General features: G+C 38.8%; 2 protein-coding genes across 3 annotated transcripts; one reads left to right on the forward strand and one right to left on the reverse strand.

The window, feature by feature from the left end:
• Positions 1-7,705: 7,705 nt before the first annotated feature.
• On the forward strand, positions 7,706-41,408 carry lrp13 (low-density lipoprotein receptor related-protein 13). The gene is made up of 22 exons (XM_052100131.1): positions 7,706-7,741; positions 14,265-14,367; positions 16,030-16,203; positions 16,921-17,130; positions 19,504-19,722; positions 21,727-21,939; positions 23,545-23,774; positions 23,868-23,997; positions 24,950-25,137; positions 26,681-26,864; positions 27,002-27,214; positions 30,339-30,522; positions 30,656-30,857; positions 32,675-32,839; positions 35,341-35,541; positions 35,763-36,306; positions 36,395-36,514; positions 37,834-37,941; positions 38,129-38,362; positions 40,436-40,760; positions 40,872-40,980; positions 41,160-41,408. Exons 1-22 carry the CDS (start codon positions 7,706-7,708, stop codon positions 41,184-41,186), a joined length of 4,119 nt encoding a protein of 1,372 aa, XP_051956091.1. The 3' UTR covers positions 41,187-41,408.
• Positions 41,409-47,273: 5,865 nt separating this feature from the next.
• Positions 47,274-63,802, reverse strand: LOC127628722 (RING finger and CHY zinc finger domain-containing protein 1-like). 2 transcript variants are annotated; one of them, XM_052105563.1, is made up of 8 exons: positions 61,511-61,601; positions 54,080-54,112; positions 53,782-53,897; positions 53,557-53,635; positions 53,342-53,445; positions 49,331-49,360; positions 48,936-49,071; positions 47,274-47,604 (listed from the first exon to the last, which is right to left on the reverse strand). In XM_052105563.1, the coding sequence occupies exons 2-8, from the start codon at positions 54,083-54,085 to the stop codon at positions 47,419-47,421; spliced, it is 657 nt and encodes a 218-aa protein (XP_051961523.1). In that variant the 5' UTR covers positions 54,086-54,112; positions 61,511-61,601; the 3' UTR covers positions 47,274-47,418. The 2 variants fall into 2 exon arrangements, with proteins under 2 accessions (XP_051961523.1, XP_051961514.1); XM_052105554.1 differs by lacking the exon at positions 54,080-54,112 and adding an exon at positions 63,749-63,802 and having other exon boundaries at positions 47,280-47,604; positions 48,936-49,056; positions 61,511-61,630.
• Between the last annotated feature and the right edge of the window lie 8,287 nt (positions 63,803-72,089).

Raw genomic sequence — 72,089 nt, forward strand, 5'->3', positions numbered from 1 at the left:
TTAACTAGTGTCTTTTAAGGAACATTCCAGAGTCTCTCTGTCTGTCCTGCCCGTAGTCTGAAGGTCCTTTGGGGATAAGCTTAGCTGTGATGAGAGGGGCAGGGAGAATGTTAAACATATGTTCTGTGTTTGATCGTTACTTTTCTATGATTAAGTATATGGTTTAAAGTCCTATGCAATACTACATGAATAGTAGAAGTGTGATTTTCTCTTATTATTTCTTTAGGGAAGAAAGGTATGTTATTTCTACCCCTCTCCTCTGCCTGAGGAGTGAAAATTTTATCTCTCTTGTTTTGGCTTAAATGACCTGATAATGTGTGCTCTGGCTCTCCTGTGCCCAGAGAAGAACTGTCGTTCGTCAGTGTTTTGTGTGTGCGTTTGACCTTCTACCCAGGTTTTGAACCCAGGAAGGCACACCAGGCTGACTCGAAGACGCCCGCGATCATCTGCGAGGTCACTTCAGATGTAAATCTCGGGCTCTGACGACAAGTGCGCTGATTAATGTTGATAGGCCGCATAGCTCTCTATATGTTGTGACTTTATGTTCTTTTAGCCAATCAGGAGTAAAATAATGGAATGTACGTCCTTGCAAATGGTATAATTGATGTAAGATTTTGTGTAATGTACGAGTTGGTTTTCGATCTCCTCGTGAGACTTTTGTCGCTGGCTCTACCAATTTCACTGCAAACTATTCTTCAGTAAATTTTGGATTCTTTAATTGCACTTCTCGACTCCTGGTTTTTCTTTCTCCTTATCTGATCCGGATCATAACTGTTACACCCCTAACACAAGCTACTCATAATTGTAAGTAGTTAAGCTACAGTCAAGCTACTCTTTTGAAAAAGTAGTTACACTACAAGTTACTATCAAAGTAGCTAGCTACTTTGAAGCTACTTAATGAGGCAACTATCAATTTACACTAATGACATTTTTTTAATTAATGTATTAATTAAATACATTTAATGTGTTTAATTATATATATTAAATGTATTTAATTCATTTAATGAATAGTACATAACGCACAGATGATGAGAAGCGAAATTAACATATTTAGAAAAGAAACAAAATCCCTAAAAAGGCAATAATAACTTTTTGAATAATTTTATTTAAATAGTAAAGGTTAATATGCTGTTGTGTGATCTATTAAGAACAACGTGTCTGAAACATTCTTTGTTACATAGAAGAATAAAATGGTTTTCTTTTATAATTTTCTGATTTACCTGCCCCTGTATGTCTTGTAAAGGTAAACAAACTGTGGCTGCTCGCTTTACATAACCGTCAGACAATCTTTTCTTATCCAAGTGAGCTGTAATAAGTTCTCAGTAGATGCCGGTAATTCACTATTTTTGTTTGTGATCTGCCATTACAAAATAAGAAGACAACGCTGCCTGATTCTGATCAGTAGACAGAAATATGCTGCCAGATCGTCTGGCGTTTTGCCGGTAAAAGTTTGGCTTCTACACAATAAGGAAGGCTATTAGTTATAATCTGACCAACATGATGTAGCATTTGGTCATGCTACACCGCTACTTGCTGGAAAAAGTAGTTTGCTACTGGAAAATCTACTGAAAAATGTATTTAAGTTAGCAGCATCGCTACATGTAGTTAGCTACTCCCCAACACTGAAAACAAGTCTCCATATAGGTTGCACATTCATTGCATAAGTCTCCTAAACTCTAATCATCCACAATATACATTTTCTGGTAGACTGTAGCTAACCGCTTTGTTACAGCAATCGTGAAGCTGGGTTTATGATTCACGTCAAGGTGTCAATGTCAGCGTTGTGTACCGCTTTGAACTAACTATGAAAGTGCTTTCATCTCATTCTGTGTTTTAGGTAAGATTTGCTGTACATAGATTCAGAATTTATAATGTATATTTTTATTTTAACATGGTTGGCAGTGAATGGATGATGCTGTCCATTACTTTGAATCAGAATTATTTATGCTAATTTATGATGTAATGTCTGTAACGTCTGAAAAACCTGAATAACCAACACTCCTGGAAACATAATAAGCAATTCTAAGACTTTCTACAGCTTGGTATTATTTAGAATTTCATAACTTAGTCCCGCTATCCACATATGTGGGCATCAATTTTTAGGAAAAATCTTTGGTCTATAAATAAAGATTGTAAGCCCCGTTCAGACCGAACATGCTGTTGCACTAAAAACGTTGGATGCAATGTAATAAATATATAAGAATACAGATGTCTTAAGACATGTTAAAAATACTTAAAAAAAAAAAAAAAAAAAAACATTTTAAAAGCCTTTAACTTGACATAGGTTGTTTCTCAATGCTAAAAACACAGAAAAAGGACTTATGTTCTTTGAAGACACGTCTTGCCAAGCCATCTTGGAAGAATGAACTCGGAAGTACAGGATACGTAGAACACATCTATTGCAAGCTTTGAGGTGTGCTGCAATATTCCTGTTGTGCAAATTGATCATCTCAGCACATTTGATACCGGTAGTGACAGCATTATTATCATCACGCCAGTGAAATTTTGCAGGAGTGACACGTTGAAAGAAAAAAGTCTGTTACACTCGTTTCCTCCATGTGTTTATTACTTTATTAAAATGATGCCCAACAAAACAATAAATGTTGACAGAGTATGACGACTTTCACAAGTTGTCAGACATTTGCAAGCTTACACCGGGAAACTCTTGAGGGAAAACACTACGGTAAATGTCCTTTGTCTACCACAGTAGTTCCACTATGACGTCTGAGGCGTCAAATGGGTTCTTGCTCAACAGTCACCATCTGATGCATCCTTGATATTTGGCCTGATCGGGTTAATTGTATGCATTCTCTGTACTTGCATTCTTGAGTAATGGAATTTAAGTACGGCAGCGGATGATGACGTCGAACGGGTCCACAAGAACGTAAGAACACATAAGAATGTAGATCGAGAAACCGCCATAGCGTCTGAAAAACATGACGCTAAGTGAGAGACGATGCGCAACTGTCAAAGATGACACAGGTTGAAAAATAGTCTCACAATGTTAGACAACAAATGTAAAATATAAAAGCCTGATTAGGCCTTTATTTGTTCTCTGGCTATAAGCACCAGCATCTAAAAACTTTATTTGGATTAATAGATAAGTGAAGAGTCAAAATAAATGTGTCCTTACAGTGATTGTGTGCATGCAGAATTTAATCTCCCTTTAAAGTTGATGTAATTTCCACGCCACTAGCGCCACCAACCAGATTTGCAAAAATAAACACTGTTTTCAAAACAGATATCCGAATACACCCCCCTTCTGCCATTAAATGAACAAACAGATAGTCCCTGCCCATAACTCATGCCATTAGACGAGTCAATATTATTGTCTCTGTTAAGATGGCTCGCTCAAAACAAACACGGGAATTTTTATAGCACCACAGAGACACAGTGTTTAGTTTTTAAGAAAATAACCTATGAATTACTTTTTGCTGTCTCTGCATATTAAGCTGGTTAAGGAGCAAGTATTATAAAACTGAAAAGTTAAAGCTTGACGAAATGTTCTGGGTTTAAAACATGTTAAGTGTTAATTATAGCATCTGAATCATTTGTAACATGCTGTTGATTTTGAGCCCTTCTTAAGTGCACGTTATTCTAAAGACTTTTTAAAGAGTAAAGACACATGACTATGGCGACTATGGTGAAAAATAGTATGTGGTTCATTACACGTGTTGTGGCAGTTCCGATGTGGAACGTCCACTGAGTGGCGCTACAAGAGAGTTAAACCTCATTCAGAACAGACTCTCCTAAACTTTTAAATTATCCCATAGTGTCACAAAAAGCAAATATGAGATGAAAAATGCAATTGCTGTGGAATCCACGTCATTTTGTGGTGCTTCTATGACACTTTCGACTTGTGTGAACCAGCATGCACCGGGTCCTTTTCATCGTAAGTGCAAAGCTTCATCAGTTGAGCTACCCCGCAATTTGATCACATATGATCGCAATATATGATCTAAATATAGTTGTTTATGTAACGCAAATGTTAAAATGCATTTCAAAACGCCTTCCAAGTCACACGCTATAGTAAAATTGTGTTGATGTCATTAGCATTGTGCGAGAAACAGGATGAAAAGTGTTTATGAACTGATTATCTGCTGTTTTACTCGTGATTTGTGTGAAAGTGAAAAAAATTCATTATTGTCATAGCGTCTCTAGTGTTTAATTCACAAGGAAACTGCCGCAATATATTCAACACACCACGTAAACATTATTTTGATCATTCAGCAAAAATGTAGGTATAGTAATGTGTTTCTATGAGACCAGGTTGAAAATGATCATGAACCAAAACTAACATTTTAAAATGGTCTGCATTTATATAGCGCTTTTTTTTTAACCTTAGAGGTTACCGAAGCGCTTTATACTGTGACATACACACACACACCAATGTCCGCAGAGCTGCCATGCAAGGCACTAGCCTGCCACTGGGAGCAACTTGGGGTTCAGTGTCTTGCCCAAGGACACTTCGGCATGTGGAGTCATGTGGGCCGGGAATCAAACCTCCAACCCTGCGATTAGCAGCCGACCCGCTCTACCACCTGAGCCACAGCCACCCCAACCAATTTTAAGTAGACATTAGGAGAAAAAAAGCCATGAAAGTGTAGACTATCTCCCATTTAAAGTCTTTTCAGAGACACCTCAAAAAATAACACAGAGGCAGCAGGAGCGTTTGTGTTTTTTGAGCGGCTCCTGCACCGCTTGAGGCGTGTCCATGACTGAGCCCTGCGCTTTACACAAAGAGTGAGAGGAGCCTGAGGAGATGGATTGGAGTCTCCCACACACAAGCTCGGCTGCGGTCCCATCCATAGTAGAAACATCTGTCACTGTCCGTTCCCTAAGGGACGTATCATCATCATCCTCATCAATTAGCACCACATCTGCGCTAACGCCTACCTGGATGCACGGAGCGGTCAGAACATCCTCCGAGCTCTCCAGTTTACTGGAGTCAATAAAACCCATGAGAGAAGACTTGTCCATGTCCAATGATGCAATTATAAGACTATCCTCAGCCTTGTGGTGCAGATATTGCATGATTTTGGTCAAACACTTCATATATTACATGTGTGTTTATTCGTAGCTGTCTCCGTTATACCATTGGCCGAGACCTCTGTTGGATTTGTTTTTCTTCCAATATCCGTGTGTTTCTGGAGGTCTGTTTGTTCCTCTAAAGTCAGTTCTGGTTCAAATATGGTCTGCTGTTGATCCCTGTAAAGATTCCCAGCCTTTTGAGATTTGTTCATCATACACTTTTGTTTCTTTACACAGGTTGACTTGCTCCCAGAGCCTAGCAGAGTGAAAAAAAGGATGCATGTGGCAATAAACGTAGCTAATTTATTGTTATGTAGATTTGTTACTCGCCAAACTTTAATACTTTAGGGTTAAGGGTTTGTTCAAATCCCTTACTTTTTGTATGAGCAATAGTAAAAGTAAATGTGTTTAAGAATGTAATTTACAATCTGAATTTAAAAAGTAACCATTTTTATTGCTACAACACAAGATCAATACTAATACGGTTCCTCCATTGATAACATATGATAACACTTACTTTTTAGTTTTTTATTTAAAGTATCAGATCCATTCATACTCACCAGAGTTAGCGTTGTCTTTGGAGACCATGGCAAGTCCTAGCACATCTGGTTCAAGACACAGGTCACATCTGTACTGTAGATAAAAAAAAAAGAAACCAAATCTCCTCTAAATCCCCTCAGGATTCAGGATTATGCCAAAGGAATTAAACTTCTGCCTCTCAGCTACAAGACTAACACCTCAAATCCTTTTCATAATAGTACCCAGCACATTAATGCTCCAGATATTGCATGCAAACCCTGACTTGTTTGACATCTGTAAGGAAGTAATGCAAAATGTACAGACACGCAGGCACTAAACCTGAAACACAGAAAGATGATGAAAAAAATAGGGGGTGGTCAGTTTTTGCTCTACACTGGATGAATAAAGATGTGAATACTTTAAAAGCAACAAAAATAACTCCAAATCCCCAAGAGACTCTGAGACATTTTCAGAGGAAGAAACACATTCTACAGTATCTGGTGCTCAGCCGGCACTTGTGAGGAACACAGAACAAGCACAAATGGATGGATGGATTTAAAGGATTTTGGCACAAACTATTCAATAAATTACACAATTTAGCCTACTTCTCTTAAAAATGTCATATTTAAATCTTCAAACAAGCAATATTGAACTTAAACATTAATTCATCCGTTGATCACAGCAGCAATTCTGTTCCAAATGCTCCAAGCACACCGAGTACACACGACTGCACACTACACATGACAGAATCAGGGCTTTATAAATTAATGATATTAGGCTACAGTCAAGAGTTCTCTACACAACAGTCCTACATAAGGCTTTTTATATGCATATAAATAATAAATCATTTACACTGTACAGCTTGCGTTTCAGCAAGCAATTGAAATAAAAAACCTCTAACCCAAATGCACTAAAATACCATTATACTGTAAATACTCTTTAAACTCTCCACATCAAGCCAAACTAAAAATATCAGAATAATCAAACACAGTTTATCAGCAACCTTATTACACTAATAAACGTATACATTATGTGTAGAGGATTAGTATCTTATGTTGTATGATGAAGACTGTTATAACCATATTATAACATTTCCAAAGTTAAGTGGTCTTAAGTAAAAGCTGATAAGGAGAGAAAGATAGAGAGAAAGATAGATAGATAGATAGAGAGAGAGAGAGAGAGAGAGAGAGAGAGACCAAACTAAAAATATCTGAAAAATCGAAGTTTATCAGCAAACTTATTACACTAATAAATGTATACATTGTGTATGGATGGATGGATGGATGGATGGATGGATGGATAGCTTTGCTTTAAAAAAATACCAATAGAAGGCACAAAGCATTAATAAGGACAGCTACATTTACGTTTTGGTTTACAGGTTTTTCTGATCAAATCAAGTGTTCAATATGTGATATATACACTACCATTCAAAAGTTTAGGGTCACTTTTTCTTTTTTTTCCCTTCACATTTTAGAATAATGCTAGAATCAAAACTATGGAATAACAGAAATGGAAATATAGGAATTATGTTGTGACTAAACAAAATCCAAAATAAATCAAAACTGTGTTATATTTTAGCGTCTTCAAAGTAGTCACCCTTTGCCTAGAATTTGCAGACATGAACTCCTGACATTTTCTCAAGCAACTTCTTGAGGTATCACCCCGGGATGCTTTTTAAACAGTATTGAAGGAGTTCCCATCTATGTTGGGCACTTATTGGCTGCTTTTATTCATCAATTTCAAAAACTTTTTTTTTTTTTTTTTATAAAAATTTAGTTTTGTTATGAAATAAAAGAATATGGTGATTAATTTTGTTTTTGTAATTTCTGAAAAGGAAAAAAAAGTGGAAAAAGGATGGCATTTTATTAATACTTTACATTATGCTAGTATTTATTTAGGGCCTTTAATTTAGCTATTTTTTTATAACAAATAATAGCATTATCTATCTATCTACAGTGGCAAGAAAAACAAACAAACACGTCAACAAAAGCTAATTAGAGGAGCTAGCAAACCTGGCATCTGACCAAGAATTGTTGCTTTGCATAAAGCTGGAAAGGGTTACAAAGTTATCTTGAAGACCTTGTCCACAGTTAGTCTATAAATGTAGACAATTTAGTACTGTGGCTACTCTCCCTAGAAGTGCCGTCCAGTAAAGATGACTCAAAGGGCACACCGCAGAATGCTCAATAAGGTCAAAATACTAGATTGGCAGCTAAAGAGTTGAAGGAATCATTGAAACAGGTTAACATCTCTGTTCATGAGTCTACTATAAGTAAAACATTAAACAGTCATGGGGTCCATGGCAGGACACCACGAAAGAAGCCACTGCTTTCCAACAAAAACATTGCTTTGTGTCTGAAGTTTGCCAAAGACCACCTTGACACTCCACAACACTGCTGGGAAAATGCTTTGTGTACTGATAAATCTAACGTTACATTTTTTGGAAAAGAACACGCAGCACTACATATGTGTAAAAAGGGCACCAAATACCAACATCTTCCCAACGGTGAAGTACAGTTAAGGGAGTATCATGATTTGGGGCTCCTTTGCTGCTTCGGGGTCAGGACCCCTTGCCATTATTGATGGAAAAAATAATTCCCAAGTTTATCACAGGATAATGTCAGGGTGGCTGTGTGCTAGCATTTTTACTGTAAATCTCCAATTTCACTTTCACATTCTGAAAGTGAAATTGGAGATATAAGGTAAAAAAAAAAAAAGGATTGATATATTGATCTGTTTCTTGCCCAAAGTGATTGCATCACTTCAGAAGACATATATTAAACCACTGTGGTTGTATGGATTACTTTTATGCATAGGCGGAAATCGCGGGGGGGTCGGGGGGGTCAGGACCCCCCCTATCTGAGGGTTGTCCCCCCCTAAAATATCATTAAAATATGTGTATTGTAAATAATATACATTTACAATACACATATTTTAGAATGATGTATTCTTAAAATAATTGTTTAAGAAATAAAATAATACAAATGCAAACGGGGCAACAACAAAAAACCCCTTGGTGTCCCCTTCAAAAATTGCTCTTGAGAATTGTTATGTTTATTGTCCCCCCCAACATTTTGATGAGATTTTCGCCCCTGCTTTTATGCTGACTTTTAGTGACTTTTGGAGCTTCAAAGTTCTGGTCACCATTCACTTGCATTGTTTGGACCTACATAGCTGAAATATTCTTCTAATAATCTTAATTTGTGTTCTGCAGAAGAAAGAAAGTCATTCACATGTGGGATGGAATGAAAGTGAGTAAATTATGAGAATTTTTTTTTGGGATGAACATGACTTTAATGTTCATGCACGTGAGCACATTGTTATTCATATTTATTCTGATGTCTAATATTACAGATTTTGTTCGTAATGCTTTTCCATCTGGATTGTGTAAATATAGGCCTATTATCAGTTATATAACATATTTTTTATTTTGCAGGAAAATGTATTTTGTCAAATATAATAATGGAATTTCTTATTATAATCCTAATGGGATTAAATAAATGTCCAATAAGAGCCAAATGGATAACCTGATATTTGAAATAATAAACTGAAATGGGTATTTATTTTTATCCAGTAGCATATTACTTGATTCTGATTGGGTTCTTAAAGGATTCTTATTTTATAACTTTGGGATTGATTCCATATTATGATAGAAATTTCATTGGTGACAAGGATTTTAGGATATCTTGACAAGTGTTCTGCTTGACCCTTTGTGCTGGAAAAGGCAATAGAAGAAAACTTTACTTAAAGGGCTCAGTTTAAATCTGTCTGAGCACACAGTCATGGCGAGTAATCTGGAGAAGATAAACTCACGGTAGCATAAGGGAATATCTCTAAAAACACTGTCAGGATAGTCCCATCCATAACCCACAACACTGCAGCACCTCTGCAAATACACAGCATCATACCTACACAAAACAATCACATGAGTGTATAGATGTTGACAAAAGGGCAATTGCTAACATCGATGTTTTAATAACAACATGTTTACCACAAAATTAACTTCCGACTTTCTCACTTACTTTCTTTAAACAAAGGAAAATTCTGGGTTATAGCGAGCCACTTACAATGGAAGTGAACGGGGCCAATCCGTAAACGTTAAAATATTTTAAAAGTATAGACACAAGATGTAAACAATTTTAGTGTGATAAAAAACCTTACCAACCTTTTCTATGTAATGTTACATCCAATTTTACAACTTTGTTGCTAGGATGACATAACGCTGGTAAACCTTAAAATTACCGTTAAAATAATAATGTATGAATTACATTTACATCTCAAATAAGAGTTTTAACAGAAGTATAAATGTATGTGCTTATATAAAACTATAAGCATCACATTTCTGCCTTTAAACCCTCCACAAATTGGCCCCATTCACTTCCATTGTAAGTGTCATTGTAAGTGTAACCTCCATTCATGCTTTGTTTTTTGTTTTGTTTTTTTTTTCAAAAAAAAAAGGACAAATCAAAATGATTTGTGGTAAACAACATTATGCCAAATGATGTCTATTGAGCTTAACTTGTACTGAACCCCGAATATTCCTTTAAATAATATACATGCAAGCAATACAGACGTAAATCAACCATATACAGTTGAAGTCTACATACACTTAGGTTGAAGTCATTAAAACTATTTTTTAACCACTATACAGATTTAATATTAGCAAACTATAGTTTTGGCAAGTTATTTAGGACATCTACTTTGTGCATGACATAAGTTATTTTTCCAGCAATTGTTTACAGACAGATTGTTTCAGTTTTGATTGATTATATCACAATTCCAGTGGGTCAGATGTTTACATACACTAAGTTTACTGTGCCTTTAAGCAGCTTGGAAAATTCCATAAAATTATGTCAAGGCTTTAGACAATTAGCCAATTAACTTCTGATAGGAGCTGTATTGAATTGGAGGTGTACCTGTGGATTTATTCTAAGGCCTACATTTAAACTCAGTGCCTCTTTGCTTGATGTCATGGGGAAAATCAAAAGAAATCAGCCAAGACCTCAGAAACAAATTGTGGACATCCACAAGTCCTTGGGAGCAATTTTCAAATACCTGAAGGTACCACGTTCATCTGTACAAACAATAGTACACAAGTATAAACAACATGGGACCATGCAGGCATCATACTGCTAATGAAGGAGACACATTCTAGAGATGAATGTAGTTTGGTGCAAAAAGTGCAAATCGATCCTAGAACAACAGCAAAGGACCTTGTGAAGATGCTGGAGGAAACAGGTAGACAAGTATCTATATCCACAGTAAAACGAGTCCTATATCAACATAACCTGAAAGGCTGCTCAGCAAGGAAGAACGCATTGCTCCAAAACCGCAATAACTAAAAACAGACTTGCAGTTTGCAAGTGCACATGGGGACAAAGTTCTTACTTTTTGGAGAAAGTTCCTCTGGTCTAATGAAACAAAAACAAAAATGTAACTGTTTGGCCACAATGACCATCGTTATGTTTGGAGGAAAAAGGGTGAGGCTTGCAAACCGAAGAACGTCATCCCAACTGTGAAGCATGGGGGTGGCAGCATCATGTTGTGGGGGTGCTTTGCTGCAGGAGGGACTGGTGCACTTCACAAAATAAATGGCATCATGAGGAAGGAAAATTATGTGGATAAATTGAAGCAACATCTCGAGATGTCAGCCAGGAAGTTAAAGATCAGTCACAAATGGGTCTTCAAAATGGACAATGACCCCAAGTATACTTCCAACGTTGTGGCAAAATGGCTTAAGGACAGCAAAGTCAAGGTATTGGAGTGGCCATCACAAAGCCCTCACCTAAAAAACTAAATTTGTGGGCAGAACTGAAAAAGCGTGTGAGAGCAAAGAGGCCTACAAACCTGACCCAGTTACACCAGTTCTGTCTGGAGGAATGGGCCAAAATTCCAGCAACTTATTGTGAGACGCTTGTGGAAGACTACCCAAAACATTGACCCCAGGTAAACAATTTAAAGGCATATGAACAAAGTGTATGTAAACTTCTGACCCACTGGGAATGTGATGAAAGAAATAAAAGCTGAAATAAATAATTCTCTCGGCTATTATTCTGACCTTTCATATTCTTAAAATAAAGTAGTGATCCTAACTGACCTAAGACAGGGAAAGTTTTCTACGATTAAATGTCAGGAACTGTGAAAAAATGTGATTGAATGTATGTAAACTTCTGACTTCAACTGTAAATTAAATTCAAGTATAAGTCAACTTACCTACAGTTAATTAAAGTGAAAACAAGCTTGTTGTTTGCGTCTTTGTCCTCGTTTTTTGAGTAAAGATTCATAAATGTATCTGGTCATAAGATAAAAGGAACTTGGCAGAAATATTTTGGGGTCAAAAACTGTTTGTTTTATAAATAATGTGTGAGAGATGTAAAAGAGTGAATGGAAGAGGTAAATCATAATTACATCTGACACAGCAGCACAAAATGTGCTAAACTGATCCATATTCCTGTTGATACCATATACATTAATTAGGTGCACTTTTCCTCATTCAAAAACTTCTAATGAAAATAATAGTAATTTTGAAACATATGTATAGAATCATGACCACTCACATTAAAATGTCTTGTATGACTCCAGTCATACGAGTAACCTTATAAAAGCTATTTTATTCTACATGGAGAGGGTCCACACATGGGGGCGGCCATGTTAGAATCATTTACATTTATGCATTTGGCAGACGCTTTTATCCAAAGTGACATACAGTGCACTTATTACAGGGACAATCCCCCCGGAGCAACCTGGAGTTAAGTGCCTTGCTCAAGGACACAATGGTGGTGGCTGTGGGGCTCGAACCAGCGTCCTTCTGATTACCAGATTACCAGTTATGTGCTTGGACCACTACACCACCACCACCACAGCTCACAAGAATCACATGACCAGCAAAATACAACTGGCTTAATCTCAGTAACGCCTTGATATTGGCCACTTTTACTCTTGGATTAAATTATTCATGGCTGAACGTGAATATAGAATATCTACAATGGCATCTGAAACTGAAAACTATTGATTTTGAATTATGCTTCATCCACACCACTAGGTGTCACTGTAGGTCCAAGATAACACAAATGCAAAAGTTAATGAGTGCATCTTTAAATAAGGCCGGGTTATTAGTTCAGAGCAATATTTTAATTTTAATTGAGTAAAATAAATTAAGAAAGCATTATGTTGTATGATTAGAAATATCTAATTATCAATATAATCAAATTATATTAGTTCTATTACATTAAAAAATATGTATTGGTCCATCAGTTAACTAAGCTATTTAATAAATCAATAAAATACTTATAATAGATTGTCCATGACTGGAACCCTGCTGTGAAAATAACATAGTTGAGGGGTCACTCAGTGTAGTGTCCATGTATTTTCAGCCAAATAACACCAACAGGACAATGAATACCAAGTTCACATTTAAGGGCGCTGCAAAACAAAAATTTTAAATAGGCAATTTTATTGTCATCTTGGCTATTTAAACACTAAATTCAATAACCTTCCCAACAATACAAGTAGCCCTTTGACAGTTTTTACATATCTCCTATTAACCCATGTTACATTTATTTATGTATCACCAGACATAATAATACAATTTTATAATTACTCGTGTGTGAGAAAGTAAACTTCCTCCAGAAATAGCGAAAATGTAATAATCTTTACCTTATTCATAGAGAGACAGTTCACCCAAAAAAAATTAAATATGTCATCAGTTACTCACCCTTGTGTTGTTCCAAACCCAAACGTCTTTCTTTCTTCCATGAAATACAAAAGGAGAATTTAAGCAGAATGACAGCCTCTGTTTATGGTAAAAAGGATACATTAAAAAGTGAAAGGTGACTGGGACTAACATAATGCCTAATATCGCCTTTTGTGTTCAGAGGAGGAAAGTCTTGTATTAACTAGCTAATAAAATACATTATATTATCAAAATCAAATAAAGTGTATATTGTCATTTGGCAATTAAATACTCATTAGAATATTCAATATACAATATTACTCTGTAAAGGGATCAATGGAAAGGAGGAGGCGAGAACCGGCTTTTCAATATAAATAACAGTTTTAATGATCAACTTAAAAGACAACATAAACACACACATGAGGGACAAGTCCGTAAACGATCTCTCTCTCCCGCACTCATTGATGCAGAGATCTACTTTTATATTTAATTTAATCACTGAGAAGGTTTACCTGCAAAGTAGCACCAAACATCACAAGCAGCCTCAAGAATGGACACAGTGTAGCTGTATAACACTTTTCCTTGAGCAGAATATTGGACTATAGATCGTTAAGTTTGTTCAAAGGGGAAAGCACGCTCACGTGCATGGTTGCCAGATTGCACCAAATAAGTATTACATTAGGCGGAATATTTCCAATTTGTGCAAGTATAAATCTCAAGTGTTGCGTCTCTTATCTGGCAACCCTGAGTATGTTAAAGTCCCTGTAAAGTCAAAATTAAGTATGTGTTCTGAGTTTGTCATATCACAGAAAAATGTGTTATTAGCCACCCAGCCAAATTTGAATGATAAAAAAAGTCGGCAAGTACATAAAATAAGCTATCAAAATCTTGAAAAAATGAGCAATGGTCTCTGCTCTCAAACGCTGGGGGCGTGTCCGCTGGCTGCGCTGAAACCACGCCCACTCGCGGGAAAGCTGCCGTCGCCACACACACTCAACTGTCACCGCTACAGCCGGAATGGATGCTCCTAGCAGTTTATTAGGTTTTACCAAGCCATATATGTTTGAGCCTCCAGAGCCTGAATCTGATTCAGAGGACATTGACCAAGAAAGTCAACATCGTCCCCCTCGTTCTGCAACAGAATGGTAAGATTTTGCTCTCCCTTGTATGTGATCGTTTTTAGGAAATTTAAATAAGGACACCGATCTGTTTCGTGACATGATCGCATCCAGGTAGTACGCATTTCTGTGCCGAAGGCATAGCTAACTAGCAAACTGTAGGCTGTAGTAACTAATAATAGTACTGACGGTAACTCGCGATTGAGCGCCAAACTGATGCGAATGTGCTCTATTTATATTGTTAGGAGCGGCCAGCCTCAGGGGCTCCAGTGCGTCATCAAGTAGGGGCGTGTCCAGGAGCTCAGGGGCTCCAGTGCGTCATCGAGCCCCCGTTTTAGCCCCGCCCAAAAAAAATCCGGAAAATAGCAATGGTGAAAAACTGTTTAACGGTCTAACTCCACAATTCAGTCCTTCACAGTTCACAGTCTTTGTAATATGTTTTAGCAATACATTTCTAACATTTATAATGTGTTTAGAATTTTTTTTTAGAATTCCCTTTACAGGGACTTTAAACGCTTGTGGAGACGCGTTAGGTCCCAATGCAAGTTAACCGAAATATCCAATAAAAAAAAAAGAAAGAAAGGCTTTTACGATAAATGAGCCGCGGGCCACATTAAACCATGTGGAGGGCCAGATCTGGCCCCCTCGCCCTATGTTGCCCATGTCTTGTCTACATCCTACCATACCTATTTATTAATTTATAATCAAATTAATACAATTATAAATGTTTTGTAATAGTTTAAAAATTATAATAAATAATAATTTTGTTAAGTATGATTATTAAATTTCATCAAATAAATTTAATTATTTAATTTAATGTAATTATAAAATATTGTTAGTAATTAAGTTATTGATTTTATATATATATATATATATATATATATATATATATATATATATATATATTCATATTACAATATAGTATTAATAATAAATATTAGTTGATTAACTTAAAATACTTTTTAATTTAATAAAGTATAAGTTATCATTTTAATTAATAAACAAGCTTAGTATTAAATTGATTGTCAGTATTAAAAACGAGCAATCAATCCTCCGTCATCTGATCAATTACGATGCATCGATGTCAGCTGTTGACGCGATTAAAGCAACAGAGCACGAATTGGGTTGGTTTGTCCAGAACGTTTCTGCAGTCATGTGCATGTTTGTGCTACTACATGTCGCATCATGGGGGATCTTACTGCTTCTGAGAGGTGATTAAACTTCAGTGTGATATATTCCTTAATGATTTGTAATTGTATACATTAAATGAAGTGCTGCTGTAGTTGCTAACCATGATTGGGGCAGATAAATCATTCAGTAGAAGTCAAACTCATTTAAGGCGATTTGTCCTACAAGACTAATGACATATTATTTTTTATCACTACACCCTCCAACAACTTGTTTTCTCAGAATAAATGATTCTATGCATTTTTAGGATGGTACTTTCATGATATTTAAATTCTCATAAGCATTGCCTTCTTTTGCTCCCTTTCTGGTGTGGTATTTTGTATTCTGATTTGCATAATAACACTGAGATGTTTTAGACACTTTGGTATTAACTCAATAGTTGCACTTCAAATAATGCACATACTGTAAAGTTAATGATGCATAAAATGAATGTTCTTGCATATGTTAAAGAACTGCTTTAATTTGTAGTTATCTAATGCATTGCTGTGTGCTCTTCTGTAGCTAAATGTGTGCTGGCAGAAGTTGCATCTGAGCCAGTTCTCTTACGCTGCAGATTGGGTTTCAAACCCTGTAATGATGGATCCGAATGTGTGCTGTACAGTCATGTGTGTGACGGGGACAACGACTGTCCTGATGGCTCTGATGAAGATGAGTGTGCCTCTGTCTGCACCGTAGGTACGTTTAACTTTAGCTCAGTTTCACTCAAAGGTGTTCCCATCAGGGTCTGAAATTAACTTCCGTTGATTTCCAGGGGCACTATTGCCTTTAAAATATCTTCCAACTAGACCAAAAGAATATATCAGATGTTAATATAAGTGAGAGCCTCACATTTTACATTGTTGGAGCATATTTGCTCTGAGCCTCCATTAATTAATGGGGTAATTACACCGATCAGCCACAACATTAAAACCACCTGCCTAATATTGTATAGGTCCCCCTCGTGCTGCCAAAACATTTTTCTCACCACAATTGTACGGAGTGGTTATCTGAGTTACCATAAACTTTGTCAGTTTGAAGCAGTCTGGCCATTCTCTGTTGACCTCTCTCATCAACAAGGTGTTTCATCCACAGAACGGCCCCTCACTAGATGTTTTTTGTTTTTGGCACCACTCTGAGTAAATTCTAGAGACTTTAGTTTGTGAAAATCCCAGGAGATCAGCAGTTACAGAAATACTCAAACCAGCCCGTCACTATTAAGTTGGAAGGCAGTTTTCAAAACTTGCAGTGCCATTTGGCAACGGTGCATTTTAATCGAGAATAAATTTAGTTTTGCCAAATTAGTCAAAGTCTGAAGTAATTATAATTTGCAATAAACCTATTAAAACAAGAATTCTGGTTGGGTTCATTTGTCAGTGTCCACTTGCTGGTTCACTGTATTTATTCTGTTCTCAGGTCAGTTTCAGTGTGCACATGGTAAGAAGTGTATTGAGCGAAGGCAGTTTTGTGACGGTGTGGCTCAGTGTCAGGATCGCTCTGATGAAGTGGATTGCTTCAAGTCAGAGGAGGGCTGTGCTCATCGCTGTGACAACCGCTGCATCCCAGAATCCTTCATCTGTGATGGAGATGCAGACTGTGTGGACGGAAGCGATGAGGACAACTGTGGTAAGACTTTTGGTTTTAAAACGATATTACTGGATTGTAACTCGGCTACTGGAAGTGTACACTATTTTTGCTTGAAAGCAACTAGATCGAAATCGAGGAATATATCGGTTTAACAGATTAATCGGTGTCCAAAGTTACTTTTTTTTGTAGCAAATTTGAATTTCATGCAGTGGACTGCCGGTGCTGAGAAATTTACCGTTTTGTTGAGTTAAAGTTTGGTAAATTTGACAGGTGAATTCGCTGTGTTGACCCATAGGACGTTGCTTGATTTGGCCTTGACCACTGTGTAGGCGGTGCTTCGTACACCGCCACACCAGTGGGGATTTCTTTAAGACTGCAAGGGAAGCTCAGCTTCCCCTATAATGTCAAAAAAATAATGGTCAAATATGTACTATTGTGTAAACAATTTATTGACTAAAAATGCGTTAGAACACGTTCATCTCGAAGACGAGTTCGTTCAGAATCAGCTACATTACATATAGCAGGTCGGCTGACTCGATTTACTTCTCATACATTCCCGTAGTGTCAGTGCATTTCCCTGTTGAAGCCGAGCGTCCATTGACTTCAATGGGGCTGCACTGAACAGTTTTTTTCAGTGCTCCGAAAATAGACGGTCATTGGATAAATGCTGCGATTATGTCCCGCCCACGGACGCTCAGCGTCTCTGGGGGTGAATGAGGAGTGGGCTGGCCCGGACTCCGGGCTTCCGCGTGATGATTGGAGGATCTGTTGAAAGACTGCATCTCCTTTTGATTGACAGCGAATCTGTACTATAAGAAGTCACTGAAGCTATATCGCGCTCAGTCCCATCGCGGATTTCTCAAGTGTAGTCGAAAGACAACCTGCTGCAACCTATTTCTTTATATTTGTTTGGCGAAATTGCTAGTCAATTTGCATAATACATTTCACACAATTATACACCACATTCCTTGTTTTTGTTTTACCAAGTTTAATATATTTTGTTTTAGAGCGTTCGTACGTACGTACATACATGCATGCATACAGTAGGCTAGGCTAGCGTCGTACGGGTGAAACTGCGCACGATGGCAGACGGTGCTAATATTGTCGACCTGATTTTGGCGAAGCCATTTCAAAGTCTTCCTTGCGAGGAAAAAATTAGAATTAAACAGCAGGGCAGATCAACACCTAAGATTGATTTAGTGCAAAAAATAGGGTAAATAAGTTTATAATGTAGGCCGAAAATGAGCTTCCCCTCTTTGAAAGACCAGCAGCCGCCACTGCGCTACACTAAATATATTCACAATGGACAAGGATATCATTTTAGCTTCTTTTTAACTTCACTCTTCCGGAGTATAAAGTGCAGCATTAAAAAGAAGCCCATCTCATCCACCCATGCCGCTTTTGCCCGTGGAATTTCGCCGTGCAAAGGTGAATGTGACCTTTTAGCATTTAGTTCTACAAATAACAGTGGCTTCTAATTCATTTCTTACTCTTGTACATGTATTTTGGACTGATGTATGTGCCAGTCATAGTAAGGAAAGAATAAGAAATTATTCAAATTTTTATCAAATTAAAAAACATCAGTCAATTAATCAGCTATCTGCCTTTTCCCCACCACCTTAGTTATTGGTATTGGCAAAATCCACTATCGGTCGACCTTTATTTTGAAAGCGTCCTCTAGTACTGCATACTTGAGAAAACCATAAGGTTAAGATACTAAAAACGTCAACATGGTATAAATTTCAACAATTTTGCTATCTTCATCCACACGCCCTCTCATCATAAGCATGTTAGCAAGCACGAATGCACAAAAGGGTTCATGGACAGAGCGTTTTGGATTGGCTTGTTTCCTGATTGGCTAAAAATGTGTGGGCTGCTCACCTGGCACACTTGTTGTTTGATGTATACTGAGCCTAGGGCTGACCAAGAGACTGGTTTGATTTCTCCGAGCACCTATTTGAGTTGCATCTGTCAGGCAGTAGAAACCTTTTATGTGGTATTAAAAATATAGAAATTGCTTGCAACACATTTAAAGCGATAGTTCACCCAAAAATGAAAATTCTCTCATCATTAACTTTCCCTCATACCATCACAGATGTGGTTATCTTTGTTTTCTGCAGAAAACACAAACAGGTTTTAAGAAGAATATTTCAGCTCTGCAGGTCCATACAATGCAAGTAAATGGTGACAATACAATGCAAGTAAAAATTTTTTGCCAAGACCTTCAAAGTTCTGGCCACCATTCACTTGCATTGTATGGACCTAGAGAGCCGAGACATTTCTCTAGAAATCTTCGTAGGAGAGGGTAGGGTGAGTAAATAATGCAAAGAAACAATAATTTTCACTGAAGGTTTTATTTGCAATTTCAACGTGTACATGTAGTCTTCATTTACCCTCTCGTCATCTTCACAGATGTTAATCATGATGATGATGATGATGATGGTGAAGAGGAGAAGACTGAGGATATCTCTGAGGACAGTTCTGTAGCTAAAGCACCTCTGCGCTGTTCTCTTGGCTCCAAGTTATGCAGAGATGGAACCGACTGTGTTCTGTACAATCACTTGTGTGATGGAGAGCGGGACTGCAAGGATGGATCCGATGAGGATGAATGTTCCGTGGAGTGCGAATCCAGTAAGGAAATTATGCTAGAATGTTTCAGGCACACATTTTCCTAGTTTCCTCAGTTTTTTTTACAGAATGTAGCATATTGTGTTTTATAACAGGGTATTCTTGAATCTATCGCTACATTATAGGTTTAGGGATTTGAACAAACCCCCTAACCTGTTAAACTTTGACGTGTAACATGTCCCTTACCATTGTGTTATGGACCTGTATAACACTTCAAATTGTTTGCCTAGTATACGTTAAACAGGCATAAAAAATCCAATCGACTTGGATTGAGTATTTGGGTACAAGGGCCAGGTTGTAACAATTAGGGTAAGAAAACCTTTTAGTTATGATTGTAAGCAAATTTTCACCCAAGGGTTTTCTTATCCTAAAGGAATAATTCACCCAAAAATCAACTTTCATTTACTCATCCTCATGCCATCCCAGATGCGTATGACTGTCTTTCTTCAATGCAATAGAATGGGTGCCACATTTAAGCTCCAAAAAGCACATGGCATCATAAAAGTAATCCATACGACTCCAGTGGATTCATTAATGTCTTCTGAAGCGTAACGCTAGGCGTGTGTAAGAAATGGATCAATATGTAACTTTTTGTAAAAAAATAAATAAATGAATAAAATGTTCGCTTCTGGCCAGCTCGTTGATGAAGGTGGAGTTCAAACTGTCTCGCTTGAAGCACTTAAGCCTCCTCTGCATAGATATTCATACATAGATCCCTTATTAGCAGCTGTTCCGCAATATAATATGATGGACCACGATTCCACAAAAAACAGTTTATGCAGAGGTGGGTGGTAGCGTGCTACATTTACTTGAGTAACTTTTTGGAAAAAAAATTTGGAGTATATTTAAAACTTTACACTACTGGTTTTCATTTAATAAGTGTAAATAAATGCATAATTTATTGAGATTTTTGAAAGGGACAAAACTTTACAACAGGGGAACTTTACAGCTGCGCTCTGACACTGGAGTGGAGTCCACCACTGCAGCAGCAGCAAGCGCGTCAAATAAACTTACTTCGATCCACACCATGAAAAAGAGTGGATTCGTCATGAAGTGCCTTCATTTTACACCAAAACAAGTGGATATTTCAAGATTAAAATTGCAGCGTGGAATGTTTTGGTGATTTGATAACACTGGCTTGTCTGTGTCATTGTCATATTAGGGTTATTCTGTAACTATGGGCTCTTATGGACCTTAGTTACATTTTTATCAGTTCATAAATCCATGCAAACATCTGCGTTAAGTGTATTTGCATTCAAACCGATTCAAACAGCTCCCCTTGTTGACCGTTCTAAGATTGCGCTGCAATTGACTTATCCAAACCAGCCGAATGAGGCATCTATGTATGAATATCTATGCTTCTCTTAACACCGTGCTTCTGAATATTTACGTATTTCACACATCAGTTCTATAAACTTGCCACCTCGCTTGAGTCAAGCGAAAGGCTGCATGACTTTGACCCTCGTTTTAAATATTTCTCTGTTCTTTACACTTAGTGTTTTGCTTCAGAAGACATTAATCCACTGGAGTCCTATATGGATTACTTTTATGCTGCCTTTATGTGCTTTTTGGAGCTTCAAAATGTGGCACTCATTCACTTGCATTTTATGGACCTACAGATCTGAGATATTCTTCCAAAATTATTTGTGTTCTGTGGAAGACAGTCATACACATCTGGGATGGCATGAGGGTGATTTTAAATAACGAAATAATTTTTGGGTGATCCATCCCTTTTAAGGGGTTTATTGCAATCAGGCCAAAAATATTAGTGTTTGCAGTGTGCTATTATGACTTGAGCCAGAAAACAGCCACCTACTGTAGGAATGCCCTAGCAACCATCCTGGCAACTGCATAGCAATGGACTACAAAAACACTCCGAACACCATAGCAACACTCTGGTGTTATGGCGGTGCATGCAGCTGCATAAATCTAGTTCGTACAACTACAGTATTTTCCTCTTCCTTAATACCGGTGTTCACAAGGTAATGTTTCTTCCAATCTGTTCAGGTCAGTTTCAGTGTGCACATGGTAAGAAGTGTATTGAGCGAAGGCAGTTTTGTGACGGTGTGGCTCAGTGTCAGGATCGCTCGGATGAAGTGGACTGCTTCAAGTCGGAGGAGGAATGTGCTCATCGCTGTGACAAAAACCGTTGCATCCCAGAATCATTCGTCTGTGATGGAGACGCAGACTGTGCGGACGGCAGCGATGAGGACAACTGTGGTAAGTTTTGAATTCAGTCTTGGCAGCAAGTTTTGGTGACTCATTAGAAGATGATTGTCGGGGGGTGGTGGCATAGTAAAAAAAGTGGTATAACTATCTGGAGACTAATTAAAAGCTGAAATTCTTGACATTTTTCATATAAATAGTTTGTAATCTTTTATTTCTTAAAAATATAATTGAAACGATTATATTTTACAGAAGCCTGAACCGTAAAAGTACGAGCCAAAGTCGTACTTTTATTTTTTATTTTTTTTCTAAAAATGTTTTTCACAAAAAAAAACCAATTCTAAAATGTTACCCCTCTTCAAAAAAAATTCTCTCCAAACAAATGCACGCGTTACCAACCCTGGCCACCAGGTGTCCCTATCCGTGAACATGTAATCTTACGCTTTTAATGCTTTCTCTGTTATAGTTGAATACATGTATTATTTATTTAGGAGTTTGCAAACCTTAATCAAGACAAAATCATGGTACATATTCGTTTGCAATTGTTGGTCTTTCTGAACACTCGTATGCCGTTTCCTCAGTGTTACATGCTGGAAGCAAAGGAATGTTTCGAGGAAAATTGGAAACATGGGGAAATTATTATGTCTGTACTTTTGGAAGTGTTAGGGGTACATCTGGTAATGCTAATATTGTATACCAAAAGATCATTTATAAATTAAATCCTCATGACTGAAAGGGGATGTCATGTGCAGACATTCAAGGAGGAATTTAATTATAATATCTTTTTAATATAACAAGTTGTCTATGCATTTGAAACACATTGTCTACTGCAGAAGTGAAGAGTTCCAGATGAAGAACGTCACATAAATATCCAAATATTAAAATGACAATTATAAGCACAAAACACATAATTTATAAATGCATTGTAGCCTGTATGCATCGTTGACATGTGTAACACCTGGAGTTATTTTTTTGTTTAAAATTGTTGGTCTGTCTAAACATGAGCTAGACAGTTACGCCGACGTAAAATGCTCATCCCAAACAAATTGGTTAGGGGTGAGGAATCGCCTATAATAGGCCTAGTGGGCCAGTTTCTCTTCCCAGTCCGCCCCTGCTGGCCACTTGGTACACACATACAGTGCCCTCAAAACAAGATATTTGCATCCAATGCTAACTCCTATTTATGGTTCACAACGAGCGCATGTACCTCCCTGAGCTTGTTTGTCCCCAAACGCCCTGTTGATTCATGCTATGGCAGTAACGAGCAGGTGTGGTGGAAGAGAGACTCCGCTCGTGCGCGCTTAAAGTGACTGAGCGTGCACAAACAGTCATCAACGTGCGTGTCCAAACTGACCCTGCACTCATATTATATAATGAGTCTTATGATCAGTTTTTTTTTATGCCCAGATTTGTCGTTTACATTATTTTTATCTGTTTGCCGTTTCTTTTCCTCTATAGCGGTTCAGCAGTTTATCAATACTGAGAATTACCATAAAGGCTCTCTTGAAAATGGACGCATCAATTCATACACATTCAATAATTTGATGTGATATCACGGGGATGGTTTGCAGGCCACCTGTTGAGTGCCATGGGTTTAAAAGGTGAAGAAACCCTGTATTTAAACCATCTTAAGGCGCATGTTTTGTTTTCCTGTTGTAGATTCGGAGAGCTGCAGCAGTGCAGAATGGCGTTGCAGCAGTGGTCAGTGCATTTCCGCCAGCATGCGCTGCGACGGTCTCACGGACTGCAGAGATCATTCAGATGAGGAGGACTGTGCTGAACCGCCACCCTGCAACACGCAACGCCACTGTCCGCAAAGCCACGAGTGTCTGCTAGAGGAGTGGATATGTGATGGAGAGACTGACTGCAAAGATGGAACTGATGAGATGGTGTGCTATTTTGTACTGAAAAAACGTTATAAATTAATTTCAAGGCACTCTGTGTGGTGACGCTTCATTGCTCATGTGTTTGAAATGAGACAGAACTGTACGGAGTCTCCTGTGAAGTGTGGTGAGTTCCAGTGGCAGTGCTCCTCAAAGACTTTTTGTGTTCCACAAGCCTGGAGCTGTGATGGCACTGAAGACTGCAAGGATGGAAGCGATGAGTTTGGCTGTGAGTTTACATTGATTCTTCAGACTTTGACTGAACCCAGGAGTTCGAAGCATGGCATGGTATGAACGGAGTTCTAATCTAGCTTGCTCTGCTTCTGGGAAAATATATATATATATATATATATCAATTTCATCTGTGGTCAGCAAGCACTCTTACTTTCAACCCCCTTTCCTGCAACTATTCGTCAAAGTGGCCACTTTTTACGCTCAAATCAATTTGCGATGGATAAAATAAAGTTCCATTCTGTACTTGTTTTCACTCAGAAATGGGTTGCGAAAGCATTTCATATGAACTTTCTAGCTTAAAAAAATGTCGTCTTTTTATATCCTGTCAGGGTGCTGATTAGCAACTCTCAAGGATCCCAAGAGATTGCCTGTTTAGAAATGGATTTTGTGAGTCACTCCACAGGTCTCGATAATTGATGACAAAATTGAGAAATAGTTCACCCAAAAATGAGAATTCTCATGGTGTACTCGCCCTCATGCCATCCTAGATGTGTTTAGAAGAATATCTCCACTGTGTTGGTCCTTACAATGCAAGTGAATGGTGACCAGACCTTTTTGAAGCTCCAAATCACACAAAGGCCACAAGTAATCCATATGACTACAGTGGTTTAATATAGGTCTACTGAAGCGATATGTGCGTGGGTGAGAAATAGATCAATATTTAAGTCTTTAAGGAGCTTCAAATGTCTGGTCACCATTCACTTGCATTGTAAGGACCAACAGAGCTGAGATATTCTTAAAATCTTCTGGTTCTGCAGAGAAGTCAAACACATCTGATATGACATGAGGATAAGTAAATGAGAATTTTTATTTTTGGACAAACTATTCCTTTTAATTCATGTTTACCGCTTAAAATGCAAAAGTAATATTCTAATGGTAGTTTGACCAAGATTGCCTTTTCTTGAAATCTCTACAGTTCCTGGGTATGTCATTTTGTGTTTTAACAGGTCCACGTGTGTCCTGTCCTCCTCATCAGTTCCAGTGTGGGAGTTCTGAGTGTGTGGATCTGTCTCAGCTCTGTAATGGAGTCACTAACTGTCTGGACAGTTCTGATGAGGGTGGAGACTGTCAGATAAAGAAATGTTCTGAAAAGTCAAAGTGTGCACAGGATTGCCACAGCACACCTACAGGGGCAGTATGGCTTCTCCCTCCTTTTAACAAATCTGCTTTGAACATTAGAGCTACTGGCCTCCATGCAAAATATATGGAGGATTAGTTTCCTGACCTTTTCATTCTTGGATATTTTTTTTTTTATTACGTTTTCAGCGTACAAATGTCATTAATTGTGGTAGGGTGCATTGTTTAAGAAATCTGAGATGGTAAACAAAAGTTTGTAGATGGAACATTTGCAAGAGGCAATCCTTGAAAATATGACCTTTGTGCTTTCAAGACACACTAGGTTATTCCAGGGGGACTGAACCTGTAATAAAAGCACTGTTTGTCCCTTTGGTCAAAAGCACATGCTGAAAAATTATAAAGCAAAGCATGTCAGCAGTAGCACACAAACCAACTTAAGTACGACTCAAAGAATATATGTGTGTGTATATATAGTATATATTTAATGTGTATATACTAATGTTAGTCAATATGCAACACATCATAAGATCATGAAGCACAGACTTTAATACAGTATATTTGCATTGTAGTCTGATTGTGTGAATAGTCTTATTCACTAATAAGTCTCGGTTGCATCCTGTGTATTCTTAATGAGTTAAAAGCAGCTCTTACGTTCATACAGATGGGACAATCACAGATGTATTGTGATATTATAAAATACTTAAATGTCTGCGAAATTCAAATTTGGCAATATTTGCACTGACTTCAGACCTATATACACCTATCCTGGGACTTGGCATGGATCAAAAGCACTGAGGTTTTTCTTGTTAGTGTTTTAAGGGTGTCCCATTGATTGATTACAAATATGGCGGCTGCAGGTAAAGTGACATCACTGTAATGGGTCAATTGAATCTGGAATCTTCATTTGAAGCAGATTAAAGGCCTTTTGTGGGTTTGTTTACATTTCAAATTTTTGACAGGTTGAATTAATGAGCATTCCGTCAATATAAGTCTGGTATTTTTCCCATTTTTGATCATCCTCCGTGCAAAAACCATTACACCCTTTCTACACCAACGTAAAGTTCTAAGCATTTGTGTTTTTGTCAGTAGTAGCGCCAGCCGTGCGGCACAAAATGGAACTGATGCCCACTTCTGGTGTAGACAGTGTTAGTATGATCAGTTAGAAAAGACTTCACGCACCATTCCAGAACAGTGTGACGTCCACGTTTGTACCAAGTTTGGTGAATGTGGCTTCAAAGCTCTAGGAGGAGTTAGTGCTAGAAATGTTGGTCTGTTTAGGGATTTTGAAAAAACCTGAAAGTTTGTAGAAGCTTTGTCATGCCAACATAACAAAGGGGTTTCTTAACCGCAACTGGTTCCTTGAACCCAAAATTGGTCCTTTTGGACCCTCACCAGTCAGTGTGCCAAATATCACCGCTTTGTCACCATTTGTTTCTATGGGCTGCAATAGACTCCCAGCCAGAAGAATAACGGCACCAACAAATACAGGTGCTTATGCACTTTTGGTGCTTGGCCCCTAATGACCACTGAGGCCTTTACACTCTTGTGATTTCATTCATTGCTCTTTTTTTTCTTCTTTTTTTTTCTTTGTCTTCCTACAGCACTGTTGGTGCAGGATTGGCTACAAGCCTGTAGATAACGGTCTAGTGTGTGTTGATGTTGATGAGTGTTTGGACAGTCCAGCCATCTGTTCACACTACTGTAACAACACTCAAGGCTCATACAAGTGCTCTTGTAGCCAAGGTTATGTGCTGGAACCTGATGGCCGCACCTGCAAAATTACAGGTATCTCCAATCAAAAGTTCACAATTCTATATATATTTTTTTTTTTTTGTAATCCTTTTTTTTTTTTTTATAAATTATCTCAAGTTACTGTTCTTCCATTTTCTTTGAGTCCTTGTCAAAATATCTACCCGTCACAGGTGAGCCATACCTGCTGGCATCTGTGCAATCTGAGGTCTTCCTGCTGGGTCTGAGGAGCTCTAGTCTGGATATTCTCATCTCTGCAGAGAAACGGTTTGTCCTCTCACTTGATTGTGACTGGCAGAAGGAGAGAGTGTACTGGATCAACCCCAATACTGACAACATAAAGTGGCTGTCACTGGATCAGAAAAGCAAAGGAACCATCATTAAAGGTGAGCAGGAATAGTATTTGACCTATTAAATGTGCTTCAAGTGATTTTTAGCTGTTCTACTTCTGCTAGACTGAGCTGTTGAATTAGCCACGCCCCTCTTTCCAAAACCCCACACTCCAAAGATACCAAATGAGCTTTGAGACCAACATCAAGCAGAAACGGATGTTAAAAAATGGTGCCCTCAACCAACAACAGTTATGAACAACATGGCATAGAAATGGCATTAAGCCTCAGTTTGCTGCAACTACAGTACTATGAGTACATGCAAATGATTGACAGGCAAAAAGTGTCAGACCGTGGCCCACGGACACATTTTGGTTTGCGGTTTACAAAGTCTAGAGCTGTCAGACACCGCTGAGATTTCTCACAACACTTATTTAATTAATATTTTTCAGGGAGTAGAATTATTTTTGCATACCTTTACATGAAAAATGATATTGCTGATATTGTCCAATAAAAAGTATTGCAATAAAAGCTCCTGTCTCATCACTGCTTAAACACCTGGGTAAGGTTGCACCAGCTATGCGTAAGTTAGGACATGTTCACACTAAGGGCTTAGTAACTTCTAGTTAGTTTGTAACCATGTTAGTGCTTAATTTGGTTGCACCATCTGTTCTTAAAGCAAGACTGAACTAGTAGGTCGCAAGCTCTCTGTATAGTGATGCGTAGTCGCATATTATGGCGTTTGCTGCTTATTGGATAAATATGTAAATGTATACACAAGTGTTAAAAAGCTGTGAATGAAAATTTTATCTAGTTATGGTTGATGTTCAAACCTTGTTTGCTCAAGTAACAGTCAGCTGTAAATTATATCCCCATTAAAATATGCATAGTAGATTTGATAAATAGTATATTTATCATGCATATCATTGCCTGTCATGCATCAGTCTGTTTTTTAATTCCATCTGTCATTCCTGGTCGGAGGCTTCCGTAATTTAGTTTATACGTAGAGTTACGTCCTACCCTATTTTAATGGTGCAATGCTCAAATATTTAAGTGCGTAAATTGTGACTTGGTGCCCATTGACACCACAACTATGTTAACTGTTAACTTGCGCACAGCTGGTGCTACCAGCCACTGGGGCCAGATGTTTAAATTTGCATACGTGCAACATGAGCATTGAAATGTGCATGAGCAATTATTACTGCACACATCGGGATTTATAAAAAATAAACTTTTGCATTAAGCACTTTATTCAGAAGTAATAGTTCTTAAAATCTAGGCTGTTAAAAGACCGTAGTAATGGATGTGCTGCTTTTGGGAGACTTTCCCCTGGCATTAAACTGAGAGACCGTACTTTTAATAACAGTGACGATTTCTTGGCTTGTGATATTTTCGATTCCAAACATAAAGATAAGCATAAATATTGCTCATGTAAAAAATAAAATAAATGGCTATAATCTAAGTGTTTTTTTTTACACTGTGAAAAATATTTTTCTTAATCTCTATTCGTTTCGCTGTCAGAAAAAACATCTAACTTTTTAACTATCTATAAAAACATCGTACTTTTTTAAAAAAATTTTGTATATATTACCCGAGAAGCAAAATTGCATGCATTGGGAAATTATTTTTGACTATATTAAGCATACACAATGTTGTGAGCATAAGGGCTGTTTTCATGAGTAGCTATGCGCTATGACAGCGGACAACAACTTATCCAATTTTAGTGCCAGCGCAAGTGGGAGTTGATGGGAGTGTTTGCGCTACTGTGGGTGTATTGTCTGTAAATGAAGTGGTGCAAAGCACAAATTGCTATATTCCTGAGTAATAGGTCATTGCGCCAAGACATTTCAATACCACCTCTTATCTCAGTGCAAAATCTAAACTCCGTTCCTGCATTTGCATTTTGGGGATTCCACCAGCAGGTGGAAATAAAGTTCATGTCCAAACTCTTAAAATATAGTGGAACATTAAGTCTCTGACAATCACTTTTGTAGCCAGTTTTGAGAACCATTTAGATTGTGTTAAACTATCTAAAGGTCATGGCTTATTTTTCAGTTATCATTTGTTTATATTTACAGTTGTATTTATGATTTAAATTTGACTTAAAAATCACTCTACAACAACGGGTGGAAAATTAAGTCACTGCAAAAGTGGCCGGCGGAAGAGAGTAAAATGTTTGGATTTGATATGATTTTTTGACCACTTTATTTTGATATTTTAGTTTTGTTTAATGTGTAATTTTGAATTTAGAAATATATTTGGTTGAATTTTATTTGTTTTAACATCAATATTGTTTTATCAAAATCGACTGGTAGAAGTTAGAAGTGAAGTATATTCCGATACAATCACTGTTAATATTAGCCAAGATTTTTCTGTCAGTATATGAAAATGATTAACATTTAATATAAATGATTACATTCTATATAATTTAACAGAGCATACATCCAAATTCTGATGAGAATCACATTTTCTATGCATATAAAAGGAGCATGTCACTGTCAAAGAAATATACCTGGCATTCAAAAGAACGTAAGAGCATATTTCTATTCTTGTAATTCATTGCATACGTTGCGTGCGCGATTTCGCCAAACTCTTTCACCAAGACTCATCACATGCTTGCATGAAAATACAAAAACTTCATGGCCATGCCCACAGACTTTGCTCTTATGACTTAATGCATTGCGCTGTGCTTAATGGTTGCGCTCTTAAAATAGGGCCATAAATATGCCTATAAAATATATTCTCCATAAACTAGTCTTAATATATAATTATGCATCTTAGTTAATTTGGTCTTGTTTATTGGATGTATAGATCATTATACACTAAAACAAGCCAAAGATTAAGAAATGATTTAAGAGCAGTCTATTCACATGCAACATGTAGGCTTCAGTGTGTATCATCTATCGCTTCTTGCTACCATTAAAAGTGGTAGTGTCAATTGTCTGGATGGCAATATGCATATGATTATTATATGCAGATGAGGATATGCATGGTACAAATGCATGGCATTGTAAGCTCCATATATGGTTATTTTGCGGAGGAGACTGGTAAGGTCTTGGTGGGTTCTTGGATATCAGCATTGCCCATTGACAAGCCTATATTGGTTTAACCACTAATGACAAAACCAGGTTAAGTGTGTGTGTGAAAAGCAAGTTCAAGTATGTAAATGTCTTTGTCTAAGGTATAAATGCAGACAGCCTGGCTGTGGACTGGATGGCGAGGAACCTCTACTGGGCTGATAACGTGAACAGCCAGATCAATGCTGTAGGATTGGACAGTAATGCAACCAAAAATGTAGATTGTGTGGTGATTCTGGACAAAGATCTGGGACACCTTCGTTCCTTGGCTCTGCTGCCACAAAAAGGGTTAGAATAATAATTTCTTCATCTTAATTTCTCAATGTAAACAAGGGTCTGCTTGAAGCTGTGCATTTATGATTCTTCTGGACAAGTAAAAATAAATCTGAGCTGCAGTCATGGCTTCTGTTTCTCTTTTCAGTCTAATGTTCTGGTCAGAAACGGGGGGTGATGCTCAGATAGAATGTGCAGGAATGGATGGATCAGACAGACGAGTGTTGGTCAGTCAGTCTCTCCGCTGGCCTGTCAGTCTGACCGTGGACTCCCTTCATAACAGAATCTACTGGACGGATGAGAAACTCAAGTGCATTGGATCTGCCAATCTTGATGGAGGTGACATTAAGGTAGTTAAGTTCACTCATTGGAGTGGAGCTTGGGACAAAATTCAAACAAAGTCTGAGAAGCTACAGTCTAGCAGGTAGTTGGAATCAACCAGCAGAAGGTCAAAGAAGGACAATATATTAAGATTCTCTCCACTTCCTAAGCAACCAATTGGCCAGGTTGCTAGGGTGGGTAGAGTCACGTTGGGCTAACCACCTCTTGGTTGCTATAATGTGGTTCTCTCTCTCAGTGGGGCACGTGGTGAGTTGTGCATGGATGCCACGGAGAATGGCATGAGCCTCCACACATGCTAGGTCTCCGCGGTAATGTGCTCAAGCCATGTGAATGGATGCATGGATTGACCGCCTGAGGCGGAGGCAACTGAGATTCATGCTCTGCCACCCGGATTGAAGTCACTACGCCACCACAAGGACTTGGAGCGCATTGGGAATTGGGCATGCCAAATTGGGGGGGAGAAAAAAAATTGGCAATGCTTCTAACATTCTGTCTATTGTGGTCAACAATTTGGAAAGGTTTGCATATGCTTACCTCGATTTCTCCTAGTAGAACATATTCCTGGATCAGTGGAAAAACATTCCTATCAACAAATCAGATGCTCAGGTTAGGCTTAGGGCTGGGTTTGGGCCCTGAACAACAATGGTCACGTTTTACAGTCTACAGTTTAATAGAGCTGAAAACGTATTCTCAGGCCTATTCAACTGGTGGCCCTTGGGCTAAAGCCAGTTTTTTATTTTTTTTATTTTCAGTGGCCCTCTTGAGGCTGTCAATTGTCTAAGTGGCTGTTCACACTGAATGCATTGTGTCCGATCGCTCAATTGTTTACCTATGTAAACTTGCACTGTAAAAACATCGAGACCTGGCATGACTTCTTTCCAGTGTCTCTGTTGCCTCCGCTTCGGAGACAATCAATCCGTGCATCTTATCACATGGCTTGTTGTGCATGACGCCGCGGAGGCTCACAGCTTGTGGAGGCTCATGCTACACCGCGATCCACACACAACTTGCCACACGCCCCACTGAGAGCAAGAATCACTAATCTTAACCACGAGGAAGCTAACCCATGTGACTACCCTCCCTAGCAACCGGAACAATTTGGTTGCTTAGGAGACCTGGCTGGAGTCACTCAGCACTCACCCTGGATTCGAACTCCTAACTCCAGGGGTGGTAGTTAGCGTCAATACTCGCTGAGCTACACAGGCCCCATTATCCATAATTATTAACATGACAAACTTAATAAAAATGTTAAGTTTGTCAGTAGTCCATGATTTTAGTTAAAGTATGCATTTATAAACAGGAGTGGTGGTTGTGTAGTGGTCTACACCACATAACTGGTAAACTGGTAATCAAAGGTTGTTGGTTCGAGCCCCACAGCCACCACCATTGTGTCCTTGAGCAAGGCACTTAACTCCAGGTTGCTCCGGGGGGGATTGTCCCTGTAATAAGTGCACTGTAAGTTGCTTTGGATAAAAGCGTCTGCCAAATGCATAAATGTAAACACAACTGTTCAATACATTTTTTTAGCATCAATCTGATATACTTTCGCAGTTATGGACCAATTTTAAAGCACTTTATTTATTTTCTTACTGAAAATTTCTGTTTTATTGATCTAGTGGACAAATTATAGGCCTACTGGAAAACGATATCTGATTTTAGTTAACTAAATATTCTGGCTTGGCCTACATACATCGAAGATGTGTTTTTTTTTTTTTTGTTTTTTTTCATCTGGCCCACTTGTCTATGATGTTGAGTATACTTGATCTAGATGTTTTAATAATGTTCAATTGCTTTTCTCCAATTTAATTTTTTCATTTTTCCCTAGATCTTGCAGCTTATGGAGACTCCCAGTCCGTTCTCAGTATCTGTGTTCAATGATATGGTGTACTGGTCTGACACCAAAAGAGGAACTATTCAAAGAGCTCACAGAATGACTGGCAAAAAGCACCAGGTCCTTCTAAAACGTCCTGGACAGCCATTTGGTTTGAAAGCAAGTGTTTCTGAAAACAAATCATTAAAAATCATGTTGATGCCAGCAGATATTTTAGTGCATGTTTAAAGAACATTGTTTTAACGCATACAACTTTTAGATGAAATGCACAACTATCACCACTAGTGGCAGCAAACACTATTGCAATCTGTTTGCATGAAAACAAGACTTTTGGACATGTGGACGTAAAATTTTGCAACAACGTTTTTTCCCCTACAATAGAAGAGGGGTGTTTATGCAATTGTAAAAAAAAAATAATGTTTTTTTGCCAGTGAACAACTAAGCTCTCACCTGAAAAGTAATTTGAATGGTGCGTACACAAGTTGTAGCAAAGTCAATAAAAAGAGAAAAATCCCGCACACTGTCTTGGCGTAGCGGCTGCTCGACATGTGCTGAAGGTTGAAAAAGCTCTCGATAACTGTGGGTCTATTGTTAGCTCGCTCGATCCTTTACATTGTTAGTGCTGATACAAATGGATGGATCGTGACTAGTTCTGAGAAGCTCCCATCTGTTAAGCGGCAGCTATCTGTGCTCGTTATCTGCGCTTGCGCATTTCAATCACGTGGCATGCTTCTGGGCATCTCGGTAATCAACCCACACAAAATGCTCCCGTCTTGTAAACGGCTGCTCGACACATGCGCAAAATCTGCGCCCACCTGTGCATTGCGCGGTCGCATGGAGCACGTTAGAGCGTTTTTCAGTGTGTGTTAAAAAAAAAACTGTAGTGTGTGGTTATACATTCCGGTCCGCAATGTGGCCCCCTAGCTTCAACAGTGTTGTATCCTCCACGTTACAGTGCAGGACATGCCCATTCTGTGCTCTGAGGTAGTAAATCTCCATGTGAGAGGCAATAGTAGTTCCCTGTACCATGCACAGAGAATGTCACAGATGTTTTCTCAAAGCACAAAGACCTATCTGCACCTGTGACACTTGAATTGAGTTCTGCTCATAATCACATACAAACGCATTTAATCACATTCTCTCGCTTATGTTTGCACGCTCAAACCATACCTTGGTGTACTTATTAACTTTGGCTTAGGCCATTTCACACACTGTGCACAACCGCTTCCCAATGCGCAATTTGTGTCAAATAAAGCGCCCGCTACCCCGTTATGTAAGCAATGGCGCCTTGTTTGGAGTGTGCGCCGCCATCTCTCCCCGCACATGACATATGTCCCTGGCGTTTGAACTGCGGAGCGGCCATTCTGTCATGATTTGGGAACTGTTAAGCAAAGCGGAAGTCAACGTACTGCATATAGATGTTCTCGAAGTGTTTATACCATGATGCATCCAAGGGCATTGCGTTATATATCGCGGCGTGATTGGACCAAAGCGCTCGGCAATGTCTCGTGAACGGAACCGATAGGGAACCGAGGTGACAAGAGTAACAGGAGACGTTTTCCTGAGCAACCACTGGGCGGCGCCATGATTCTAGATGCCAGTTTTCGGTTTGTCAAAATGAGCTATCCAGATGAAGAACAATAGATTTTTTTTGTGGAGTTATAATGTATTTTTGCAGTTGTTGGCTGTCATAACTCAAGTAATCAACGTAACTAGCCTCGGACAATCGCTTCATGATATCTACACACACAGGTGTGTCATTAAGAAATGGGTCATCTCAACTCTGTAAAGTATCGGTACTATACAGCCATGTTTTTTTTTTTACAAATGTAATAACTTGGAGATTACATTACCGCAATGTATATACTAGTGATCACGCTGGAGACCGAAAATTTAAAATGGAGCATCTGATGACGTGACTCTGCATAACCAATGACAATCAGTTAAATGGAGGACCTCTAGAAAACGCCTAATAAATACAGAATATAGAAATGTATACATCACATATATACACAAGCACATGTCCCCCTAAATGTCTATGGTGGTTACAGTCCTGGTTGAAAAAGATTTAAAAAAGAAATGTCATAATTTAATTTGCCTGAAATATTTGAACAAGTCTAAAGCCAAAAGCATTTACACCACACGTAGGAACAAATGATAGTCCTTTGGGCAAAACTTCGATCTGATCATCAGACAGCACTTAAGAAGAAATGTCGATTTATCGTCTCCTTGAGAAGCTCCGCGTCACTGCCGTTGTTGGCTTGTTTGATACCCTAGACCCTCCAACAGTTCTTCTTCCCTGGGGTGCACTGAATGAAAAGTCAGGCCTACACAAGCAAATGTTTCAGTATAAAGCTTTCTTCAGTGCTCACATTTCAACTTCACTCTGCAAGTTTAAAAATCAAAAGTATTTTTGCCGGACAATTTCAAGTCTGTTGCAGTCCGCACACAAGTCGTTTGTTTTTCATGCATCTGAAGTAAAATAAGCTTGACTGAGCGTAACAATACTTTGTATTTTGCATGAGAAACTGCCTTTTGTTTCTGCAATTCTGTTTGATGCTACTCAGGTGCACAATGTGCATTTAGCCAAATCAGGTAAATTAAACTGGTACAAAAGATGATGTATTTCTTCAATGACAAATGCTTATGTGTGTTTGCAGGTTATTCACCCTCTGTTGCAAGTGAGTGTTTCTAACCCCTGTGCATCCAAGCGCTGCTCTCACCTGTGTGTGTTGGCACCAGGGCTGAAGGGTGTCTGCAAGTGCCCATCTCAGTTTCTGTTGGATGAAGATAAACTCACCTGCTCAAAACCCAAAGACTTGTCCTTTCTACTGTTTCTCTCTCCTACTGCCATCACACAGGTAAACAACCATTGGCCTCACTACATGTTCTACTGAAGTAATAATTTCTGTTGAGTATTCTTATTTGTGCATTTTTTGTAATTCAGTTGTGCTTGCTAAAGCACATGAGTCTTGTATTTATAATGGTACATCCATGAAAGTGTTTATTTTTGCAATTCCATTTGGTGACACACCTGGACAGAAATTAAGATTTAATGGCTTTCCCCCTCTGTTTTTCACAGATCTATTTGCAGAACAGACACAGTGGCACTGGCTTACAGCAGTGGCCTGAACACCGGCAGTTTGCCCTCCCGAACATGACCAAGCCAACAATGTTTGACTTGGTGCTGCGTGACCTCACCTTGTACGTGTCCGACGCCAGCCAGCCCATTTTGGGGCTGTTCAAGATAAAGGACACTGCGTTGGTGCCAGGTGAGAAGCTACTCAGACTACATAAGGACTCTATAACTGCGTTTTCTGTGGACTGGGTCACCCTGAATGTGTATTGGAGCAGCGAGAAACTGCCTGGCCTGCAGGTCACCTCGCCAGATGGCAAGCACACTAGTGTGTTAATCAAAGATGGTGTTGGAGCTATTGAATCTATTGCTTTGCACCCGCCCAGTGGACGCCTCTGCTTTTCAAACAAAGTCAAGGAAACTCAAATGACCAGGGTAGAGTGTGCACACATGAATGGGCAGAATAGGACAGTGGTGTGGAGTAACTCGGTCCGACCAACTTCACTGCTGTTGACCAATGAAGGAAATAAACTCAACTGGGCTGACAAAGGTATTTTTAGTTTTGGTTTTGTTTATTCTTTTACAATGGGTTGTATTCATTAATACGGAGTAATGCAACTGGAAATGTTTTCCGCTAGGTCTCGCAGTGATCGCTTGGGTTGGCATAGATGGTTCTGGATATAAAGAAATTAAGACGGAGGAAGGCTTGAGTGCATTTGCCTTGGTTAACAAAATGCTTGTCTGGATTACAAAAAGAGGTAAACCTTTGTTTGGGCATGTTTGTGCTCTACTTGTTGGAAGTCATTCCAACATTCTTAATGGCAAGTTCACCCAAAAATGATAATTCTGTCATTTGCTCACCCTTATGTTGCCTCCAAACAAGTATGACTGTTCTGCAGAACACAAATATATTTTAATGAAGATATGTCCGTTTGTCCAAACAATGCAAGTTATTTTTGGAGCTTGAAAATTTGGTCACCATTCAAAGGCAGAATAAAATAAATTCATAAGACTTCAGTGGTTTAATCCATGTCTTCTGATGCGATGTAATCGATTTTGGGAAGAACAGGCCAAAATATAACTCCTTTTTCACTATAAATCTTGACATCAGCAGTCTCCTTGGCAATCATGATTTCAAGCTCGATTATACTTACTAGCGCCATATTAATCAAAGCATCAAGTCATGATCGTGCCTAGAGACTGCAGTGGCAAGATGTGCAATGGCAATTTGTACAATGAAAAGGGAGTTAAATTTTGGTCTTCTCACCCAAAATCGATTAAATCACTTCAGAACACATGGATTAAACCCCTGGAGTCCTATGGATTACTTTTATGCTGCCTTTATGTGCATTTTGGAGCTTCAACATTCTGGCCACAGTTCACTTAAATTGTATGGGCCTACAGAGCTGAAATTTTCTTCTAAAAATCTTTCTCTTCTGCAGAAGAAAGTCATACACATCTGAGATGGCATGAGGGGGAGTAAATTATGATAATTTGTTTTTGCTGGTGCAAGGTGGTCTATCATCTTCAATGACCTAGAACAAGATCTAACAGTCTTTAACTAGGTCCACCAGCAGGTAGTCCAGCTGATCAATGCTTTAGACCAGCTTGAACCAGCAAATGATTATAAATGAGCATTCCTGGCCAAGCTGAAAACAATGTAAAACCAGCTACTGCCATAAAATGGTTTCATCTGGTTTTTCCAGCTGGGCTTGAAGCTGATGCATGTAATTTTCCAATGTAACTTAAGCTATTTGTAGGTTGATTTCACTTAAAAGTGTAATACTGTAGAGCTGTGTTTAAGCAACATATCAAGCCCAACCCACCAACACTGGCTTAACTAATGATGTGGCTTAACTAATGATGTGATTTGAGGCGGGACAATCTACAACCAATGGAAGATGAGTTATCAGGAATATTATCAGAAATTTTATCAGAAAAATGTTTCGTTATGTTAGTGGAACATAAATTGTACACTTCAGCTTGAAAAATATTTACACTGACATTTTCAGTAAGCATTTATAATTTAATATTTTAGACATTCATTCTGGTAATACATGTGTCTGATGTTGTTTAGATTCCACTAAGTGTTGGTTCAGTGATAATCAGCAGAAGGGGAAGCTGTGGTTTGAAGTAAACACTGATATCGTCAGTCTGAAAGCATTTACTAAGTCAAGGCAAAAAGGTGAGCAAGCAACAATTCCGCAAACTAGAGTAACTTCACCACTTAAACTGCAGTTAATGTGCTCAATTAAGCTTTGCTGGAGTTATGGCGTACATGCTTGTGGAATTATTGTGCTCCAGAAGGCTGCAGGTTTAAGTTTAAGCCCTTTTCTGATTCCATTCTCAGTCTTCTCAAATTTGTATTTCAGGCTCTAACCTCTGTTCAAATGCTAACGGAGGCTGCAGCCATCTCTGTCTAGCGGCCCCTGGAGGAATGACGTGCCATTGTGACCATGATCATCGCCTGGTTAATGGCAAAGATTGCACGTCAGATCCCCGCTGCCCTGAAGGCGAAAGACCTTGCTTGAGTGAAGACATCTGTTTACCCCTGAAGCAGTTCTGCAATGGTGTCGCAGACTGCCCTGATCATTCGGATGAGATCTGTGAGAACTGCCCAAAACGATCTTAAATTTTGTTTACATTACTGTAATCTGCTTATTGTATGGATGAAAGTTTACTTTACCTATAACATTATATAATGTTATAAGTATGCAGTGCACTCTTGATTTTCTGCAGGTAGTTGTGATTTTAAATAGGAACATTTTTATACCATACAGTGATAAAGCTCACGAAACCTGACAAGACTATACCTGGATCATATTTCACACCAAAATAAAAAAGGATAAGTAGAAAAAGTAATGACATTTTCCTTGTTTTTAGGATCATTAACCCCTAAAAATGTTTTTTTTTTTTTTTTGGTCTCCAGGGAGATGCAAACATTTAAAAAAACAATTGTTTATCCCAATAATGAAAATTCTCATTATTTACACTTTACTATTTAAGCTCTTTCATATAATGCAAGTGAATTTTGGCCAGAACTTTGAAAGTCAAAAAAAGCACAAAGGCAGCATTAAAGTAATCCATATGACTCTAGTGGTTTAATTCATGTCTTCAGAAGTGATTTGCTAGGTGTGGGTGAGAAACCGATCAATATTTAAGCCCTTTTTTACCATTTTATTTTTTAATTTATTAATTGTGCGCGTGGCTATTCCCATTCTTTATGCATATCGCCACCTGCTGGGCAGGGAGGAGAAAAAGGACTTCAGAAGTGATAGATGTGGGTGAGAAAGCAGATCAATATACAAGGATTGAACCACTGTAGTCGTAAGAATTTATTTTATGCTGCCTTGATGTGCTTTTTGAGCTTCAAAGTTTTGGACCCTGTTGACTTGGATTACATGGACCTGCAGATAAAATATTTTGTTCCGCAGAAGACTGACATGCACATCTTGGATGGCATGACGGAGAGTAAATGAGAATTTTTATTTTTGGGGTGAACTATCCCTTTAAGAGGCCAAGGAGAGAGCATTGAATGAGTCTGCAAAATTTGTGTTAAAAGGACTTTGTAGAAAAACATCAACTCACAATCTTTATTTAAAACATGGCAGCATTATTTTTTTTTTTTGAGAAGGCAGATGACCGGGAGTAAAGTGTTCCTATCTTTTCCATGTTATTTCCATGATTTCTACAAGTTGTAAAATTTAAATAAAAGCGCAATTTTTTTATTTATTTTTTTTTTTACAAATAATGTAGTATGTGGGCCATAATATGTGGAAAGTGACAATTGAAAACCTTTTCAGAGCCACCACCCACCCCCCTCCTTTCAGGAGACCGTCAATCCATGCATCTTATCACGTGGCTTGAGCATGTTACTGTGGAGACATGGTGCGTGTGGAGGCTTCGCTCTATTCTCCGCGGCATCCACGCACCACACCACACGCCACACCGAGAGCGAGAACCCCATAGCAACCACGAGGAGGTTACCCCATGTGACTCTACCCTCCCTAGCAACCGGACCAATTTGGTTGCTTAGGAAACCTGGCTGGAGTCACTTAGCACAATCTGGATTCGAACTTGCGACTCTAGAGATAGTAGTCAGCATTTTTACTCACTGAGCAACCCAGGCCCTTTTAGAGCTACCTTATAATATTTTTGCCTTTTTTATGGTTAATATTTTTGCATTGACACATTTGCTTGAGTTAAGCCCATTTTATCCCCAAATTCTCATTACTGTAATGTTGGAGAAAAAAAAATTACTGTAAAAAGGTGTTTATATCCTATGTTTTCATTTTAAAATTACTTTATTGCAGTGTAATGGAGTACAAATATTACATTGAGAAGCTAATCAGAATTTTCCTTAAGAATGAAATTCAAAAAATCACAAGTAAACATTCAGATGAGAATTGTTGAAAATGTGCTTAATTGTCATGAAAATTTTACAAACCAATCTGACCTAAAATAGGCTTCATTTTACTTATACAAATCATCATTTTGTTTTTGTCCTCCCTAGATTCTGTGGTGAAATATGATCCAATTTTCATGAGATTGACAGATTATTAAATGGATCCATTAAAATCACAAATACGTTTCACACTTCTGGTCATGTCTGGTTGTCACCAAATGCTGATCTAACATTGGGAAACATTAAGCTTCTCCCCTCTGATTTTACTTTGCAGGTCTCAAAGTTGCACAAGATACAAACATGCGGCTCAGACCCAAAGCGTTTGTTCCAGGCTTGAGCGAGAATGTCATACTAGAGAACGTGGAGTCTGAGGCGTGTGCCGTAAACCTCTGTAATGGGAACGGTAAATGCGTGACCGAGAATGGAGAGATGGTGTGCGTGTGTGAGGTGGGTTACAGTGGAGAGCACTGCCAGGAACCGTTGGGAGGGCTTACACAGGGACCGGTTGTGTATGGAGCAGTTGGCCTGTGTACCGCTCTAGTCGTACTGGGGGTAACCATTGGAATAATTCAGAAGACAAAAGCAGCAAATCGGAGGAGGTACGCTGTAATCTACTTTGTATTTACTCATTGAAACGCTATTGATCGATCTGGTGATCTAGCTCAGGAGAAACACACCATCCAGTCGATTAAAGTTCTTTGTTTGTTTAGGCAAGCAGCACAGGGTGTGGGTGCTCAGGAAACAGGTATGAAGGAAATTGAGAGAAGACATGAGCCATCTTCTGCAAAACCAAATGGGAAAGACACCGAGTGCTCAGAGGTATGAAAGCTAGGTCTAGGAAGCTACTATTATTAAACGTCTATGGTGCGAGGAACGGAGGTAACCAAGCACATCCATATGATGTTCCAAACCCATGTGACTTTTGAATGCCTTGAAGGTGAAAAATTGGATTTTGGATGTTCAACATTTCTAAGACTTTTAAATGGTCTGTTTTTCAGGATAATGGGGCAACATCTGTGGACTAGCTTCATCACCATGCTGGCTGTAGCATCTTGGTTTCTATGAAATAAAGTCACGTTGCATTTTGAAAACTCAACCTAAATTCACAGTCTAGTTTCTCCAATCAACTTGGCAACCTGTAATCATAACTAAATGTTTAATAACTATTCTTCTCTGAGGATTTTGAACTTGTTAATTTCTACCACATCACTAAAGATTGCATTGATTAGACTTATTGTATAAGAACACAAATGAAAATAACTGGTGAAACTTAATATCTGCTTTACCTATGTGGTAAACAAAGATATCAACATAAGTTTTTGCCACAACCTCATAAATTAAGAATTGCCAAGACTTGTTTGCATGTCAAAATGAGTGATTAAAGTTGATTTTAAAGAAAACTGTTGTAAAATGATCCTGTTGCATACAAAGGTTTGGGAGGGAAGTTAAAGCGCAGGGCTGTTTGGAAACATTTGGCGCAACCCACAATGTTACATCAATAAAACAAAGGGGTTTGATGCATATTTTAAAGTGCAATTTAAAGACTGCAAAGAAAGGTATTTCATGAGAACATCGGAGACATCAAGGTAACTTCATATTTTGACCTCTTAATAATCTTGTGGTGCCGAATTTACTAATTAAGTGCATTTTTTTTTTTTTACTTCAAATAGGATGAAGCTGATAATTTTTCTGGGTCTATTTTTTATATATATATATGCGCATCGTACTTTTGTGCATTTTTAATTTTTTACTTTTAGAATATTTATTAGTTTTAAAGATTTGGATTTGAAGAATCATATTTTCTGTCCTATCCCAAAACATTTTTTAAACATCTTAAACCATAATCTAATTGAATACTAATTAAATAAAACCAGTTTTTTCTTAAATGTGTAGAGAGAGGAGCGAAGATGTAAGCTGGGTTTTGGTTATGGACACATGCACACTTATCCGTTCTATCATCCATTCCCTCAGCCTGATCAGGACATCTTCACCCCTGAAATATACATCCGCGATCCCCCAAAACCTTGTATTCCCAGACCAGTCACTCCCAGGCCAACCGCTACCTCAATGGTGCGGCCAGTCCCTTCGATGGCTCCCAGACCGATGACCTGTGCCGTCCATCCAGAGGTGATGTAAAAACCGACCCTCTTCCCATTTTCTTCTACGCTGACCCCAAAGACTGGAGCTCGATGGGTGTGGACACATCTGCAATTGGTCAACCTGGATCCAATGTTCTTCAGCCAGCTTTCGTCCTCATACTTGGTGTGTTCCTCCCTGCATCCGAGGGCAGCCAAGTTCTGCAAAATATTGATGGGCTCAAATTTGTGGGGACTTTGAAGGCCTCTGAATCTGACAGGAAGGTTGTTAAATTAACATTAAAGGGATTGTTCACCCAAAAATCATAATTCTGTTTGAAACACAATGTTTAAAATCCAGTTGAGTGACTTCACAGTAAACAAAAGTAACATTTCTAACATCTCCATTCATGTTCAATGTAAGTTATATACACCGATCAGCCACAACATTAAAACCACATGCCTAATATTGTGTAGGTCCCTCTTGTGACGCCAAACCCGCATATCAGAATAGCATTCTGTAATGATATTCTTCTCACCACAACTGTACAGAGCGGTTATCATACCAGTTCAAACCAGTCTGGCCATTCTCTGACCTCAAGGCATTTCCATCCACAGAACTGCCGGTCACTGGATTTTTTTTGGTTTTTGGCACCATTCTGAGTAAATTCTAGAGACTGTTGTGTGTGAAAATCCCAGGAGATCAACAGTTACAGAAATACTCAAACCAGCCCATCTGGCATCAACAATCCATGCGATTTATCTAATCAGCCAATTGTGTGGCTGCAGTGCATAAAATCATGCAGATATGGGTCAGGAGCTTCAGTTAATATTCACCTCAACCATCAGAATGGGGGGGGGGGGAATCTGATCTCAGTGATTTGGAACGTGGCATGATTGTTGGTGATTTTAGCATGGTGGTGAGAAGAATATCATCTCAGAATGCTATCGGAGATGCATCTGAAATGCGGGTTGGTGCAGTTTTGGTGGCAAGAGTGGGACCTACACCATGTTAGGCAGGTGGTTTTAATGTTGTGGCTGATCGGTGTAGGTTTGGAACAGCATGAGATTGTGAAAATGATCATTTGAGTAAACTATCCCTTCAGTTCTAAAGGGAGTTTTCTCAATTACATATGGCAATTTTTTTTCTATTCTACAATTCAGATTAATGGTCAACAATCAGCAGCACGTAACAAAATTAATTATTTTCTTACATTGGTTCACTTCCAAACCGGGTCGAAAGGCTTGCCAGACCCAAAAATGTGTAGATGTAGAAATGTTAGAGAATTAAAGATTTGTGGCTCTTGTTTGTGGTTTTATTTCCGACTCTGAGTACTTGTTGATTTAAAAATGAAGACTAATTACTTTTTGTTTGTGTTTTTCTCCCTTGATTGGAAACTATGCTGGAGGGTGTTTCTGCCACACTGTGGCTGGTTTATTCATTGTTTTCGCAAGAGCATGATTGATGTGTTATGACATCCGTTTTCACTAGGAGTTAAATCGCTGGTCTATAAAAAGATGGCTTCTGTCCTTGTGTGTTTACAATTTAAGATGAGCAGCCACAGAGACAGGGTTTTATTGCTTAAACTAAAAAAAAGTTTACTAGTTAATTTCACGGTTGTTTTATCATAGGATCATTCTAGTGAGCTTCAGTGGTGGTCTGTAACTTCACTGATTTACATCATTTAAAACTTGAGCTGGTAGGTCAAACTAAATTACAGAGAAAGGGATCATAAAACATAGCACTAAACATTCATTTGTACATGTGTGAAAAGTTAACTCAAATAAATAGGCACCATTTAGTTCCACTCTGTCTAAGGCTGTATGGTGTTCAGTGTGTTAAATACATATTTTTCGTTTCTTTAGGAGGACGCTGACAAGGTAATGTGTTTTTCCAGTTTATATAATATGCATTTTTAAAGCAGTGTTTCATGTTAACATGGGGGTTTTTTTATTATTTTTTTTTAGGACTATTTTCATTTAATAAAAGATGGACCGCTTGGGACCAGCACTATTTGGATTCTTTTTAGTGACTTTTACAGTGTCTAAGCCGGTTAGTATATTGCATCTTATTTTTTATTCCAGACTAAAAAGATGTTTAACTGTGCATTCTCATTATGCGCTGTGCTGCATTTATCATCATTGCATGAAATTGAATTCAGTTTGTCCTTTTAATTGCACATTTTTATCCATTTTTAATCACCATTAATTAATTGATCATTTTTTCCATTCTTTAAGTAACTGATTTTTTAAAGTTGAATTTCATTTATTTTTTTAAAGCTTCCCCTACGGGGAGAGAAACTAAAATGATTAAACCAGCCTTGTTTGCTGGTCCTAGCTGGTCTCAAAGCCTGGTTGCCAGTTTTTAAATGGTTTTGCGAATGCAGACCCTTTCAGACTGGAAGACCAATTAAAACTGGCAATTTCTGCAAAAACTCAAATGCATCAATTGGGCTGGTTTAAGCTGCTGGTAATGTAAATGTGGTATTTGGACGTTTTACATAACTAAAGTGTATGACACGTGCTTTATAAATAAAACGTGTATTGCTCATATAAAAAAGTTGTTCATGTTGTGTGTGTGCCCATCATTTTCCTGACAGGTCAGCTTGTATCACAACCAGCAGGCATTATCCAGTTCTGAATCATCAGAGTCCAGCGAGTCTTCAGAGGAGGTCACTATACTGAGAACAACAGCACGACCAATTGTGCTGGACACCATGCAACCGCACATTATGGAGGAATCATCACCGGGCACCGAAAACAACCTGCACCAACCCACTGACCAAAGTCCACATCCTGTCCTTGAGCAAACTACATCTCATCCTACCATCACTGAGAAAACTGTTGTAGAGGGGGACATGATGGCAAGCCCTGGTCTTCTACCAGTCAAGGTTGCAGTAACTGGTAAACCAGATCCTGAAACTCCAAAGGCTTCAGTTCCAGACGTTATCACCAGAGAACCACAATGTTTCACGGTGATGTACACCAATCCTCAGCCAGAACCTGCCAGAGGAGATAACATTTAATTGCCCAGTACACAAGCGACAATCTGCAAAAAATTAATATTTAAGTATTTGTGTTTGTGAAATTGCTACCTTGATAAATGGGTTGGCCTATCCTATCTGTCCTTGACTGTGGTAAATTTGAGTAGCAAGCTTTTTATTCACCTGAACTTTTTTTTTTTTCTATATTTAGCCTAGAAGTACACTTATTAAACATGTTCCTTTTCTTATATGTAATAAAAATAGCATAATTATTTTGAAAATGGAATGAACTGAAAATTGTGACTGTTGCAAAGAAATGTCCACAGTGGTATTTAATACATAAGAAATTTGTAATAACTTTACATAAAACACACATGGGGTAAACTGAGATCTAGATGATTGGTTTTGTTCATGTGAAAGACGGTGATCCATATTTGTGGAAAGTTGGCACTGTTTTCTTGTACACCATTGAGAACATTATTGCAGGTAATGTTACATTTAACTTGTGCTTATTCAAACAAACCACAAATAAAAATAGGACTGATTATACAATAATCTAAAGACTCCACTTTAATTTTACCAGTGACGGGTGCTGCGGCAAAGGCCTTTGCACACCGAACGCGAATTTTTACCACGCTTTCTCGAAGCAAGCCATTGTTGCCAACTTAGCGACTTTTCAGACCCCTTTAGCGACATTGTTTTCAAAAAAAGCGACTAGCGACAAATCTAGCGACTTTCCAAATTCCAAATATCGCCAGTACTGCAAGCGTGAGGTCTTCCCCGCTGCGTCTGCTCTGTTCAGTGAGCGGCTGAGAGGAGCAGCACATTCCGTTGACTGCACGCCAGCGGACATAGACATGAATGAGCTGCGCATGTGCACGCTGTGTTAGCAGGAACCAATCAGTGATCACATAGCAGCTGCCTTCTCCTTTGTTTTAATTCAAAACATTTAATTTGACCGTTTTTTCTTGGCATGCGCTTATATTCACTACTAATCAGAGTTTTAGTTCATTCCGGTTCGGTTTCTGAACTGTCCGACTTCAGATCGTATATTTACAGACTCTGTACATTTTACTTATCCAAACACAACAATAAACCTTCTTCAAACTCATAAACATGTAACGTTAGCTAAGTTCCGTTCCGTTGTCTAACAGAAAATATGTTAATTGAGAACCGTTTTAGCGACAAAGTGAAGCAATTTTGTTTTTCTTCGCCCACTGATGCCCTGACATATATAAAATATAACTAAAACCTTTAGAAATGTACAGTATATGTTGAAGTTAATTTATACTTTCCGCATCTCTCGTTGTACTGGAAACATTTACAACAGTGTATCTGCTGTTGACTTTTGTTTGGTCACCTACCTCAGCACAACAAAAGAGAAACAAACAACTTCTGTTTACATCAGAGGTTTTAAACCAAGGACCATTAAAAGCCTGAGAGAAAATGAACATCTTGTTAGGACATCTGAATTACATAAGCACCAAAATTCAGTGAAATGGGGTAGTAAAACAGTAATTTTTTTTATAACCATCATTTTTAGTTTCCTGTTTTACTATGAATAACAAGATTAAAATATGGTTACTATGGTAAAACCATGGTATATTTATTGCGAGGAACCTGAAACTTATGGCACTAGTTCAACGAAAAATGTCACCCTCATGCCATCCCAGATGTGTATGACTTTGTCATCTTCTGAACACAAACATTTTTAGAAGAATAATTCAGCTCTGTAGGTCCATACAATGCAAGTAAATGTGGACTAACATTTTTAAGCTCCAAAAGCACTAAAAATATAAAAATCCATACCATTCCAGTGGTTAAATCTCTCTCTTCAGAAGAGATATAATGGGTATGGATGAGAGAAGCTCAATATTTAAGTCATGTTTTACTATCACTTACTAAACACTTTTATTTAGTTTAGTAGTAGACCTTACTCAGAAAATTATGTGCAAGTAAATTCGATCATTCTTTATGAGAAAGTAAATCTGGACATTTTAATCACACGTGTCCCAGACAATTAGAGGTCTGACTTGGGCATCAAGAGAAGATCTGACAGTGTCTATCCGATCAAAGAAGCCTCAACCCAAATGTTCTCAATTTCTCATTCATTTTAATGAAGCAATAACACAGAATTGTTGTATAGACATGGTAGATAGATGAAAGCTTTTACTAAATTAGTTATTAGAGTCATAACGTCACTCATGTTGCTCAGCGTCTTGCTCATCTTCAAGTGGCTGTCCTGCAGTATGTTGTGTGTCTACAACAGGGGGCATGATCAGCCCCCCATCCTGGGTGGTGTTGTAGGAGCCACAGCTGCTGCATTTCATCCCCAACACATGGAAGGTGACAATACAATGAGCCTGGCAGTCATTGCATATTATCTGCAAAAATTACAAATACACACACACAAACACAGAAAACGCACCCTTTTGGCATAAATTATTTAAAAAGATGAATCTCACAAAAACATGTCCATTGTCATATTTTTTAAAATAGGCATACATTCAAGGTGGAACCACAAACAGTACCACAATTTAATACTTTGTCACAATTTAAATATCATTATTTATATATCATTGCTGTAATTAGAATTAAAATTAAAGGGGGGGGGCAGGGAAGCTCAGCGAGTATTGACACTGACTACCACCCCTGGAGTCACGAGTTAGAATCCAGTATATACTGAGTGACTCCAGGCAGATCTCCTAAGCAACCAAAATTGGCCCATTTGCTAGGGAGGGTACAGTCACATGGGGTAACCTCCTCATGGTCGCGATTAGTGGTTCTCGCTCTCAATTGGGTGGGTGGTAAGTTGTGCGTGGATCGCCAAGAGTAGCATGAACCTCCACATGCTGTGAGTCTCCGCTGTGTCATGCACAACGAGCCACGTGATAAGATGCGCTGATAGACTGTCTTTGAAGCGGAGGCAACTGAGCTTTGTTCTCCGCCACTCGGATTGAGGTGAGTAACCACGCCACCATGAGGGCCAACCAAGTAGTGGGAATTGGACACTCCAAATTGGGAGAAAAGGGGATAATTCTTTTAAATCATTTTAAAAATAGGGTTAGGGTTATGTACGAAAATGTAAGAATATGTACTGAATTGTCACAAAACATTTTAATGCTCCTAAAACTAGGCTTAATTCTATATATATTATATATATACTTTATATACACAGAATTTACATTTATACAAAACATTGAATAAAAAATGTTAAGACGTTTTGTATTCAAAGTTTTGTATACATTTATATAATTTAATATTTATATATTAGGTAAAATAGGATATTCAAACTATAAATAGCAGAAAAAAACAGTAAGTTCACATATTTGTAAGTTCTGTAGATACAGTAGATAGATAGACAGCTTAATTATATATATACCTGTGTGTGTGTGTATATATATATATATATATATATATACAGTATCTCACAAAAGTGAGTACACCCCTCACATTTTTGCTAATATTTGATAATATCTTTTAATGTGACAACACTGAAGAAATGACACTTTGCTAATGTTGACATATCCTGTTAATGACCAAAAATATCTGCGTTGAACGTTAAGCATTTTAAAACTAAGGTTACATTTTACAATCTTACAGACTCTCAAACAAATGTTCATATTTGTATAGTTCCTCATTTGTCATTTTGGTCAATTTGGATGAAAGCATCAGCTAAACGTAAATGTTAGGTGTCTTTTCTTTGCTACATTACCTTAACTGTTGTTTCCTGGTACTCTGTGGGCATGGGTGACTGGGCAATATCGTTATCCATCTGTTCCCAGTGCTGCTCCATGTCCAAGGCCGAGTGCTTACACAGTGGACAGCGGTAAGCACTGCAGGAAAGACAACTACTAAATATAAACACTGTTGATACTCTGAACACCTTTCTCACATATGGAAAATTACATTGTTATTTAAACCTTAAACTGGTTCAGGAACATCCAAATGTATATTTTAATGTAGCATAGAGGTGCTGTCATTTTATCATAGGGGTGTAGGCTCTTAATATTCAAAATGTCTGTTTGAATCTATGTAGACATGAGCAAAAATTCAACAATGACAACTGAAGTAAAAAAAAAACTTGAAACAAAAAAAGATGACCCTTACCCAGTTCTGAACATATCTTCAAGGCATGTTCTGCAAGTAAGAAAGGAAACAAAACAAAAAAAGTGTAATTTTACATCTAATCACAGAGATCAAAGCTGAGGGACTTACTAGACAACTAAACTGGACTTTTTAATGGAAATGTTGATTATTTGCAAATAAAAGTATTTGAAGAATGGTATAATAGGTAATGAAGAATGGTGTCAAAACCACTAGAGGGCGCTGCTTGCTCACACAGCACTGACTGAAGGTTTAGCAGTCGCGTAAGGCCATATTGTGATTTCAGGCTTAATTAAATCAATCATGCAGAATGAATGGATATCATACTGATATCTCAGAAGTCAAAATCTGCTGGTTTCAAAGAGTGGATGGTTTCCCTCATTATGTAGTCGATAGGTAACTGTCTTTCATAGTTCACACAAAAACGAAAATTCTCTCATCATTTACTCACCCTCATGCCATCCCAGATGTGTATAACTTACTTTCTTCTGCAGAACATTTTTGAAGAAAAATGGAAAAATATCAAAGCTCAGTAGGTCCTGAAAATGCAAGTGGATGGTGATCAGATCTTTGAAGCTACAAAAATCACTAACAGTCAGCATAAACTTCATCCATACAACTCCACTGGTTAAATGAATGTCTTCTAAAGTGAAACGATTGCTTTTGGTGTGAAAAAGATCAATATTATAGTACTTTTTAATGATAAATCAACGCTTCCTGTCAGCAGCAGTATGTGCATTAACAGAAGGGTAGAGTTCACACGGTCTCTCATGTGATGTATTTGTGCTGGCATGTTACAGATGTAATCTCATGTTTTTTTCTCTCAGTTAAGACATCCAGGATGAGCACACAAATCAAATCCATCTAAACCAAAACCAACTAAGCTTTTGTAAAACGTTCCTCCAGCTCAGTTGTAAACAGTGCTGCTCTTCCAGGTGTGTTGCACGTGCATCTGTTCTCGCTTGAACATGCCAACCTGATTACATCACATGCGCGTACTGCTGCTGACGATGATTTATAGTTAAAAAGTACTTAATTGTTTATCTTTTTTTGCACCAAAACAATCATTTCAATTTAGAAGACAATAATTTAACCAGTGGAGTCGGGATGTGGGGGATTTCCCTGCCAAGTGGTGGTGCTATGACTGCGTCCCAAAATAGTCACATCCATGTGATTAGCTCCCAAGACTAAACATACATCTCAATTTTGATCTAAATCACACATTGCACACAGCTGTGTGACACTTCCTGTTTCCCATTTTTCGCTATTAATTTAATGCTTCGCCATGGCAACACCATTCGATATATCATAAATCTGTCCACAATTTAGCATCTTCAATGTATTGTCATAATGTTGTCTAAATGTGGTGACAGTCTCAAGAATCCCCAAGGAGGAATATTTAAAAATTCAGAGACTGCAATATAAAAAATATAAATTAAAATTGATGACTTCCTGTTTGGCAGAGCTAATAACTATAATTATGAAAGTTGTCCGGCTCGATGAAAACTATATACGTACCAATTTTGGTGACTGTAGGTGAAAATGAGGGTGCTACAGAGGCCGTCTTACATGCCCATTTTAAAGGCCCTAATAGCCCACGACGATGTGTGTGCAAGATTTCATGCATGTTAAGTACCCCAAAAGTACAGAAAACTTTGAAAAGAATAATAATAAATATAGCCACAAGCGGCTATTGTCGGAGGCCACATATGGAGAGGTGACTAAAAGAATCACAGCTATTTTGGTGTGACATTTCACTTGCATTGAGCACAGTTGCAATTTTCTTAAGTTATAGCGCCCCCTAGCATACAAAAATTAATGGAACTCGTCATGTTACCTCAGAGTGTTCTCTTGTGTGAACATTGTCCATGTGAACAAATTTTGCTAAGTTTGAAAATTGCACTCACAAGATACAGGCTAATTAGTCATTATAAGCCATGGCCAAAACATATTTGCTTATATCTTTGGAACGATTCGACGCATCAAATTTCTGGAGGGTCTGTAAATTATATATCCCAAGTTTCGTGACGAGTTCGAAAAAGTAGGTTTTTCGAATTAATCGAAATTGTAAAAAAAGTTGCTTGCGGAATTGAAATTCAAGTGACAATATCACTGGGGATTCAGAGAAGCTACAAATGTTTATTGTAGTCTATACGGTTTCAGAGTTATGAGCAAAAATGCAAATTAGCTAATTATAACAACACCGTGTGGCCGACTGTCACAAAATTTTATATGTGGCTTCAAGTTGACACCCTGCTTGTTTATAGTAATTTCCATAACCCTCGGCCATTCCCAATACGAGTTATATGGTGCTGAAAGATTGATTGGCTGGTGGCGGACATTTTTGTTAATTTGTCAAATAGATTTTTTAAGTATATGTTAGCATTTGAACCAAAGAAGATGCACATATTTAATTTGAACTTTGTCGCTCAGACGGCTGCAAAGTTATGACAGTTTTTTTAGTTGTAGTGTCCTCTAGTGTTGGAATTGTATGAAACTTTGTTAACATCTTCTAAACATCCTGTTGACTATGTGTACAAAGTTTGGTTACATTTGGAGTTTGCGATGAGTAGATATTGATCAATTACTCAAATTGCATTAAAACGAAGGAATTGTATTGTTAATATCGATTTGACGTACCAAAATTCTTTTGATAACTTTTGTCAGGAGGGTATGTAGATGATGTATGCCGATCGGACTAACGGTCTAGGAGTTCGAAAAATTATAGACGGAAATGAAATCGGAAGATATACTTTTGTATGGCTGTACTCAAGGAATCAGTGTAAAATGTATATTCTAGCCCTTACAATTGCAGTGATATGAGCCGAAACGTAAAAGTGTTTTATAACGTAAAAGTGTATTATAGTGCCACCTAGGGCCAGATGGGTGTGCATTTGTGCGCCTGTGTAGTGAGGGGGATTTGGGATCATCCTGCCAAGTTTGGTGTCTCCACGACTCATGGTCTCTGACGCCCCGACACTTTTAGGGCAGAAAAAAGAAGGAAAAAGAAGAAAATCAGTACAATTACAAAAGGGTTCCAGCAGCTTCGCTGCTTGCCCCCTAATAATCCTTGGAAGAACAATAGGGCCTCCGCACTTTCAGTGCTTGGGCCATAATTAAAGCCTAGGGCTAACAGACAGTTCAGATTCACAAAATGTAAACCTTAACCTGGGATTATTTTACCAGGTGTTTTATAAAAGGTAAAAACGCTGAAATCTTTATAATTTATAGTCCATAAAAATGGTGATGGATGATGATCAAATCTGTAATTTCTTAGATAATGTTAGCCCTGCAGCAAAATATTTGACAGCTAATACTAATGCCTCCTGTTAATTGTTTAAAATAATTTTACCGTTAATTATTTTGATTAATTTAAATTCAGTTAAAATAACTATTTTCTGTGGTTTTAGTCTACGGTTTAAGAATTTAAGACTGCTTTGGATATGAGTTACACCATTGTCTGAATTTCGACATAAAAATGTAAATGATGACATTCACATTGACATGTCCCCCCGCCCTCTGGTTTTTCAACAAATCGCACCCTGGTCGTATGGATGATGTTTATGCTGACTGTCTGTGATTTTTGGAGCTTCAAAAGGTTGGATCACCATCCGTTTGCATTTTAAGGACCTACTGAGCTAAGATATATTCCTATTTTTCAATTCTTCAAATTTTCTTCAAATGTGTTCTGTTAAAGAAAGAAAGAATACACACCTGGGATGGCATGAGGGTGAGTAAACGATGAGAGATTTTCATTTTGGGTTGAACTAGCCCTTTAAATTAATTCATTTTTTTTTTTTTACTTGAAGTTATTGTGAGCAACTTGGTAAAAGTTTCTATGGATAATATTGTGACTGCATAAAAAAAGATAAGCACTGTAAATTATTTCAGCAATTAATTACTTTACATAAACAGTATAAATATGTGCCCTACAGTCCTGACTAGTGACTTAATTCTGAGCTTCTTTTCATTCTAATTTATGAGTTAACATGTAGATCATTAAAAAACACTCACCTGTGTAGGAGATGGCCACAGGGAAGAACATGAGCCCCTATTCTGGACGTGTGGATGTCTTCCATACATACAGGACAGTTCTGTCTGGAGACATTCTCAACACACTGACACAAAAAGCAGTGCTTAATTATTCCCTAACAACAAGAAAGTAAACAAGTATTTCCAGTTGAATAGAACCAATGACTCAGGCAGAATCAAGATAATTAGTTGTGTACCTTGTGATTATGTTTAAGATCAGTGGCTAAACATAAATTGCATTTTGTGCAGTGGAAGTATTTCTCTTTTGGACCAATTCTGAAGGTGAAGAAAGGACATAGAGTAGAATAGCAATTAAGAAATAGCTTTAAATGAATAATCACAGAGTTACTGCTTCTCTTGATTAACAAAGTTGCTTTGAATAAAAGTGTGTGCTGGATGATAAATGTAAATGTTATGCAAACCTGCATATTCCACAGGGCTGGCAGTGGTACTGCTTCTTGTCTTTATCAAACAGATGACAAATGCCACAGTAATACTCGCCGAACTTCACTTTACATTCCTTACATGTATGTTGAGCCTGAACAATACAGAAGGACAGAGGTATTTAGAGGCAATTTAATCCTAAATCAGAGTTAAAAATCAGCTTATAACATTCAGCACCTTCAGTCATGTCAAATAAGGTTAAAGAATTAAAAATGTTAAACTTCAATTAAAGGGATAGCTCACCCCAAAATGAAAATTCTCTCATCATTTACTCACCCTCATGCCATCTCAGATGTGTATGACTTTCTTCTGCAGAACACAGACAAAGATTTTTAGAAGAATGTAAGGACCTACAGTGCTGAAACAATGTATTTGAATGGTGATCAGACCTTTGTAGCTCCAAAAATCACATAAATGAAACATAAAAGTAATCTTATAAGTCTCCTGTGGTTAAATCCATATCTTTAGAAGCGATATTATAGGTGTGGGTGAGAAACAGATAAAAATTTTAGTTTTTGCTCTAAATCTCCACTTTCACTTTCAGATGTTAAAGTGAAATTAAACAGGCAAAAGTAAAAGTGAAAGTGAAAGTGGAGATTTAGGGTTAAAAACAAAGACTTAAATTTCTCACCCATATCTATCATATCACTTCAAAATATATGGATTTAACAACTGGTGTCGTATGGATTACTTTGAAGTTTCCTTTATGTGACTTTTTTTAGGCTACAAAGGTCTGATCACCATTCACTTGCATCGTATGAACCCGGAGAGCAGAACTTTTCTTGTAGTCTGCAGAAGAAAGACAGTCATTTATATCTGGGATGGCAAGTAAATGATGAGAGAATTTTCATTGTAGTTCCCAAATTTTCATTAGGTTCTAACTACTATGAATTACTGAAATGCAATATTTTATTATTTAAATCAGCAAATATAACGTGCATTACAACAAATACTACAATGACGTATACATACATTATTTAAATATAGTCTTTTTTTGCATCACAGTAATAAGAATTTTCATTTTAGGTATTGTGGTAAAGAAATTTGCTTAATTGTCATTAAAATGTCAAAATGTAAAAAACGATCTTTTTTTAATATTTATCCTCTTTTCTCCCCAATTTGGATTGCCCAATTCCCACTACTTAGTAGGTCGTCGTGGTGGCGCGGTTACACGCATAAATCCAGGTGGCGGCGGAAAAGTCTCAGTTGCCTCCGCTTCCGAGACACAAGAGGTTACCCCTTGTGACTCTACCCTCCCTAGCAACAGGGCCAATTTTAGCTGTTTAGGAGACCAGGCCAGAGTCACTAAGCACACCCTGGATTCGAACTCGTGACTCCAGGGGTGGTAGTCAGCGTCAATTCTCACTGAGCTACCCAGGTCCCCATTTAAAAAAAAAATATATATATATATTAAATAGGCTTCATTTTCTTTAAAGGTGCACTTTTGTATTTGTGTCATCTTGGACTTACATTTACACCTAACATCATTTCAAATCAAATGTTTTCGGGGCCTGGGTAGCTCAGCGGTAAAGACACTGGCTACCACCCCTGGAGTTCGCTAGAATCCCAGGGCATGCTGAGTGACTCCAGCCAGATCTCCTAAGCAACCAAAATTGGCCGGGTTGCTAGGGAGGGTAGTCACATGGGGTAACCTCCTCGTGGTCACTATAATGTGGTTCGTAATGTGTTGTGCGTGGATGCCGCGGTGGATTGCGTGAAGCCTCCACGCACGCTATGTCTCTGTAGCAACGGTCTCAACAAGCCACGGTCTGAAACGTGGAGGCAGCTGGGATTCATCCTCTGCCACCCGGTTTGTGGCGGGTCACTACGCGACCACGAGGACTTAAAAGCCCCCCCAAAAAATCTATAAGTTTCATTTTCAGATTCCATTGTGGAAATTAAGAATTCACAGTCAGCCATGATTATTTTAGTCAATGAGTGAAAGTGTCAAATAACAGGATGGTTACTGAGATTAAGCGAGTAGTATTCGGCTGGTCATGTGATTCAAACATGGCAGCCCCCATGTGCAGACCCTCTCCATGTGGAATAAAACAGCTTTTATAAGGTTACTGATATGACTGGAGTCTTCATTTTAATATGTAGGTCATGATTTCCTACATATAGTGCAAAATTACAATGCGTGTGTTACGGCGCCCCGCTCTGCTAACTCCACGCGCTCTCGCGCTCTCTCCCCTGAGTACTAAGAGCTTCAGCGCAGTATGGATCATTATGCTTTGATTGCTCCCCAGCTGTCCCGCATTAAACCCTCACCCTGAGACTATATCTGCCTGATTAACTCGCCATCTTGTGCAAAGTATTGTTTCACCCCATGTTGCATGTCTGAGCGTTCTCTAAGTGATTCTGTTGTTACGATCCCAGCCTGTTACTAACCTTTCTGCCTGTCTGCAGCCTGCCTAACGACCTGTGCCTGCTACTGGACTCTGATATCTCGCCGCCTCCCCCGAACCAAGCCTGTTTCAGGCCTCTCTGTCGCCTGCTGCCGATCTCGGATCCAGCCGGACCTTTTCCCCTGACTTGAACCCTCTCCCGGGCATCAGACTGGACCTTTGCCTTGTGTTTGCTCATTGCTGAGAAGTTTTACGTTTCCTTGAAGTCTGCCCATTAAAATATTGTTGCAAATGGATCTGCCCGACATGTCTGATTCTTTACAGAATACTTCGCCAAACGAGGATCCAGCGACAATAACTCCTCTGTCGGCCGCTGTCACCAACCAAGCCTCTCAGCTGGCCGCCCATCATCACCAGTTATCCGGCCTGACCACGCTCACGGAGGAATTGGTCTCAGCGGTACGAGCCCTACAGAAGTCCATCGCGGCACCCACGGCCGTTCCAACACTCACCGCGCCGCCCCTCTCGCTAGACCAGCCGCACACTGCGAGCTCCAACCCGCACCTCGCGTGCCCTGAGAGGTATGAGGGTGACCCAGGTAAATGCAGGGGCTTTATTCTTCAATGCTCTTTGTATCTCGCCCAGCAGACAGCCCTGCACGTCACAGATGCCAGCAAAATTGCCTTTGTGTGCACGCTACTCACCGGTCGCGCGTTGGAATGGATCACCGCGGTCTGGAAACCAGATGGGTCCGCCTTCTCTTCCTACAGAGAATTTCTGGAACGTTTCCAAGCTGTGTTCGAGCATGCCAGGGAGGGGAAAGGAGCCGAGGATCTTCTCTTGGAACTCTCACAGGGGAGATCGCCCGCCTCAGAGTACGCCCTCAAATTTCGGACGCTAGCAGCCCAAACCAATTGGACGGAGAACGCTCTCAAGGTGGTCTTCCGAAGGGGTCTCCGACACGATTTACAAGTGGAGCTGGCCTGTCGCGACGAAGGAAAGGATTTGGATCAGTCTGTTCATCTCACCATCCAGCTGGACAACCTGATGCGCTCACGACGCCCCAGTCTCCGCCCAACGGGCGCTATGCGCGTCAGTCCCGCACCACGTGCTTCTAACTTGTCTGCTGAGACCTACGAGCCGATGCAGATCAACGCCTCACACATCTCCGAGGAGGAGAGGGAGCGCCGCTGATCTCTGAACCTATGTCTGTACTGCGGGGGTTCCGGTCACTTCCGTCTGCACTGCCTTCTGCGACCTACACACAAGGACAGAACCACGGTGAGTCTAACCCTCGACTGTTTAAATCCTCTCACCTGTGTATCAGTGCCTCTTGAATTCACTATAAAGGGGCAAGCTGTCAGTACCGTCGCCCTAGTTGACTCCGGGGCAGCTGGTAATTTCATGTCTAAAGTTTTTGCCCAGGTTCACAAGATAGCCCTCATTTCTTGCACACCTCCGCTGTCAGTAGAGGCTGTCGACGGACGTCCACTCGGCACAGGATGCATCACACACATGACCCAGGCGCTTCGCATGCATACCGGCCAACTCCATCATGAGAAGGTCCAGTTCTACATTCTCCAAGCTCCTCACACTCCGGTCATCCTGGGCTTACCCTGGCTAAGGAAGCACAACCCCCAGTTGGAGTGGACTACCGGGCAGATAATCAGCTGGGGAGAGAGGTGTTTTTCGAGGTGTCTGTCTGTCGTCAAACCCTTAAGGGTCCAAGGCATTACCGAACCCCGAGACGACGCCGTGCTATCTCGCCTACCTACCGTATACCACGATCTAGTAGAGGTCTTCAGCAAGGTCAAAGCCACCAACCTACCGCCCCATCGGGAATACGACTGCGACATAGACCTCGTACCCAATAACACACCACCCAGAGGCCGCATCTTCTCACTGTCCCAACCTGAGACCGAGGCCATGCGGAAATACGTGGAGGAGGAGCTCGCAAAGGGGTTCATCCATCCCTCCACTTCCCCTCTGTCAGCCGGGTTCTTCTTCGTCAAAAAAAAAGATGGAGGACTGCGACCCTGCATCGACTACAGAGCACTGAACGAATGTACCGTTAAGTTCCGTTACCCACTGCCGCTGGTACCGGCCGCTCTAGAGCTTCTTCGCACGGCCAAATATTACACCAAGCTGGACCTGCGCTCCGCCTATAACCTGGTTTGAATCCGAGAGGGGGACGAATGGAAGACTGCCTTCTCCACGAGCACTGGGCACTATGAATATCTCGTCATGCCTTTTGGCCTTTCTAACAGCCCTGCCGTCTTCCAATCCTTCGTCAACGACGTCCTCCGTGATCTGCTCCACCGAAGTGTAATCGTCTACATTGACGACATTTTGATTTATTCTGACACCCATGAAGCCCACATCCAGCATGTCCGCGCGGTACTTCGAAGGCTCCTTCGGTTCCAACTCTACGCCAAGATAGAGAAGTGTGACTTCCATCAGACATCTACAACCTTTCTGGGGTACGTCATCCGCCCGGAGGGCGTGGCCATGGATGAGAATAAGGTGAGAGCAGTCGTAGACTGGACCCAACCCTCCACCCTAAAGGGGTTGCAACGCTTCCTGGGCTTCGCCAATTTCTATCGCCGCTTCATCAGAGGCTTCAGCTCCGTAGCAGCCCCGTTAACAGCTCTGGTTTGGAAGGGCACGAGAGGGCTAGCTTGGAACGAGGCTGCCTCCCGGGCTTTTAAGCAACTCAAGAACAGCTTCACTTCTGCTCCCATTTTGCACCATCCTAACCCTGACCTACCCTTCGTGGTGGAGGTGGACGCTTCGAACACCGGGCTAGGAGCGGTACTCTCCCAACGTCAGGGCGAACCCCCCAAGCTGTATCCCTGCGCTTTCTACTCCAGGAAGTTGAGTTCCGCAGAGAGGAACTATGACGTCGGAGAACGCGAGTTGTTAGCGATGAAGTCAGCGTTCGAGGAGTGGCGCCATTGGCTCGAGGGAGTGACTCACCCATTCTCCGTGTACACAGACCACAAGAATCTGGAGTACCTGCGTACGGCCAAGAGACTGAACGCACGTCAAGCCCGGTGGTCTCTCTTCTTTTCCCGGTTCCACTTCAGTGAGTTACCGCCCCGTCTCGACTGTTCGACTCCGAAACGGAGGTCCCGACTCCAGAACCCATTCTCAACCCAGCTCTCATCCTCGGACCAATTCAATGGGACCTCGAGACCGAGTGAACCCAGGCCAACGCTGACCTCGAGATTCCCTCGGACTGCCCCACTGGGAGGATCTTTGTACCAGAAACCCTCCGCGACAAGGTGATAAACCACGTGCACGCCCTTCCCTGTTCCGGGCACCCCGGAATCACTGCCACGACCCAGCTCCTTCAGAACCGGTACTGGAGGCCCACGCTCACTCGAGACACGAGCGTATTCATTCGCCTCTGTAGGGTCTGTAACACCCAGAAATCCTCTCGGCTGCTACCCACGGGCCTCCTTCAACCCCTGCCTGTTCCCCAACGGCCTTGGTCCCACATCGCGGTGGACTTCATCACGGATCTGCCTCCCCTACACAACCATTCTGACCGTCATCGACCGCTTCTCTAAGGCATGCCGGCTCATCCCGCTCCCCAGGCTACCCACCGCTCTGCAGACGGCGGAACATCTGTGTAACTATGTCTTTCGGTTCTACGGATTACCAGAGGACATTGTGTCTGACAGGGGACCCCAGTTCACTTCCCGCGTCTGGAATGCCTTCTGTGGGAGACTACGGATCAACGTGAGTCTCACTTCGGGGTACCACCCCAGGCCAACGGACAAGTGGGCGCCTCAACCAGGAGATTTCCGCTTCCTTCGGCTCCTACTGCCATCGTCAGCAGGGGGATTGGCATCGTTTCCTGATGTGGGCCGAATATGCCCAGAACTCCATCCGCAAGCACTCTACCGGGATGACCCCTTTCCAATGCGTCCTCGGGTTCCAGCCCCCACTGTTCCCCTGGTCAGGTGAGCCCACCAGCGTCCCTGCCGTGGATGATTGGCTCCGGCGGAGTGAGAGGACCTGGAACTTGGCCCACACTCACCTCCAGCATGCTATAAGACGCGGCAAGGAGGGGGCAGACAGGCATCGCAGGGCAGGACCTGTTTACCAGCCCGGCCAATGGGTGTGGCTATCCACACGAGACCTACGCCTCAGGCTGCCCTGCAAGAAACTAAGTCCGAGATTCTTGGGCCCATTCAAGATCGTCCGTGAAACCACCCCTGTGTCGTTTCGTCTGGACCTGCCCAGACACATGCGCATCTCACCCACGTTCCACGTCTCCCTGCTCAAACCAGCCTCTGCTCAATCTGTAGAGCGCGGAGAGGACTCAGAGGAGACGGCCACCCAACCTATCCTGTTAGAGGGCGAAGAGACCTACCAGGTGCATTGTCTGCTGGACTCTAGGCGTCGCGGTGGGCATCTCCAATACCTCGTCGATTGGGAGGGCTTTGGGCCAGAGGAACGTTCCTGGGTCAACGCCAATGACATACTAGACCCGTCCCTCACTCAAGACTTCCACCGCCATCACCCTGACAGGCCGGCTCCTCGACCTCACGGCAGACCGCGCCGTCACCAGTTTCCTTGCGCCAGGAGACGCTCGCAGGAGGGGGGCTCTGTTACGGCACCCTGCTCTGCTAACTCCACGCGCTCTCGCGCTCTCTCCCCTGAGTACTAAGAGCTTCAGCGCAGTATGGATCATTATGCTTTGATTGCTCCCCAGCTGTCCCGCATTAAACCCTCGCCCTGAGACTATATCTGCCTGATTAACTCGGCATCTTGTGCGAAGTATTGTTTCACCCCATGTTGCATGTCTGAGTGTTCTCTAAGTGATTCTGTTGTTACGATCCCAGCCTGTTACTAACCTTTCTGCCTGTCTGCAGCCTGCCTAACGACCCGTGCCTGCTACTGGACTCTGATATCTCGCCGCCTGCCCCGAACCAAGCCTGTTTCACGCCTCTCTGTCACCTGCTGCCGATCTCGGATCCAGCCGGACCTTTTCCCCTGACTTGAACCCTCTCCCGGGCATCAGACTGGACCTTTGCCTTGTGTTTGCTCATTGCTGAGAAGTTTTACGTTTCCTTGAAGTCTGCCCATTAAAATATTGTTGCAAATGGATCTGCCCGACATGTCTGATTCTTTACAGCGTGTCTTTAGGAGTTCAACTTTTTTAATTAGGAACAAATTTAGGACCTTAAAGTGCAACTTTAAGTAAAATGTTATTAATTAATTCATTTGTACCTATTGTGGGGTCGAATATAACCTGGATATGTTCTTGACAGTTTTCGTCAGATTCACTGAAAACATGACCAAGCACATTGTATACTGCATTTTTAAAAGAGCTTAAATATGACATTACCTCTTGAATAGTATTACACACTGCACATTTAACCTCTTGAACCTTAAATCGGTCCATTTGATGATTCTCTTCATCATCATGACACAGTCGGCACACATAAAACTTCCCACAGCAGGGTGCCTGCAGATTAAAAAAAAGGAAATACCATTTTTAATTAAAGTACCATATATATATATATATATACACACACTGGCAGAAGAAAATTGGGAATAATGTGCAGATTTTGCTGTTTCGGAAGGAAATTGTTACTTTAATTCACCAAAGTGGCATTCAACTGATCACAAAGTATAGTCAGGACATTACTGATGTAAAAAACAGCACCATCACACACAGTCATTTTTGATCAAATCTAGACAAGCAGCCATCACTCCAACAATTCACGTTAAATTGCTAATTTGGTACTAGAAAATCACTTGCCATTATATCAAACACAGATGAAAGCTATTTGGTTCTTTAAATGAAGCTTAACATTGTCTTTGTGAGATGTGGAAGGTCAGATGTACAACTAAACAAGAGGATAAGTACATCAGATACAGTTCTACTCAGCAGTCATTGAGTCTGTCCTCTGCACTTCAGCAACTGTTTGGTTTGGTGCAGCTACAAAATCAGATATGAGAAGACTACAAAGGACAGTTCGGATTGCTGAGAGGATTATTGTTTGCCCCTTGCCCTCCCTTCAAGAACTATACACTTTCAGAGTGAGGAATAAAGAAGGAAAAATCACTCTGGACCCCACTCACCCAGCCCACTACATTTTTGAACTGTTGCTTTCTGGCCGACGCTTCAGAGCTCTGAGCAGCAGATCCGTCAGACACAGGAACAGTTTTTTCTTTCAGACGATCCGTTTCATGAACAGTTAAAACTGCCCCACTGAGCAATAATTGTGTGCAATACACAGTCTGGTCTTTTTATATTTATCCAACACATCCAACCTCTTCTGCCATTACATTCCCTTGCAATATATATATATATATATATATATATATATATATAACATATTTGAATTTAATTTTATACTACGTGTGTTTGTGTATGAATATGTATGTATAAATGTGTGTGTGTATATATATATATATATATATATATATATATATATATATATATATACTTGAGGGTTGGGAGGGTTGCTTTTTAAATGTATACCACAACAGATTACAGAATACATGCTGTAAAATGTAACTTGTAATGTATTCTAAATACTTTGGATTACTTCTTCAGCACTGGTAGATTTTTTTCAATTGTTTTAACTATAAAAACTCTGTCAGTACAGTAAGACAAAATATACGTTAAAAATACATTCTCTGAAAAACCTAAATATCTTATGCAGTGTTGTTTCTAAAACAAGATTAATCAAATTGATATCTTTTAGATATTTGTACTGGAAAACAATACAAAAATGATTATCAAGAATATGTTTTTTGCCCTAATATCAAAAGTTCTTACTGGAAAAAAAGAATTATGATCCAACGTGAATTTCCTTGATAAAAAATATGACTGTGTCTGGTTACATGTGCATGTAAAATGGCTAGAAATAGCATTTTAGCTTACCGTAAAGCTGACAATTTACACAAGGTTTATTTCTATTTCTTCTACTCCAAACGTACTTCTCTGTCTGCTCGTATGAATGTAACACATGATAAGAAAGTGTTTCACCGCTGTTCAAATGCACTTTGGATCGCATCATGTATAGGTATAAATGTTTTCCATCTGAAAGGACTAAATATTAAATGAAACAAATGACAATAAAATGCAAAGTAATCTCTTTAGTAATCAAAATACATTTTTAAAGTAACTGTATTCTAATTACCAATTATTTAAATTGTAACTGTAGTGGAATACAGTTACTTATATTTTAAATACGTCATCCAGTTACATGTATTCCGTTACTCCACAATCCTGTATATGTGTGTGTGTGTGTGTGTGTGTGTGTGTGTGTATATATTGTGTATTATATTAATACTTAATTAATAAGATCTGCAAAGCTGTCATTGCTGCACGTGGAGGATTATTTGATAAGAACTCTTTAAAGTAGTTTAAGAATATACTTTATAAAATATTCTCAAAATAAACATATAAAACAGGTTTAATGATCGCATGTGCATTCCCTATACAGTTAACTAGTGTGCTAATTAGACTTTTATTTAAACCACGATCAAGTTAACACGCGATCAAGGACATTTTTACGAAATATTTTAAATTCGCTGTAAACTGTCAATGAATGTAAATAAATTCGCTCACTTTTAACAAACAGCTGCGAACATAATGCTCACATCCGGCATCTGTGGCGGCCATGTTTCATTCAAATGCGCAAAAACTTTATTTACACAATATGCTTTTATGTCAGTGTGTGTGACGGATACATTTTAAATGTATTTTAGCCTATTTTTTAGGATTTACGCATATTAATTTCATAACATAATGAAATTATATTAAATTAAATTGTGTAATAGGTGCCATAAGATTTAATTAAATTAATTATCTTTAAATATGTCGGGGTATTTGTTTTGTTTATTTTGTTAAAGGGAGAGTTCACCCTAAATATCATCACATATGTGTATTAGTTTCTTTCTTCTGCTGAACACAAAGATTTTTATAAGAATATCTCAGCTCTGTAGATCCATACAATGCAAGTGAATGGTGACCAGAACTTTGAAGCCCCAAAAAGCAAATAAATGCAGCATAAAAGTAATCCCTATGACTCCATCAGTTAAATCCATGTCTTCTGAAGAGATATGAAAGGTTTGGGTGAGAAAAAAAATCAATATTTAAGTAATTTTCTACTGTAAAGATCCACTTTCACTTCCACATAAATCTTTTGTTTTTGGCGATTCATATTATTCGTGCATATCGCCACTTGCTGGGCAAAGAGGAGAGTAAAAAATAAATATTGATTTCTCAACTACGCCTATCATATTGATTCTGTATATGTGGATTGGACATGGTGAATCAAAAACAAACTCTATCTATCTATCTATCTATCTATCTATCTATCTATCTATCTATCTATCTATCTATCTATCGATCTATCTATCGATCTATCTATCTATCTAATGTAAGTAGATTTTAACAGAAAGTTTGAACTATGTTCTCGGGACAAGGGAAGGGTATATATCATTATGAAATGTCAGGTTGCGGCAGGTTTCACATGTGTTTTAAATTATGTAATTTTTATGATTAAATAATTATGATACAAATTAGCCTATGGTTCCAATTGTGACATCTTATGCCTTTAAGTATGATAACATGAACCAATAATGGTGCATGGGGTCACAAAAGGTCAATCAGCAAGGTGTTCAATGAATTGTATATTTTTATCCAGGACAATAATTGTTAAAATGCTCAAAAGTTTTTTTAGGATTTTAAAGTATGTCTATACAGAAATTGACTTTCCAAAATAATCCTACCCAGGGGGAAAATAAACTAGAATATTCAAGGGCGTAAACAACTTTCTCCTTTTAATCATCTGTCTACTATATCCTTTCCTCAGCCATCTGTGATATTTATGGACATTTCCATTATTACAGAAACATTCTGTGTGTCTGTCTGCGATGACAGACAATGGAAATGTTTACATGATGATTGCTGTACACAGACAAAGGTTTACTCTTAAAATACAGCATGCCCTCTTGATTGATGTCCACCCACGATGACTAAACAGTTAAAGATTAACAGAGGATACTGGCTTAAGGAGCCTACAGAAAATTTTATTCAGTTAAAATCTAGCTATTTTCCACTTTGCAGTCTTAAAAGAGAAGTAGACATTAAATATATCCATTGCTTTGGTTTAAATGTGAAATTTCTGTAATTATATGGAATGCCTTTGTTTATGCCGTTCCCATAACTGGTTTGAAATAAAAGCAGACCTAATGACTTTTGGGCTTCGGGCCTTTTTTGGCCATTTGTTTTTGTATTTCAGCCACTGGTAGTCATATAACGTTTGGTGATGAAATGCTTTTGTTTTAGAAAAAAAAAAAAACATTAATCTTGTTGGAACCATTCTGCCCAATTTGATTCTAGGACATTCGGTTTTTGTTGCCCAGACACTTTTCGGACAGAAAAATAATAATAATAATAAAATAAAAAGAATTAGAAGCAGCAAATCAGTATAAAAGCAATACAAAAGAAATGCAATCAAAATCATTCAGATAACTGGATGGTTATTAATAGCAATTGTCAAGAATATCTCACAATCTTATACAGTTAATAGATATAACAACATCGTAAGTGAACCAACAGCTTGTATGATTTTAGTGACCTTATTTAAAGAGATGAACAGTCCCATAATCAACTAAATCTTTACCAGTGTTACCATTCAACTCTTCTTAAAACCACAATGACAACAACAACAGAATATATCATTATCAACACAATTAGCTTCTATAAAAAGCCACTTAGCTTCCTTCATTCAACACTTTCACACTCACTAACATTTATGTCAAGTTAATACTACGCTCCATCTTTAACTAGCTGAAAATGCCTCTAGTTTATGAATGGGCACTTGGATGTTGGAGGGGATCATTAGACGTTTCTAAAAGAAGCATGACATTTCAAAAGGATTCCAAGCCAATGTCACAACCAAGCAAAAGCTTTAACGATAATAGCATTTAAGTTGGCTGGTGAACTCTTAGCTCCACACTCATGCTGTTCCAACACATGAACACAAAAGGAGATGTTAGGCAAAATGCTAGGGACTTGCAGTGTCAGTCACCATTCACTTTCATCATGTAATGAAAGTGACTAATGACTAAATCCCAATGAATACTTCGGTTCTGACCCATAAAAATGACTTTATATTCCTCAGATTTGAGTCTTGACATGCACATCCAATGTTGTTGTTTCCACATTCATCTCCTGATGTTTACCAGCGATTGCATCTTCTTCTAGCACTTCTTCGTGACAGCAGTGGCTCAAATGTAAGTGTTGTCACCTTGTGGACCCACTAATTATTGCAAATAATTCCATTCAGTGCTCGAGCACTCTACTGATGTCAAAATTTGTGGCACTAGTCCTGTATGCAGATGCTCAGTGTTTGCGTCTGACTGAAGTATACTTTGGGCTAAAGACTGGAGTCCCAAATATTCTGTTCCACGGAAAGAAAGAAAATCATACAGATTTAAATAATGACCCTGATCTCATGAAAATGATGTGACTGTGGTGATATATTTGCAATAGGATATTACGCAGTTCATTACACATATCACGGCATTTCCGAGGTGAAATATCCACTGAGTGGCGCTAGAAGCAGCAGATGAGGTTTTTAAGCTTAAAGCTCTATTGAGTTTTAAATCAACAAAACCGAACTCCCTACCTTAAACCTTTACATTTACATTTATTCATTTGGCAGACGCTTTTATCCAAAGCGACTTACAAAAGAGGAAAACATAAGCAAATCTTATGGAGACATTTGTACAAAAAGAGCCATAATCCAAAGATTCACTAGCATCAGAATAGTATTCAAAACAGATTTTAAGTTTTTTTTTTTTTTTGTTACTGGTTAAGTGCTCATGGAAAAGACGTGTTTTTAGCCGTTTTTTGAAGACAGAGTGTGAGTCAGCTTCACTGATGGAGTTGGGAAGGTCATTCCACCAATGTGGTATGATGAAAATGAGTGTCCTGGAAAGTGTTTTGGTGCCTCTTTGTTCATTAGCCGACGTTCATTAGCCGACCGCAGGCTTCTGGCAGGAGTGTAGATCTGCATAAATGATTTTAGGTATGCTGGAGCAGACCCAGTGACTGCTTTGTATGCCAGAATCAGAGCCTTGAATTTAATACGTGCATCAACCGGCAGCCAGTGGAGAGAGACAAAGAGTGGTGTAACATGTGCTCTCTTAGGTTCATTAAAGACCAGACGTGCTGCTGCATTCTGGATCATTTGGAGAGGTCTAATAGCACATGCAGGAGGGCCTGCAATGAGAGCGTTACAGTAGTCCAGTCTAGTTATGACAAGTGACAGAACAAGCAGTTGTGTGGCATGTACAGAGAGGAAGGGTCTTATCTTCCTGATATTGTAGAGTGTAAATCTACATGATCTTGCAGTCTTTGAGATGTGGTCTGTGAAATTTAGCTTGTTATCGATGGTTACCCCTTAAACCTAAACATAACCCTAACCAACAGAGTCATAAAAACCAAATGTGAGATGAAAATGCAATTGTTGAAGCAACCATGTCAACTTGTGATTCTTCTACAACACTTCCTGCTCATGTGTCGACTCGTGTGCTCTTGAGGACTTGTATCCCGGTCCTTTGATAAGAAAAAGTATTTTTATCATCGCTGTCATAATATGATATAATAATACTCAGATTACGTGTTTAAAAAAAAACACGTTATATTAAGTTTCTTAAATATTAAACACTATAAAAATGTAGAAAAATTATAACTGTCAAGATGTTTCACCCAAAAATGAAAATTCTATCATAATATAATATAATATAATATAATATAATATAATAATACACAGATCGAGTATTTTAAAAAATCTTTATATTACGTTTCTTTAGTGCTAAACACTGTAATTATGTGGAAAAAATATAAATGTCATGATGGTTCACCCATAAATGAAAATTCTGTCATAATGAATATATGCTAGGGTGAGGCCGCAACATCAAACTGGAACACAAAATTAAATGTCTTATTACAATTTTATTTAAAAACACCACAGTGGAAACAACAGCTTCAGGGGTGAGCGTCAGCCAAAACAAAAACACAAAAACAAACCCCAACTAACTCTTGAAATATAAAATATAAAATAAACACCCTTACTCCCTGACTAACACTAAACAAGAGAAAAACAAGATATAAAAGAAAATGACACCCACTCCATTCTGCTTCCAACAGGTGAATTGGCCATTTACAACATTTACACAAATATATATAAAAAAAAAAATAATGTTGATCAACTATCAACACAAAAATCACAATGTTATTTTTAACAGTCACAAAGTCGAGCAAAAACAAACAAGCAAGCAAGCAAACAACAGCACACACAATACAACAAACACTCTTAGCACAACAGGTTTTCTACATCAATATTATCAACAGAAAAGCACAAATTCAACAGCGTTCCCCCTGTAGCTGTGGTGGTCTTTTATATACTCCTGTCTCAGGAGAAAGAGACATAACATATAATGCGAGTGGTGGTGGTGTAATGGTCTAAAGCACATAACTGGTAAACTGGTAATCAGAAGGTCACTGGTTCGATCCCCACAGCCACCACCATTGTGTCCTTGAGCAAGGCACTTAACTCCAGGTTGCTCCGGGGGGGTTTGTCCCTGTAATAAGTGCACTGTACGTCGCTTTGGATAAAAGCGTCTGCCAAATGCATAAATGTAAATATAATATTATGTAATGTAATATAATAACACTTTTACATTTATTAACTTGGCAGAAGCTTTTATCCAAAGTGGCTTACAAATGAGGAATGATACATAATAAGTGATTCACCTTGCTTAAGGAGACAGCAAGAAAATCTAGAAAATCACTCTCCATTATATCAAACACAATTGAAAGCTGTTTAGTTCGTTAAATGAAGCTTAACATTGTCTTTGTGTTTGTTTTTGAGTTGCCACAGTGTGCAATAGACTGACATGTCTTAAGGTCAAAATCAGGTTAAAAATGGCAAAAAGAAACGGCTTTCTCTAGAAACTCATCAGTCAATCATTGTTTTGAGGAATGAAGGCTATACAATGCTTGAAATTGACAAAAAACTGAAGATTTCATACAAAGGTGTAACTACAGTTTTCAAATAGAAAGGACAACTGGCTCTAACAAGGACAGAAAGAGACGTGGAAGACCAGATGTGCAACTAAACAAGAGGATAAGTACATCAGAGTCTCTAGTTTGAGAAATAGACGCCTCACATGTCCTCCGCTGACAGCTTCATTGAATTCTACCCGCTCAACACCAGTTTCATGTACAACAGTAAAGAGAAGACTCAGGAGGCCTTATGGGAAGAATTGCAAAGAAAAAGCCACTTTTGAAACAGAAAATCAAAAGTAAAAGTTTGGAGTGGACAAAGAAACACAGACATTGGTCAACAGATAATTGGAAAAGAGTGTTATGGATTTTAACCCCATTGAGCTTTTGTGGGATCAGCTCGACTGTAAGGTGCGTGAGAAGTGCCTGACAAGACAGTCACATCTATGGCAAGTGCTACAGGAAGTGTGGGGTGAAAGGTCACCTGAGTATCTGGACAAACTGACAGCTAGAATAACAAGGATCTGCAAAGCTGTCATTGCTGCACGTGCAGGATTTTTTGATGAGAAATATTTGAAGCAGTTTAAGAAGTTCTGAACATTTCTTTCAAATTGTAATAGTAATTTTTCACATTATTAATGTCCTGATTTTACATTATGATCAGTTGAATGCCACTTTGGTGAATAAAAGTACTAATTTCATTCCATAAGAGCAAAATCTACATCACTCCAAACTTATGGCTGCCAGTATATATATATATATATATATATATATATATATATATATATATATATATATATATATGTATATATATATATATATATAGTACATTTCACTCTCTGTCTTCAAAAAAATGTTGACACATCTTTTCCATGAGCAACTGACAATGTACTTTATATAGTGTGTATATATATGTGTGTGTGTGTGTGTCTTTAGCAATTTTTTTGAAGTCAGAGAATGAGGTCTGCTTCACAGATGGAGTTGGGAATCTCCTTCCACTAATGTGGACTATTTTTTTTATTTCAACCTCAGTTCCTAAAATACATCTATAATACACTGTGTACACAAAACAGTTACACTCAGGACCTTCAGGACAAAAATGTCTCGATTGAAACTGCAATATTTGATTCCAGTGCCATTATAGCATAACATCATGAATTCTATGATTAGCCTATGGAGCAAATATATGTTTGCTGTATTTATAGGGCATTGCAGGCCAATTGAATAAATGATGCAGCTAGAATTGTGTGGGTGTGTTGGTATGGATGTCAGAGTGTTTTGTATGTGTTTGTGTGAGAGAGAGAGAGAGAGTAAAAACAACAGTGGCATTATGTAAACAAACTGGCATTTAAAGGGTTAAAATCCTGAAAATGAATGACTATTTGGTAGTTATAATCAGGACTGATATTGGTGACTGAAGTCAGTGAACGTGGAAAATAATATTAATTTATATATTTTATGGCAGTTTTTGGTCCAAACTTTTTTGTGCCAAGGACCCCCAAAGTTGATGATCCCCTTAAAACTAGTAAACATGATATTATGAAGATTTTTTTGTTCACCAAATTAAATAAGTGGCTTTTATATTGTACTGAAGCCAAAATATTTTTTTTTAAATATTATCTGGAAAATAATTAATTTTTATTAAGTTGACTGTATCTTATTATGCTGGAGTTGTTTTAGATGTATAAACATTTTAAATTCAAGTACATTTATATATATATGTATATATATATATATATATATATATATATATATATATATATATATATATGTTATTTGTGAAACACACTATATAAATTAATTAGCAAAATATTAAAAACAAAACAAACACATTTCAAAGCAGCTTTACAGAAAATAGTGCATTACAAACCTAATTTCTTACAAATAAGATGTATTATTATAATATATGAAATTACTTGCTATAGCTGTCAATATGAGAAAAAAAAATATTTGTGATTAATCTAACGATTTCAGAATGAAACAGTAATTATGTGAAATAATGTCAACATTTTTACACTTTTTTTTCTCTGAAATTTTTTGTGGACTCCCTTGCGGCCACTGAAATTGGAAAACCTCTAAGGGCGCACAAGGGTTAACGCAATTGCACTCCACACCTGTAAGTGTCAGTATTGTCTCCGCGTGACGTCATAAACGTCACTTCTTCTCGCTGTGCTCTTGCTCGTCCCTGACCTCTGCAGACTGACTGTGCTTCTAAAGGCAGAACAAATGGTTCCTCCAGTGCAAGTGTCGCCGCTGATTAAGGTTTGTTTTTAATTTACGAATCGACCATTCTAAACGTTCATTACTTTGTTTAAACCAAGAAACGCAATCTTTTGGATTATTTCTTACGAGCTGTCGTGCCGCTATCAGAAGTCACAGCTGAACGTCACGCAGTTGACGTGTGTTGTAATGGTGAAAAGTCAAGATTTTCCAACCTCCTTTCATAAAAGCAGAAATGTATGAATGACAGCAACATTTGTTTTGGCTTTCAGACAGCGAGATGGTCTGCATTGATCATTGGGATCATCTATGGAAAGCAGCGATATGGTAAGATGTTTGGCAGGTGTTTAAATGTCAAGGCAATCTGAAAATAATAGAATGTATTCTGATATACTTTGAAGTTTTTTATTTTTCATATAGCAAAGAGATGATGCAATAAATATAGAACAGGATTCACTACGTCCACATGGAAATTTCATGAGACGCAACTGGCTGTCAATCACATATTAAGCTACACATAACCAGTGTTGGGTAATGTTACTTTTAAAAGTAACTCGTTAGAATATTGCATTACTCACATTTTTATGGGAAGTGAAGCATTGCTTTACTTTTTTCTCACAGCCACGCATTTCCAGAGCATGCATATATATATATATAATTTTATTAT

This window comes from Xyrauchen texanus, chromosome 3, assembly GCF_025860055.1.
Source record: "Xyrauchen texanus isolate HMW12.3.18 chromosome 3, RBS_HiC_50CHRs, whole genome shotgun sequence".
Taxonomy (NCBI): Eukaryota; Metazoa; Chordata; class Actinopteri; order Cypriniformes; family Catostomidae; genus Xyrauchen; species Xyrauchen texanus.

What these genes read in the sequence shown, in the direction of transcription:
- lrp13 (XM_052100131.1), top strand. Translation starts at nt 7,706, where the DNA reads ATGACTCAAAGGGCACACCGCAGAATGCTCAATAAG. An exon ending in AAGCGATGAGGACAACTGTG is followed by an intron (nt 17,131 to 19,503) that starts GTAAGACTTTTG and finishes TCATCTTCACAG; the next exon opens with ATGTTAATCATGATGATGAT. An exon ending in ACAGCACACCTACAGGGGCA is followed by an intron (nt 25,138 to 26,680) that starts GTATGGCTTCTC and finishes GTCTTCCTACAG; the next exon opens with CACTGTTGGTGCAGGATTGG.
- LOC127628722 (XM_052105554.1), bottom strand. Translation starts at nt 63,802, where the DNA reads ATGGCCGCCACAGATGCCGGATGTGAGCATTATGTTCGCAGCTGTTTG. An exon ending in TGTGGCCATCTCCTACACAG is followed by an intron (nt 49,361 to 53,341) that starts GTGAGTGTTTTT and finishes TCTTACTTGCAG; the next exon opens with AACATGCCTTGAAGATATGT. An exon ending in ACCAGGAAACAACAGTTAAG is followed by an intron (nt 47,605 to 48,935) that starts GTAATGTAGCAA and finishes TAATTTTTGCAG; the next exon opens with ATAATATGCAATGACTGCCA.